Source organism: Orcinus orca, chromosome 20, assembly GCF_937001465.1.
Source record: "Orcinus orca chromosome 20, mOrcOrc1.1, whole genome shotgun sequence".
NCBI lineage: Eukaryota > Metazoa > Chordata > Mammalia > Artiodactyla > Delphinidae > Orcinus > Orcinus orca.
The window spans coordinates 35288134-35354563 of NC_064578.1; the positions used below are offsets into that span (position 1 = coordinate 35288134).

A 66430-nucleotide genomic window follows, 5' to 3' on the forward strand; every position below is an offset into this window, starting at 1 on the left:
TTCTTATTCTTTTAAAAACCAGCATTTTTGGACTTCCCTGGTGATGCAGTGGTTAAGAATCCACCTGCCAATGCAGGGGAAACAGGTTCGAGCCCTGGTCTGGGAAGATCCCACATGCTGCGGAGCAACTAAGCCCGTGCACCACAACTACCAAAGCCCGCATGCTCTAGGGCCTATGTGCTGCGACTACTGAGCCCGTGTGCCACAACTACCGAAGCCTGCGTGTCTAGAGCTCATGCTCCGCAACAAGAGAAGCCACCACAGTGAGAGGCCCGAGCACCACAACGAAGAGTAGCCTCCACTCACCACAACTAGCGAATGCCCATGCACAGCAACAAAGACCCAATGCAGCCAAAAATAAATTTTAAAAAATAATAATAAAAATAAATTTTTAAAAACTGGCATTTTTAAAAGTAAATGATTTAAAAATGGATTTAGATATTCAGAAAGTTTACAAGGGTAGTTCAGAGAGTCCCCATACACTGCCCTGTCTTAGTCAGTTTGGGCTGCGATAACAAAAATACCGTAGACTGGTGGCTTGAACAATAAACATTTATTTCTCACAGTTCTAGAAGCTGGAAAGTCCAAGATCAAGGTGCTGGCAGATCCAGTGTCTCGGCGAGGGCCCTCTTCCTGGTTGCAGACAATTAGTTGTCTTCCCCTTGTATCCACACCTGGAGGAGAGCAGGGACCATAAACAAGCTGTGTCTTCTTATAAGGCACTAATCCCATTCAGGAAGGCTCAACCCTCATGACCTAATGCCCCCCAAAGGCCCCACCTTCTAATATCATCCCATTTGAGGAGGACACAAATATTCCGTCCATACACACCCACAAGCAATTTCTCCTGTTACTGTTAGCATCTTAAATATGTACGGCACATTTGTTACAACTAATGAACGGACACATATACCTAAAGCCTATACTGTACTCAGATTTCCTTAGTCTCTCCTAATGTCCTTTTTCATTCCAGGATCCCATCCAGGATTTACTTGCCATGTTTCCGTAGGCTCCTCTTGGCTATGATAGTTTCTCAGACTTCCCTTGTTTTTAACGACCTTGAGAGTTCTGAGAACTGGTCACGTATATTATACAATGACCATCAATTGGGATTTGCCTCTAGTTTTTCTCGTGATTAAACTGAGGTTATGGGATGGGGGTTGGGCTCCTCTAGAAGTGGCAGCAGCTAGTAGGTGGGGAAAAAGCAAGAACTGGGCCTTCCCTTAAGGGAAGGAGCTTGTCTGGTTCCTACAGACCCTCCTGGTACTGGCTGATTTCCCAGACCAGCAGAGAAGAGGAAAAGGATGCAGCCAGACTGGGGGTCCCCCAGGGCAATGTCCACCCCCAGGCTTCCTTCCTAAGTGACTCAAGTTCATGGCCTTAAGTTGATTATTAATAACAATGACTGGCATGTGTGCAGCCCTTCAGAGCTTACAAAGGATTCTTATTAATAACAAAATGAATCACTAGAAAAGCTGCCCCAGTGCCGGGCATTGAGGTAAAGCACAATTTTTTGTAACCCTGGAGGAGGCTGATATCATGCCCATTTCACAGATGAGAAACAGGCTTACTGAGGCTAAGTGACTTGTCCAGTCATTAGGCTGAGAAGTGAGAAAATGGAGATTCAAACCCAGAGCGGACCTGACTCAGTTCCAGCCTTCCTCTATCACACTGCTGACCACCCACATTAACCTACAACCACTGTTCTCATTTATACAAATGAAGAAACCGAGTCTGACAGAGGAGAGGTGCCCGGCCCACAGTGGCCCAGCCCAGCATTACTGATGGACCTGGACGGAGCCCAGGTGTCCTGATCTACCCAGGGTCAGGGGTATGGCCTGAGGGGCACTTTGCACGCAGCCCAGCCAGGTGGCATTCATAGGGAAGGCATGTGTGGGCGGAGCCTTGCTGGGGCCCTGCTGGGCTGGTGGTCCTCACTTGGTGGAACACTCACTTCCCACTCTCAGGTCCTGTCCCTCTGCTCCCTGCAAGGCTGCCCAGGTGTGGCCGGTGTTCCCAGCCACTCCTGAGCAGGAAAGGGACCAGAAAGGACCTCCATGATCACTCCTCCCTGGACCCCAGACAGCCTAGGAGCTTCAGTCCACAGCTGCTTCCTCAGCACAGCCAAACCTGGCACAGAGGAACACTCACACAATACTGAGGCCTGAATAAGTCCAGTGCCCACGGGCTGGAATGCCATCCTCACTGGCCCTGGTGTGTCACCGATGATCTTGCTTTCTTCCCAGAGATGGAACACTCACTTCCCACTCTCAGGGCACCTGCCTCTGTTTTTGGACGGTCCTATCTCTTAATTTACAGGTTTCCCTTTAACTGAACCAAAACATCCTCCCTTGGCTTTAGTTCAACCCTCTGCGGACACACACAACAAGAAAGCCTTTTTCTCTTCTTTTAACGCTCAGCTGGGTGCCCCAACTTCCCCCCCAGCAGCCCCAGCTTCACCTCCAGCCCCGCCTTCCCCAGGGCCCCGCCTTCCCCGTCCTCCCTCCCTAATGCACTCCCACCTCCCTCCTTTCCCTCCTGTTCCCCGTTCCAGGTTGAATTGCATCCCCCCACAATTGATATGGTGACTTCCTAACTGCCAGTACCTCAGAGTGTGATCTTATTTGGGAATAGGGTCATCACCAGATATAATTACTTAAGATGAAATCATTAGGGTGGGTTCTAATCCAATATGGCTGGTGCCGTTATAAAAAGAGGAAATTTGGACACAGAGGCGAACACACATAGAGGGAAGGTGATGTGAAGATTCACAAGGAGAGGACGCCAATCTGTGAGCCAAGGAGAGAGGCCTGGAGCAGGTGCTTCCTCGCAGCCCTTAGAAGGAACCAACCCTGCTGACGCCTTGGTCTCAGACTTCCAGTCTCCAGAACTGGAATACATTTCTGTTGTTTAGGTACCCAGTCTGTGGTCCTTCGTTTTGGCAGCCCCAGAAAACAAGCACACCCCCTGTCATTCATCCATTCAAAAATACTGAGCCCCTGACAGCTGCTAGGGATAAAGCAGTGAAGATTAACAGAAGGGACAGAGGACAGGTAACAGGAAGGGGCTGCCTTCAAGAGGCTTACACTTCATGGGGCTTCCACAGGCCGGTAATAAATACCTTCAGATGAAATCATTCCACACTGATAAGAGCTCTGAAGGAAACAAAACGCGGGCTGTTCTGGCTCTTCGTCAACTCTCTCCCCATCGGCCTTTTCGTCTCTTCTGAGCAAAGAGCTCAGGCCTCTCTCGACCTATGAAGGCCTTTGCCCAACGCTGCCGTGCTCCCCCAGCCTGCCCAGCCATTCTCCAGCCCACCTCTGGAGAAACCCTTGAGAGCGTACTCCCCACTCCTGGCACCTCCAGCTCTCCTGCGCTCCCGAATCTCCAAGACTGCAGCGTCCTCCCACAGCCCACAGACTGCTCTTCAGCTGTCCCCACGTCCTTGCCACCGCGCACCTTCCCGCAGCCTCTGCTGCCTTCCTGGACTCACGTCCTCTCTCTCGGCTGCCAGGAGCCTGCCCCGTCCCCCTGCTCTTCTCCTTTGCTGCCTCCTCTCCCTGCTCCCACTTCTTTTCTTTAACTTTTCCATTTGGAAGACTTTCAAGCCTACAGAAAAGTTGCAAGAACAGTACAGTGAATACCCTTATATCTTTCATCTATTGGTTTTCACCAATTGTTAACATTTTGCCACTTTGCTTTATCTCTACGTGTGTACACTTACTATTATTATTTGCTGAACCATTGGAGAGAAAGTTAGAGCCATCATGACTCATCACCCTGAAGTACTTCAGCTGTATCTCCTAAGAGCAGGACGATCTCTTATGTAGTTACAATTTAAATATTAACTAAGGGAATTTTATATTGACACTTTATTATCAAATGTACAGTCGAATTTAAATTTCATCGATTGCTTTAATTCATGTCCTTTGAAGCATTTTTTTTTTTCCTGAACCAACAGCCAACCTAGAATCTCACATTGCACTGAGTTGTCACGTCCTTCTCTCCTTCAGAGAGCTACCAACTCCGAGGGCTGCCCGCTCTCAGCGAGAACTCTCCGACTTCAGTCATCACCTCTGTGTGGATGCCTCTGGGTTTGCATCTGCTCCATGATTTCCCGCCCTGCTTTGCCCCCCTTTTCTATCTCGTGGTTGTTCACTGCTCCCTGCACTGCCAGCTCCCTGGGGCAGGGATCCAAGTTCATCGCGTTTTCCCTGGTGCCAGGCCCAAAGCTTGAGGAGCACATCAGGGAAGAATGGGAGAAACACCCACCCAGAGTCAGCCAGACCTGGATTTAAACTGGTGCCCCACCAGCCTCTGCTGTCGTGCCCTTCGTCAGGTTATTTAACAGTTGCTCTGAGCAGATAATACAGCCTACCCTGCAGGGCTACTATGAGTACTTACTTAGGTACTGGCTCATAGTAGCTTGGAAGGAAGGCAGGAAGAAAAAACAGGGAGGGAGGATGGGAGGGGGTGGGGAAGACGAAGGATGTCCAGTAGAGCTCAAAACCTGGAAAAGCAATGGAGTGCCAACCTAGACTCCCGGACTCACCCCACCCCCCACCCCCAGGGCTCTAAGCAGCCTGACCCTCCCAAGCTTGCTGGACAGAGAGCCTCACATGAAGGAAAGCACATTTAGTGACAGAAGAAATCAAGCTGGGGGCTTCCCTGGTGGCGCAGTGGTTGAGAGGCTGCCTGCCAATGCAGGCGACGCGGGTTCGTGCCCCGGTCCGGGAGGATCTCACGTACCGCGGAGCGGCTACACCCGTGGGCCATGGCCGCTGGGCCTGCGCGTCCGGAGCCTGTGCTCCGCAACGGGAGAGGCCACAGCAGTGAGAGGCCCGCGTACCGCAAAAAAAAAAAAAATCAAGCTGGTCTGGAGCTGGCTCCCAAGATGAAGTGAGATTCAAGCACCTTTGAATTCTTGACCGAACACTTGACGAACGTGATAACCTGGCCATAAATCAGCACAGCTAGGGAACACTGCCTACCTGCACGCGGAAGAAACTAGCGACCTGGGATCCCAGGGCCCAGGACCCTCCAAAACCTCCAAACCCTCCAAACCCGGGCTGCAGGCTCAGGGGCCAAGGCTTCCGGCGGTAGGAAGGACCAGCTGTCCCAGGAACGCGTTTGTTAATATCAGATTCCTGGGCAACAGCTGGACTGAATTTAGCTGCGGAACATTGACAAAGAGGCCTGGCCGCCAGCCAGCACCCCGCAGGAGACCTGAGCCTGCCATTCCCTTTTCCACGGAGATAGAGTTGCTGAGGACTTGCCCTGGCCCACCCAGCCCCCTTGTGCCTTCCAAGCAGCCCAGGGAAGGAGAGGGAGCTACCAGCAGTTGCTGGGAGCCCAACCTTGGTCTCCTGCAGACTGGTCTCCTTGCCTGCCTCCCAGGTTTTCCCAAACACTGAAGTGATTGCCACAGCTCTCTGCATGGATTTGGGGGCTTCCGGGGGTAACACCTCCACCCAGTGCAAAGGGACACACATATACTCATGCTCCCCAAACACACACACACACAGACAGGTGCACGTATGCACACCATGTTGCTCTCTGGCATTGGACCTCCATCATGCCCTGCACCTGGAAGTCCCATTTTCTCAGAACAGGCAGATCATCTAGCCCAACCTTCGTTGTCCAGAGAGGGGAAGGAACTTGGCAAAGGTCAACCAGCAAAGCAGGTCCCCATGCCAGTGTACTCCACTGTAAATAAATAATATTTATTAACGATAATAGTAACATTATGTTTACTGGGTGCCTAAATCAACCAAGTCTCCTGATGGGTATTTGAAATATAGTCATTCTTTTAAATTAATCCTCAAAATAACTGGAGGCTTGGTGAGGTTAAATATTTCTCCCAAAGCCGCATGCTTTTAAAAAGTGACAAAGCTGGGAATCAAATTCAGGGCTGCCTGACATCAAATGATAGGATTCCCTCCCCTGCAGGTCTGATGTCTGGAATTCCACCAGTTAGCCTTCCCAGGCCCTGTGAATAAATGTAAATGGCCCTGGAAAGGTCCTGCCTTAAGCCATCTCCTGCCAGGAGGGGGCGCAGGAGGGAAGGACACCAGAATAGGGTGTGGCACCTCCCACAAGGAGGTGAAAGGGTGTAAGAGACACTTTCTAGCCTTCCCAGCTTGTCGGCCTCAGAGATGTAAGGTGGAGGTGGAGCCTCCTCAGAATGCCTTCCTGGGAAGAGATCTCTTCTGTGGGAGGAGAGTTTTCCAGCTGTGCTGCTCTGGGGCGGTGGGGAAGGGAAGTGGGGCTCTAGGCACTGTGAGTGGAGTACATAGATGAAATCTTCCTGAGGCAGTTTGGGCATTTAGATCAAAAGTAAGTGTGCTTACTTTTGACCCAGTCTTACAGTCCCGACCTCCTTGCTAAGCTTAGAGCACTGGGTACACTGAATGCTCAATAAATAAGTCAAAAAGGTATGTAGAGATTGCTCCCAAAAATGTATCTGTCTAGGGGTTATGAGTGACTTTCCTGTTCCCAGTATTTGTCCTCATCTTTTCTTCTTGTGTTTTTTTGTTCTTTAAGTAAACATATATAAAGCCAGTGTTCTAGTCTCTCTGACATTCATCCCCCCTTTTTTCGATAGCTACAACCCTGGTTTCCCTTCCACTCAATCAGTCCATGTATTCCAGGCAGGGTGGGCACATGACCTAGGCATGGCCAATCAGAATCCTCTCACTTGGCCACAGTGATTGGTACATGGATGAGCACATGACTCAAACCAGGCCAATGGGATTCAGTTCTGAGACTTTCATTGGAACTATTGGGAAAGAGACACTCCTTTTCACGGTTGTTACGCCGCTAGCAGGAGGTGAGCCTGGTGCTGTCGGCAGCCATCCTGCTGCTCGTTCTGGTGGGGGGGGTGCCCTCCTCCTCATTATGAGGGATGGTGTATGAAGTGGGAGCTGAATTCTTCCTGACTCAACCGTAGCATTGGAAGATCTACCATCATTGTTCCTTTGGCTCATATAGGCCTTCTAGACTCAAAATGGCAATGCCCTTGGCAAACATTATATGGGTTGGTAACTAAAATAGACCAGAATCCTCCCATTTGGGCCTGCTTGCTGTGGGGCATGATGAAAATAACACCAAGGCAGTCAGTGAGGTCAGCAAGATCAAGGACCGATGGACAGCATCCAATTTCTTCTGTCCATCCCCTGTAACTCCTTGAGCATACGAAAAAAATTCCCCTGGGTGGGAGGGGGTGGGAAGGTCACATGAGGCTCAGAACGCTTAAAGAAAGTAGAGAGAAAATGTGAGATTGTGGTATAAAAAGTGGGTTGAATGAGAAAAAAACCTTGCTGGGCCTGAAGAACTAAAAATACACCGACTGACTTCAAGAGAGTCTTCATCCATGTTAGGAGCCAGAGGTTTTGCTCCTTACTGTGAGTGGGAAGTAGTTGTGCTTCTGCGTTGGGCAACCACCAGAAGTAAACAGGAGAAGCTAAATGCACTTCTGAATCCATTTGCTTTAGGTTCTACTTATGGATGTGGCAAAAGTCACAGGGAGACAGAAACGGGGGTGGGGTTGGGGGGAAACACACCAGTTTCCATCCCCCTCCATGGTCACTCTCAGCCATCAAGCCGTCAACTAGGGGCTTCCCTGGTGGCGCAGTGGTTAAGAATCCGCCTGCCAATGCAGGGGACACGGGTTCGATCCCTGGTCTGGGAAGATCCCACATGCCGCGGAGCAACTAAGCCCCTGCGCCACGACTACTGAGCCTGCGCTCTAGACCCCAAGAGCCACAACTACTGAAGCCCGCGCACCTAGAGCCCGTGCTCCGCAACAAGAGAAGCCACCGCAATGAGAAGCCCGCGCACCACGACAAAGAGTAGCCCCCGCTCCCCGCTACTAGAGAAAGCCCAGTGAAGACCCAACACAGCCAAATATAAATAAAGAAAAAAACAAATTAATCTAAAAAAATGTAAAATAAAAAACAAAAAAAACAGTCAACCCGCTGCTGAAACCACAGGGCATCTAATGAAAGTGTGTCTGTTTTTTGGGTTTTTTTTTTTTTCCTTCTGAATTGGAGTTGCAGCTTGTAAGAAGTTGGGACTGTGGATTCATTAAAAATCAATCTGTTAAAAGCCTTGCATTATAGGCCTTTCATAGTCCTTTCCAGAGGGAAAGTGCCTTCTTCAGGAAAATAGGTTGCCCAGGAGCCTACATTTCTGCTCTAATATCTGCAAAGTTCTGTCTTTAATGACCACGTACATCAGTCCCACTGGTTTGGAGCTGAGATCTGAATTTATGAGACAGGTCTTTGCTGTTCAACATGCTCTTTTTTTATTCTTGTGCAAAGCTCTTAAAGGGAGGTAGAGTTTATTTTTGAGTTAGGATACTCCTCACTTTTTCTCCATTATGAAAAACATTCTGCTAGTCATGGGCCTGAATAATTATAAATGTGTGACTTTAGTTAAGAATGTGCTTTTTATTTTTCTTAGAAGCTTTCTTACTTCAAAGCTAGTTCTCACTGTCTGACACCAAGTTGGCAGAGATCAGCAGGAAAGGAAGGCCATTTAAATTGGCAACCTGCCTGGAAATGAGAGAGAGAAAAAGTTCTTCCTTACTAGAGTCGCTAGCTTAGCCAAGGCTACAAAGAAAGAAATAGTCTTATGCCACTGTTTTTCCTTTTCTCTTACCAAAGTAACACGAACATATTAAAAAAAAATCAAGTGATACAGAAGGGCTAATAATGAAAAGCAATTGTTTCTTTGTTTTGCTCCTAAGAAGGAATCACTTTCAAGTCTGTCTTTCAGTGGATCCTTCCATATCTCCAATACTTCACTTACATAGCTGTCTCTGTTCTTGTTTTTGTTTTGTTTTTTATTGACGTATAATTCACATGGAACAAAATTCATCGTTTTAAATAGTGCAGTGCAGTGATTTTTTTTTTTTTTTGGTATATGTGCAACGTTGTGTGGCCATCACCACTATCTGATTCTAGAACATTTTTATCCCCCCACCCCCCCAAAAAAACCACCCATATTCATTAGCAGTCATTCCCCCTTGCTCTTCCCCCCAACTCCTGACAATTACTTATCTATCTTACGTTTCTCCGGATTTGACTCATCTGGACATTTCGTATACAGAGAATCATACAATATGTGACCTTTTGTTGTCTGACTTCTTTCACTTAGCAAAATGTTTTCAAGGTTCATCCACATTGTAATATGTATAAGTATTTCATTCTTTTTTATGGCTGAATAATATTCCATTGTATGGACATACCATTCTTTGTTTATCAGTTAATCAGTCGATGATGAACATTTGGTTTGTTTCCTCTTTGGGGCTATTAGGAATAATGTTGCTATGAACATTCAAGTACAAGGGTTTGTATGGACATATGTTTTCAATTCTTTTGGGTATATATAACTACTTTTGATTTATCCCTTTAGACTTCCTGTTATGAGAGATGAGTATTAAGCTTGTTTATACCACTCTCTCTCCTCCCCTGCCCCATCTCACCAGTATAGTATTATACATTTTTACTTTCTCTCTTCATTACATTTGTAACTCTAGCAGTTGTGATTGCTCTTCCCTCAAATAATAGAAACCTGACTACAGTGGCTTAAACACATAGGGAGATATTTTTCTCACTTAATCAATCCAGTTTATTGCTAGTTCAGCTGCCAAAAACCACCCGCAAGGGCCCAGGTTCTCTTTTGCTTTCCTCTCTGCTGTCCTTAATAGACTAGTCGTCTCCTTTTGAATACAAGATGGCTGCTGCAACTCCAGACCTCACATCTGCATACAAAGAAGGAATAAGACAATGGGCAAGAAACAGAAGCTGTGTTGGTTGCCCTTTATCTAGAAAGCATAAGATTTCTTAGACCTCCTCTCACCAGCAAACTGCTACTTAAATCTCATTGGCCAGAACTATGCCACAAGGTCACATCTAGCTGCCAGGGAGCTGGAGAAACCTGTAAGAAATAGGATTGACATCACTGGCTTAGATCAGTGGTTCTTAAACCTGGTTGCATATTAGAATCTTCTAGGGATATTTTAAGATGTAGTGATGTGTATGTGATCTTACCCTAGTCCAGTGTTTCTCCACCAGCTGTGATTTTGTCCCCCACAGGACTTTTGGCAATGTCTGGAGATATTTCTTATTGTCACGAATAGGGGTGGGGTGTTCCTGGCATTTTGTGGGTAAAGGCTAGGATACTGCCAAATATCCTACAATGCATAGGACAGCCCCACACAGCAAAGACTTATCCAGTCCAAAATGTCAATAGTGTCAAGACTGAGAAACGGTGCCCGTTCTGTTACTAAGAGGCAGAGAGGAGTGGATATTGGTTAGGTATTATGTCTGCCCCAGTAACTTTTAGTCATATACTGACATCTTTACTTCTAATTCCATTAATTATGCAGTGTCTTTTGGCTCCTTCTTTTTGGTTTGTTCCTTTCTTTTAATATTTATTTATTTATTTTGGCTGCGCTGGGTCTTAGCTACGGCACGTGGGATCATTTTTAGTTGCGGCATGCGGACTTCTTAGCTGTGGCATGCATGAGGGATCTACCTGATCAGGAATCAAACCTGGGTCCCCTGCCCTGGGAACGAGGAGCTTTACCCGCTGCACCACCAGGGAAGTCCTTTTCGGCTCCTACTTTTTTTTGTTGTTGTTTTCTTTGCGGTACACGGGCCTCTCACTGTTGTGGCCTCTCCCGTTGCGGAGCACAGGCTCCGGACGCGCAGGCTCAGCGGCCATGGCTCACAGGCCCAGCCGCTCCGCGGCATGTGGTATCCTCCCAGACCGGGGCACGAACCCGCGTCCACTGCATCGGCAGGCGGACTCTCAACCACTGCGCCACCAGGGAAGCCCCTTGGCTCCTTCTTTGTGAGATGAAGTTAGCCCCCTCACTTTGAATTCTTCTCCCTTCTGCCTTTCACCTTATACAATTTGAACTTCTACACTGACAAAATTAACAGTATTTATTTTCTTTCTTATAGTCAAAGTTATATCTGTATGTTGTCTAACTATAGATTCTAAACGTTGAAATTTAATAAACAGGATATATATTTTGACAATATGAAAGTTTAATGCAGAGCCAAGAAATGTTTTATAATAACTTTTTTCCTCTATCAGATTTTTGTTTTCCTGGAATATGTAGTTTCACTTTTTCCCCTTGCACTATTTAACTTAGGCCATTTTAAAGGGTTGTTCATATAACCCCATTTCTATCTGGTATAAAAAATGAGCAAGGAAGAGATAAGCCCTAAAACTGACCAAATTCCTTGAGAACTGAAAGCTTTCACAATCACCCTCAACTTCCAATTCGATAAAAAAATGAGAAATCTATTTAATGTGAAATTGGGGATACAGAATTGAATGCTAATATTATAATCCTATGTACCTTACATTTAATAAGTATTTGGTGAATGTTGTTAAATATTTGCTTCTGTTTGGAGTAGTGTTACTGGATGCTTCTAATTGAAATAGAAGAAAAATCTCTCAGTGATGCATTTGTCAGGTACAATAACACATGATTTTTTATATTGTGCAAGGGTGACCTAAGGATATAGCAATGGATTAGCTAGCAATGTAACAACTGTAAACATTTTTATCTGCAATGGATATTTGTCATTATTGACTGCTGTACAGCTGAAGAACTTTCAAGTGAAATTATGTTCAGACTTCTGTGACCAGGAAGCAAGTTGCTTACTGTTGTGAGTGTCTGCAACAGGCACGTGCTGTGACCTCCAGGCTGCTGACCATCTACCCTGATTGCAATTCCACATGGGATTTCCTTCTAGATTTCAGTGGTAATTGAAATAACTTTATGATATGCTTCCAAGAGCCCTACACAGGAGTATAGATGAATACTTGGATTCCTGGAAGCTGTGTAATTCAACCTACCCTATAGGTAGTACAATATCATATTTCCACAGATTATTTTTGTATGTAGTACAGTTGTATTTTTTGTTACTATTGGTTGGCTAATTTTTATTAAGATAAAATTTACATACAGTGAAACACACAAATGTTAAGTACCATTCAAGGGGTTTTGACAAATGCATACATTGGTGTAATCAACATCTTAATTGGTTAATTTTCCCTTTGGGGAATTTAGGGTAAATATTACTTTGAGATAATGCCAAAGAGCTCTGAAAAAGATTTTTTTTTCCTTTTGCTTTCTAGGAAAGTTTTTTTTAATTGTGGTAAAATATACAGAATATAAATATTAGTGACACTTATTACATTCATAATGTTGTGCAATCATCACCACTATATATTTCTAGATCATTTGCATCACCAAAAAGAAAAACTGATACACGTTAAGCAGTTACTTCTTATTTCCCCCTCCCCCAGGCCCTTGGCAACCACTAATCTACTTTCTGTCTCTGTGGATTTCCCTCTTCTGTATGTTTCATATAAATTGAATCACACAGTATATAGTCTTTTTTATCTGGCATCTTTTTAAACAATTAACATAAGGGGAATTCTCTGGCAGTCCAGTGGTTAGAACTCCACGTTTTAACTGCCAAGGGCCTGGGGTGCAATCCCTGGTCAAGGAACTAGCATCCCACAAGCCTCGTAGCATGGGCAAATACTATTACTACTACTACTAATAATAATAATAAAATGAAATTTGCGTTTTGGTTTCTAAGGTCATCCATTTTGTAACATGTATCAGCATTTCATTTCTTTTTATGCCCGAATAATATTCCATTGTGTATATATACACCACAATTTGTTTACCCATCCATCTGTTGATGGACATCTGGGCTGTTAACACACTTTGGCTATTATGAATAGGGCTGCTATGAGCATTTGTGTACAAAGTTTGTTTGAACACTTGTTTTCAATTCTGAAAAAAATATTTTACTTGTCCCCCAAATAGCCCAGATCAGATAAATACGAGTTGCACTGGGACGATGCTACTTTGTTCTCTCACTGCCTGTTACTTCCACTCAAATGAAAGACAATAAAACAAAGGGCTTCCCTGGTGGCGCAGTGGTTGAGAGTCCGCCTGCCAGCGCAGGGGACACGGGTTCGAGCCCTGGTCAGGGAAGATCCCACGTGCCGCGGAGCAACTAAGCCTGTGCGCCACAACTACTGAGACTGTGCTCTAAAGCCTGCGAGCCACAACTACTGAAGCCCACGAACCTAGAGCCCGTGCTCCGCAACAAAAGAAGCCACCGTGATGACAAGCCTGCACACCACAAAGAAGAGTAGCCCCTGCTCGTTGCAATTAGAGAAAGCCCGCGCACAGCAACGAAGCCCCAACGCAGCCAAAAAGAAAATTAAATAAATAAATTTTAAAAACACAAATGTTAAAATGAAAAGAAAGCAAAAAGAGCAAGTCAGTGGTGAAACCACCAAGGAAGAAAAGTTAAAGAGTGGTCATGCTGTTTGGTGTGATTTTGGACAACACCCTTGGCCAGTGCACAGGAATATGAAAGTGACAGAAATGGAGAACAGAAAGGAGGCATTGGTGTGTTTTTAGTTATCAAAATCACAAGCTTTTCTAACATTTTGTGTGAAAGGTTTTGATTCCCACGCCTGTGTCCAAAGGGGATTGTTGTTTGAACCACATGACTTCTTAGGAAAAACGGTAAAAGTGATCATTACTCAGCAAGCGGTCCTGAAAGTGGTTAAGCTTGCACTGCAGTGTGCAGACATTAGGAAAGAGGCGTGGAATGGGAGTGAAAATTTGACCAACCCAGTAATAGTGTTACCCAACGTGTGTGTACCCTGCAAGTTGAGAAGCCCACAAAGTTCCCACTGCCCTCTAGCCTTCCAACCCTTCCCCCACCCTTGGCACCCAAGCAATTCTAGAGCTCTGAGATCAGGGAAATCCCGAGCACAATGCCCCCATCTGGCCAGTACAAACAGTGGTGGGAGCTGGGCACTAGCTGAAGACCAGCAGCAGATCAGCCCAGCGTGCCCCAGGGCGAAAGGCCCCAGGAACATGGTGCAGACTCGGCCAGGCGTTTTCTTCCCTTCCTGTAGGCCCAGCTCACCAGAAACGGTCTGCTTTCACCTGTGACTGCCTCGGGATAAACCAATTCCTCTATGATCTGCTACTGACTGTGATCTTGGTCGAGTTAGTTAATACATCTCAGCTTACGTTTCCTCTGTAAAATGGTGTTCATCAAAGGGCCTACCATTTAGGATTCAGAGAATTGAGTTAGTCCATATAAAGCACTTAGTAGAGTTTCAGGAAGATCAGCAGTGAAAAAAAATAATAGCAAGTATTATTCTGCTGACAGAACGAGGAGAGCACAGCAGCACTACAGATGTGATATACACTGCCCAGGCACCTGAGCCTCCCCTAAGGGCCTGCGCATGGGGGCAGGGTGGTGAGAAGGAAAAGTGTATCCATATCCCCAGACACCATGGACCAAGAGAAGCCATCTCTGCACCTTGGCTGCTAGCTATACACCCACACTCTGTCCTGAAAACCACTGTGGTTCAGCCTGGGTAAAAGTGTTCCAGCTGATTAAGGGCCTTGTGATTGTACTAATTCTGCAGGTACGTTTAAATATTTGAAACTTTCTCTTGTACACTCATTCATTCATTCAATAACCATTTACTGATCACTTCCTGTGTGCCAGCAATTGTTCTAGAACCTGGAGATACAGCAACAAATAAGACAGAAAAGGATTTATGCTCTCGTGGAGCTCTCGTTCCGAAGGGCTTTGCCACATAATGCCTGAGTCCTTAACTTCTTGTCACTGAAATTTTCTATGCTTCAGTTTCCTAATCTATAAAATGGAGATAATAATTGCTACTTCATAAAGTTGTCATGAGGCTTTTTTCTTTTTGGTTTGATTGTTTGTTTTTTTTGAGGTATACTTGACATATAATATTATGGACACTTAGATGGTTCCCATATCTTGGTTATTGTAAATAATGCTGCAGTGAACACAGGGGTACAGATATGTCTTGAGTTAGTGTTTTGTTTTCTTTGTATAAATACCCAGAAGTGGAATTCCTGGATCACATGGTAGTTCTATTTTTGAGTTTTTGAGGACCCTCCATACTGTTGTCCATAGTGGCTGCACCAATTTACAATCTCACCAACAGTGCACGTGTTCCCTTTTCTCCACGTCCTCGCCAACACTTGTCATCCCTTGTCTTTTTGATAATAGCCATTCTAACAGGTGGTATCTTATTGTGGGTTTTTTTGTTTTTTGTGGTACGCGGGCCTCTCACTGCTGTGGCCTCTCCCGTTGCGGAGCACAGGCTCCAGACGCACAGGCTCAGCAGCCATGGCTCACGGGCCCAGCCGCTCCGCGGCATGTGGGATCTTCCCGGACCAGGGCACGAACCAGCGTCCCCTGCATCAGCAGGCGGACTCTCAACCACTGCGCCACCAGGGAAGCCCTCATTGTGGTTTTGATTTGCACTTCCCTGATGATCAGTGATGCTGAACATCTTTTCATGTAGTTGTTGGCCATTTGTATGCCATCTTTAGAAATATGTTTATTTAGATCCGCTGCCCAGTTTTTAATCAGGTCGTTTGTTTTTCTTAATGAGTTAATATCATAAAACACTTAGAACAGTGCAAAGCACAGAGTGAGCACTGGGTAAGTGCTAGCTATTACTATTTGGGGGAAGACTGAATGAAAAGCAGGTTTGGGAGAAGATCAGCAGTCTCTTTTGGGTGCATGTTAACTCTGAGATGTCCGTTAAACATCCAAGGGAAGATTGTTGATCAGGAGCTCAGTTATAACACAAGTCTAGACGTCAAGGACAGGTCTGAGTTAGAGATGTAAATCTGGAGGTAACTGGCATAAGAGTTGGTAATTAAAGTCATGAAATTGATTGAGATCACCAAAGGAGTGGAGCTGGAATAGACACATCCTGAGGACTGAGCCCCAGGGCACCCAAAGTTTAGGAGTTGAGGATCTGAGGAGGAATAAACAAGGACACCTGAAAAGGGGCAGCCAGAGCAGTAGGAGGAAAATTTGGAGAGTGCAAGTCCTGGAGGCTAAGTGAAGCGAGCTTTGCCAGGAAAAGGGAAGGTCCACTGTGTATGCTCCTGGTGGGTCAGGTGAGATGAGAACTGAGAGGTAGTCATTGAATGTGGCCACAGGAAGGTCACTGGTAACCTTGCAGCAGTTCTGGAATAGTGGAGGCAGATATCATTTTGGAGTATGTTTCAGAGAGGATGGTAGGACGTGAATTGAAGACCATGAATATAGCATCACTTCTGAAGATATTTCTGTAAAGGGGAACAAAGAAATGAGAGGCAGAAGGGAATATAAAGTCAAGAAACTTCTCTTGTTTGTTTGCCTTTATTTTTGTAATATGGGCTTTGTTTCAGCATATTTGCAGTGATATGCAAATATATTTGAAGTATTCCTTTATGAGATTTTTTTTGGCCACACAGCTCAGCTTGTAGGATCTTAGTTCCCCAACCAGGAATCAAACCTGGGCACCATAAGTGAAAGCACCGAGTCCTAACCACTGGACTGCCAGGGAATTCTCTATGAGATTTTAATAAGATAGTTTTATCAATGAAAGGCACAGAACCCTAGGAGAAATTGTCACCGTTCTAGTTATACTGTTCCGTGCATTTCTAATACATTGAATAAAGTAGGGAAGTTAACTCAAGGGCTCGATAATATGGGCCTTTTTTGTTTAATAGCTGATGCTACAGAATCATTGGAGAGCCTTGTAACTGATACGTTACATATGTGCAGTTCGATGTGACATATACCATGGTATCGAAAGAGAAGAAGAAAGCTGGTAACCCAGAAGGAAGAGTTAAAAATTGAAAAATTCTGGGCTCCCCTGGTGACGCAGTGGTTGAGAGTCCGCCTGCCGATGCAGGGGACGCGGGTTTGTGCCCTGGTCCGGGAAGATCCCACATGCCGCAGAGCGGCTGGGCTCGTGAGCCATGGCCGCTGGGCCTGCGCGTCCGGAGCCTGTGCTCCGCAATGGGAGAGGCCACAGCAGTGAGAGGCCCGCGAACCGCAAAAAAAAAAAAAAAAAATTGAAAAGTTCTTATAAAAATGATGGGCTTTAGTGAAGCCCATCATTTATATAAGGGCTTTAGTGAAGCTCCTGTACCGTCGATGAAATAAAACTGTGTGGTGTCCATGGAGTCACCCAGTGAGAGCAGGTAACATAACATGGTGTGCACCCCCAGGACCCAGAAATCTAGGCCTCTGGACAAAAAAATGTTGTGGTCATCAAGCCATCAGCCACTGCAGCTGTCTCCCACAGTGTGCCCTGAGGGGAATTCAGGATGGAGAAAAACAGGATGCTGGCCCAAAATAGTACGATGCATATCAAAGGAATAATGAGCCTGGACCCTTGCATCTTCATATACAGAAAAGCACTAAAGTCATTAACTTGAGATGTCTGTTTTTTGTGATTAACAGTAATCTTTTGATGTTCAGCTACATGGTTTTTTGTTTGTTTGTTTTTGTTGTTGTTTTGTTTTTTCAGAAAAACTATGTATCCTAGCTCCTCCCTTATCTGGTTGGAACAGTTTCTCAGGGCTCTCTGAGAGGCTGATTCCCAGACTATAGTCCTCAGTAAGATCTCGAATGAAACATAACTCTCAAATTTTAGGTTGTCCATCTTTTTTAAAGTCCACAGGTTTCTGCTGCCATCTTTTACCAGAAGGAACCAGAGCCCTCCTAATGGGGTGGGGGTGGGGAGTGGAGGGGACTTGGGGTAAGACAGTAGCAAGGCTTGTGACATCTTGTAGTAAGGAAACAAGGATGCTTTCAAAGATTTGAGGGTTCTGTGGAGCTAGGAAAGGAGGCCAGCCTGTGGGGAGGACCCCCACTTGGAAGCATAACCACGGAATGAGGAGTTCAGAAGGAAAATTCATAATCTCAGCCTTTTTGAAGAGGCTGAGTCTGTAAAAACTCTCAAGTCCTGAAAAGGAAATGTTAACATGGTATGTTTTATAAGGTAGTTATAATGCCCATGTGAACTGTCAGCATTGTTTATTAGAGAAAATATTATATATTGATTGAACCAAAGTATGACCAAAAGAAAACTACTCTTTTGAGATTTTGTTCAACAAGGAAGGTGCCAGAGTAACTTATTTCCCCCTGTATCTTAATCAGTTTGGACTGCTGCAATGAAAGCACCATAGACCGGGTGACTTCTAAACAATAGAATTTATTTCTCATAGTTCTGGAGGTTGGGAAGTCTGAGATCCGGGTGCCGGAAGATTGAATGTCTGGTGAGGCCCGCTTCCTAGTTCATAAATGGCTGTTTTCTCTCTGCGTCCTCACATGGTGGAAGGGGCAAGAGAGCTCTCTGAGGTCCCCATTTTAAGGACACTGCTGACAGAAAAAAAATGCACAACCTAAAAGTTAAGAGTTATGTTTTATTCTGCGGACTTTCTGAGGACTTCAAGCCCTACACACAGCATCCCAGATAACTCTGAGCGACTGTTCCAAACAGGCAACAGGGAGTAGCCAAGATATGTAGGAGTTTTGCAGCAAAGACTAGGTAGTAGAAACATCAAAAGATTGCTGTTAAAAAAGATAAAAACAAAGCGAGAGAGAGGCATGGACATATATACACTACCAAACGTAAGGTAGATAGCTAGTGGGAAGCAGCCGCATAGCACAGGGAGATCAGCTCCGTGCTTTGTGACCGCCTGGAGGGGTGGGATAGGGAGGGTGGGAGGGAGGGAGACGCAAGCGGGAAGAGATATGGGAACATATGTATATATATAACTGATTCATTTTGTTGTGAAGCTGAAACTAACATACCATTGTAAAGCAATCATACTCCAATAAAGATGTTTAAAAAAAATAAAATAAAATAAAAAATTAAAAAAAAAAGATAAAAACAGATATCTCAAGTTAAGGAACTTAGTGCTTTTCTATGTATGCGAAGATGCAAGAATCTGGGCTCGTTGAAATCATTCCTTTGATATGGACATCAGCTATCTGGGGCCAGTATCTTGTATTTTCTCATCCTCAGTTTCCTCAGGGCGCACCGTTGGGGGTGGCTGTAATGGCGGGCATTCTGTTTCTTTCCTGAGCTCACCGTTGGCAAGGCTCTAATGTGATGGCTTGATGGCTGTAAAGTCCTTTGTTTACTGATATGACAGGCAATATTTTTCATTCACAACACTAATCCTATTCATGAGGGCTCTGCTGTGATGAGCTAATCACCACCCAAAGGCCTCACTTCCACATACCATCACAGTGGGATTAGGTTTCAACATATGACTTTGGAGGAGACACACACATTCAGTTCATAGTGCCCTGCAAGACTTTTGATCTGTTCAAGTTTGGTTAGGCAGATACTCATAATTTCTGAAGCTTGTCTGCTCCAAGTGGTTTTTGACTGGGAGGTAGTGTTGATCAACCTGTTAAACAAAAGGTGTGTTTGACAGTCTGCAAGAACTGTTTTAAACTCAAGGTACACACAAGCTTGCCACCTGCCAGTATAGAAACTCGGTAACATATCCACCTGCCTTTGTCATGAAGAAAGTAGGTCTTGTTCTTAGTCTAAAGAAATATTTCAACTAGAGACCAAGGACAGAGATGCCTTGTTCCCCTGGTCCACTTGTGTCTTTTATTTGAAACTTTCATTTTAATCACCTACTCCCTGTGCCTGCTTCTGGTCTCAACCTACATTGCGGAAGCCAAGCTCTACTTGTACATCCTTCCTGCTGTCTGATTCCCACAAAAATTGACTTTGCCACCCACTTCATACTTGCTGCAATTAGAGAGAAATTACTCTCACACTTGGACTGACCAATAAGTCACAGGAGGCATTTCTGGAGAATCTAGGAGACTGACACAGATAGAGAAGCATAAGGCAGCTGGGGTCAAGGACCGAAGCTGCCCAAAGCATCTCTCACTCTCAGAACCCCAGCTTCTGCTGCCCTTTTTGACTGGCTGGGGGAATCCAGCTGTGATGTCATAAAAAATAAGTATTGGCCTTTGTCCCTGGTTCCTGCCAACAGCTCCTAACACCCTTGGAAAGTCCAGAGTGATCAATGTCTTTTGTATGCTAATGATATGACTAGTGGCTGGGGGGATGGGGGCTGGTCACCAGAAAGACCAGGCATGATTAGAGCCTTGGAATTTTCAGCCCCACCTCCAGGCCTCCTGGAAGGGGAGAGGGGCTGGAGATTGAGTTAATCACCAATGGTCAATGGTTTAATCAATCATGCCTACATGATGGAACCTCCATACAAACCCTAAATAGCAGGGTTTGGAGAGCTTCCACGTTGATGAACATGTCGGGGTGCTCGGAGGGTGGTGCACACCCCCATACCTTGCCCTATGCATCTCTTCCAACTGGCTGTTTCTGAGTTGAATCCTTTCTGATAAACTTCTAATCATAAGTGTTTTCCTGAGTTCTGTGAGTTGGACTAGCGAATTACCAAACTTGAAGAGGGGGTTGTGGGAACCCTCTAAATTTATAACTAGTTGGTCAAAAGTACCAGTGACAACCTGGGACTTGTAACTGGCATCTGAAGTGGGAGCAGTCTTGTGGGACTGAGCCCTTCACTTGTGGGATCTGATGCTGGTTCCAGGTAGATGGTGTCAGAATTGAACTGAATTGTAGGACCCACAGCTGGAAGAATGGTGTGGACAAGACACCACACATTTGGTGTCAGAAGTGTGGTAAGTAAAAATAGCTCAGAGGCCTGAAGCAAGAAGAGGAAAGGGAGGAGGAGCAAGGGGAGACCTGGGCAGGACACACGGCGTGGACCGGCGTAGTGTTCAAGTTCAACAGGCAATCTTTCTGTTTAAAAATCCCATACTTAAGAGACAAAGATTGACAATTACTATTTTTACTTTCTGTAAACTCAGAGAGGGAAAGCCAAGCCATACCTTCAGGAGGGGATAGCAATTAAGCAAACATGAAGGCTGGATCCAATCATAGAGCAACCAGGCCCAGGACTGGCCCAGGAGTACAAAATAATGGTGACCTTGCCGAACTGGGGGGAGGAGGAAATGAGGTCACGTGTACAAAACTCCTAGCACAATGCCTGGAACACACAGATTTGTCTATAGCCATCACAGGCACAGGGAAGAAACCTAGTTTCATTTTTCCTTTCTGTTGGAAATGAATGAAACTATTCAATTTTCCTTTCATTTTGCTGTCTGAAAACTGGTTCATTTGAATGAAACCCTGGGCCTAGAATCCAGCAAACAGGGAAGGAGCTGCTTCAGGATAATGAGACACAGATGGAGAAATAGAAAATGATAAAATTTCAACCCACTACTTGGAAATGCAAACACATTTCATGTATTCATGGTCACTGATGTCTTTATTGGAGCTGGAATGTCTAACACATCCAAACAACACATGATTAGTCTCCATAATAGGAACGAAACAAGCTCCCATTGAAGTAATCAGCTGATCACATTGCAGAGTGTGTTCAGTGCTTTTCAACACACGTGGCACTGGGTTGGTCCCCTGGTGCCTTGCGCTAATGCGCACATGGGGCGTCATCCGTCCCGGCACCTGCTGAGTTCAGATGCTTCAGCATCCTCGGTCACCATAGCCTGACACCTCTAGCTACTGGGCTCAGCTCCAGGCCCTTGGGGGATCGGACCTAATTCCCGACTAGGAGAGATAATGGTGAGACTGAAGTGCGTTGGCTGCTTGTTTATTTGATTATAAAGAAGAAAAAACTCCACTGTTACAGAACAAAGAGTCCAAAGCAAGCCCCTAGACCTGGACCTGTTCCTGGCTCCGTTATTTCACTTACATATTTATAAAGCTTGGCCAATGTGGAAAATCGCACTATTGCTTAGCAACCCAAATTATAGAGAAAATTAGATCTGAAAGAACCATGACAATAAGCAGGATTCTAAAGGGAGATACAGTAAAGAGAAGGATCCAGAATGACTAAGCTCAAGACTGACTCCCCTCTGAGCCTACACTTGGCCCCTAATAATAATCATAGTTAACATGAATTAAGCATTCTGTGGGTGAGGCACTATGCAAAGTATTACACATTCATTATCTCATTTATTCCTCACAACAACCCCTGGGGTGGGTATAATGATTACCTCCACTTTCTCACAAGAAAACAGAGGCATAGAGAAATAGGTATTGGTCAAGATCACTCAGCCAGAAAGAGTGGGTCCAGAATTGGAACAACAGACCCCCAGTTTTTTGGCATCATGCATACTAACCCAAGAGTGCAGCTCCCTGTGCCTCAAACATCCAAAAATGCAATTTATAGGAAAAGATGTAATTCGGAGGGCTAAATAATCCAGATGGTAAACTCAATTTTTCCCTTCACTGAGACATAGTCATAGATCACTGGAACAAAAATGGTTTTTTCTGCTATTTTTACAAAATGGAGAAAGTATCATTGTTTTTTTTACTGATTATAAAATAAAATACATGCTTATTATAAAATATGCAAATGGTACAGGACTGTAGAAAATGGAACCCCCCCAAATACATGTATATATATAATCCCATTTGTCACAGATGTCAGAGATAATCACTGTTAATCATTTTCTCTCTCTCTCTCTTCCTCTCTCTCTCTCTCTCTCTCTCTCTCTCTATATATATATATATATATATTTTTTTTTTTTTTAAGAAATGCAGCAGACTTAAGAAGCAGCCACAACAAATTAGCTTTCACTGAGAAGAAATAGAAACACTGGTTTAATCAAAACAAAAGTAAAAATCTGTTCGAGGGACAAATCTCCCATACAGAAGAATTTCAAGTTAGGCAAGTAAACACTTTTCCCTAATTCTCCATGAATGTGGACCTTAATGCTCCATGAGTGTGGGCTGTTCTTAGAGACCCACTTCCAATGAATATAGTACAGAAAGGGAAAAACACTAACCTTACAGTGGAGAAATCTGACAGACACTACTTTAACTAAATGATCACAGTTAACACCACCAGTAATAATCACATTGACATCATGTACTGTCTTAATTCAGGCTGTTGTACAAAAACAAAAACAGAAACACAGACTGTGTGGCTTAAACAGACATTTATTTCTCACAGTTCTGGAGGCTGGAAGTCCAAGATCAAGGTGATGGCAGATGCAGTTCCTGGTGAGAGCTCTCTTCCTAGCTTGCAGACGACCACCTTCTCAATTTGTTCTCACATGGTAGAGAGAGGGTGAGGAAACAAGCTCTCTGTTGTTTAATCTTACACAGGCACTAATCTCATCATAAGGGCACCTCCCTCATCTAAACCTAATTCCCTCCCAAAGGCCTCACCTCCAAATACCATCACATTGGCGGTTAGGGCTTCAACACATGAATGTGGTGGTGGGGGGTGTGATACAAGCATTTAGTTCATAACACGTACCTCCTGATATGATGTAATGAGAATGGTACTCTGTGGTCTATTCATGAGAAAACACCAGACAAACCCAAACTGAGAGATCCTTTACAAAATGCCTGACTAGTACTCTTCAAAACTATCAAGGTTGTGAAAAACAAATAATAAAGACTGATAAAATGGTTACAGATGGTGTTACAGACATGACAACTAAACACAATGCAGTACCCTGGATTGGGTATTAGAGCAGAGAAAGGACATCCTGAAAAACCTGAAGAAATCTGAATAAAGTCTGTAGATCACTTAATAGCATTATTTCAATGTTAACTTATTGGTTTTGACAAATGTAAAAAGGTTAGGCAAGATGTAATCAACAGGGGAAACTGGATGAAGGATACATGGGAATTCTATACTATTTTGCAAACTTCTGTAATTAAAAAATTATTTCAAAATAAAAAGTTTACTTAAACATTTTTGTTGTTGTTTGAAGACAGTTAGGACTTAAAGAGCCTGAAAGTGCTCGCTTTGACAGTACATATACTAAAATTGAAATGATACAAAGAAGATTAGCATGGCCCCTGTGCAAGGATGACACGCAAATTCGTGAAGCATTCCATATTTTTGTACATATATACAATGGAATATTACTCAGCCATAAAAAGAAACGAAATTGAGTTATTTGTAGTGAGGTGGATGGACCTAGAATCTGTCATACAAACTGAAATAAGTCAGAAAGAGAAAAACAAATACCATATGCTAACACATAAATATGGAATCTAAAAAAAAAAATGGTTATGAAGAACCTAGAGGCAGAACAGGAATAAAGATGCACATGTAGAGAATGGACCTGAGGACACGGGGATGGGGAAGCGTAAGCTGGGATGAAATGAGAGAGTGGCATAGACTAATATATACTACCAAATGTAAAATAGATAGCTAGTGGGAAGCAGTCGCTTAGCACAGGGAGATCAGCTCTGTGCTTTGTGACCACCTAGAGGGGTGGGATTGGGAGAGTGGGAGGGAGATGCAAGAGGGAGGAGATATGAGGATAGATGTAGAGGTATAGCTGATTCACTTTGTTATACAGCGGAAACTAACCCAACGTTGTAAAGCAATTATACTCCAATAAAGATGTTTTTTTAAAAAAAAGAGAGCCTGAGAAAAGAGCGTGCATTGAAGTGAGCCCGGCATTATGCCCAGCTCCACTTTGAGGCATTAACCATAGGGCTAACTAGTGCCATAGGGCTAAGAGGCTCAGGAGCTTCCCCTTGGCTCTTTACTGATTCACAAGCAGTATTGGGCTCCAATTAGCATCCCAGAAGAGCCACACCCTAGGAATAAAGGTGAAATGGAAATAGCCTGATTCTTCAAAAGACTAAAACTCACTTTCAAACCAACTCAGACTCAGACTGGATTAAGGTAATCTGCATTTATTCAAACTAACTGCTAGAGGCAAAAGTAAATCCTCTCTGAAGGAAACTAACACCATGAGAGCCTCAAATTATCTATACAATATTTTTATACACAATGCCTAGCATTCAGTAAAAATTTAAGTGATATGAGGTCTTCCCTGGTGGCGCAGTGGTTGAGAGTCCGCCTGCCGATGCAGGGGACACGGGTTCGTGCCCCGGTCTGGGAAGATCCCACATGCTATGGAGCGGCTGGGCCCGTGAGCCATGGCTGCTGGGCCTGACCGTCCAGAGCCTGTGCTCCACAATGTGAGAGGCCACAACAGTGAGAGGCCCGCATACGCAAAAAAAAAAAAAAAAAAAAAAAAAAAAAAATTTAAGGGATATGGTAAAAAGGCCAAACGTATATAAAATTGGAATTTCAGAATGAGACAAAAAGATAGAGAGGGAAAGCAGCAGTATTTGAAGAGAAAATGGCTGAGTGATAAAAGATACCATGTCATAGATCCAAGAAGCTCTATGAATGCCATGAAGAATAAACATAAAGAAAAACACATTTAATTACACCATATTAAAACTGCTGAAAATCAAGGACAAAGGAAACTCTTAAAAGCAGCCAGAGGATAAAAGACACATTACTTTCAAAAGAACAACAAGACTGGCAATTTTTCAGCAGAAATTATGGTAGCCTAGAGGACAACCCAATTGAATCTTTATGGAGCACAAACGAAATCACTGCCACCCTAGAATTCTATTCTCAATGAAAATATCTTTCCAAAATGAAGGTAAAATGAAAATATTTTCAGTCGAACAAAAACTTAGAGCATGCATTTCTAGCATATGGGAATAAAAGAAACACTAAAGGAGTTTTTTTAAACAGAAGGAAAATTATTAAAGATGGAGGTGCAGTAATGCAAGAAGGAATGATGAACAGTAGATGAAGAGTAGATGAATGATGAACAGTAGAAGGGTAAGTGTAGCATTAACTCTAAATGAAAACAGATCAAATAAGATAATAATTATGTCTCTTGGTGTTTAAAGTATATGTGGAATTAAAATATAAGATAGAAAGAAGCCCTTTCAAAACAGTGGAGTGAGGATCTCCAAAAAATCCACTCCTCCAAAACAGCAATAAAGACACTGAGGAAAAATGTAAAAAAAAACAAAAAAACCCACTTTTTCAGAACTTAAGAAACCACCAGCTTTCAGCAATAAAGGAGTTTTTATATAAGGAAAAAGTCTGAATATTAGAAAGAGGAATGAATTGTGTAGCATTTTAACTTGTCCTATTCTCATACTGTCTCCCCAGCTCCATGTTTGGTTTGGAAACCAGAAGACTCACAGCCATGATAGCTGTTAAAACCAGTAGCCTAGTAACCACTGGAGAGGTTAGAACAGGTTTGAAGCTCCCAACAAAGCCCACCCGAGATTTGTAACTCTTTGACTTGACAGTTTTCTGGAAAAGCCCCACTGTAAAGCTTGTCTTATTTGACCTGACTCATAGATCACTCAGTAAGAAAAACCCTATCCTCAGGGCCTTTGTCAAAAGCAATCAACAGCAACTGTTTAACCTCATAGCTTCCTGAGGAGGTAATACCAGAAAGGGCAAACAAAAAGCTTGTCCAAAAATGTAAAAGGAAAATCTGGAGAATGAGATGTCCATCGGGGCTTTGAAAAACTCCAGCATATTTCTGTGGATCTAGAAGGCCGTGTGCATGTGCAGGGCTAAGAAGATTAGGGCCTGAGAAGATACTAATCTCTCACCTTGGGCTGATCTTGAGGCTTTGGCTGAGTGTTGAAGGTGTGTCCCAACACAAACACACAGAGCCCCTTTGCAAAGATAGGGAGATTTGGGGTGGGGGTGGGGTCCAAGAATGTAAGAAAATCTCTCAGATCACTAGCTGAGCACTAGGCTAATGGAACAGAGATTTCAATGCCCACACATGACAAAGAATACAGAATTAGTTCAGAAAAGTCACTAAGGAAGCAATCAGCAGAAACAACAAACCCTGGAAAAGAAGAGAAATCTGATGTTTACATTATGTTATTTTAAATGTTTAGTTTTCAACAAAAATCTATGAGTCATGCAAAGAAACAGGAAAGTATGGCCCATAGACAGGGGAAAAAGCAGTCAGAAGTTACTGTCCCTGAGGAAGTCCAGATGCTGAACTTACCATATAAAGTCTTTAAACAAGCTATCATAAGTATGTTCAAAGAACTAAAGGAAACCATACCTAAAGAATTAAAGGAAAGTATGAAAATAATGTCTTGCTAAATAGAAAATATCACTAAAAAGAAAAAACATTTTTTTAAATAGAGATCTGGACCTGAAAAGTATAACCGAAAGGAAAAATTCACTAGAGGGGTTCAACAGCAGACGTGAGTTGCTAAAAGAAAGAATAAACATACTTATAGATAGTTCAATAAGATTATCCAGCCTGAGGAACAGAAAGAAAACAAGAATGAAGAAAAATTAATGGAGTGTCAGTGACCTGTGGACACAATCAAGCATATCAACATACACATAATGAGACCCACAGAAGGGGGGGAGGGAGAGAAAAAGGGACAGAAAGAATATTTGAAGAAATTATGACCAAAAAACTTCCCAAATTTGATTTTAAAAATCCATGTATCAAAGAAAATCACTAACTCTAAGTAAAATAAGCTCAAAAGAATCCACATCTAGACACATCACAGCCAAATTTTCAAAAGACAGAGAATCTTGAAAATAGCAAGAAAAAAAAAAACTCATTACACACAAGAGATAAACAAAACGATGAACAGCTGGCTTATCAGAATCCATGGAGGCCAGAAGGCAGTGCAATGACATCCAATATGCTGGGGGTGGAGGGAGACGATCAATCAAGAATTCTATATCCAGGGACTTCCCTGGTGGCTCAGTCATTAAGAATCTGCCTGCAGTGAATTCCCTGGTGGTGCAGTGGTTAGGAATCTGCCTGCCAATGCAGGGGACATGGGTTCGAGCCCTGGTCTGGGAAGATCCCACATGCCACGGAGCAACTGGACCAGTGTGCCACAACTACTGAGCCTGCATTCTAGAGCCCCTGAGCCAAAACTGCTGAGCCTACGTACCACAACTACTGAAGCCTGTGCGCCTAGAACCCATGCTCTGCAACAAGAGAAGCCACCACAATGAAGAGTAGCCTCTGCTCACCATAACTAGCGAAAACCCACGCACAGCAACAAAGACCCAATGCAGCCAAAAATCAATCAATCAATCAATTAATTAATTTTTTAAAAAAGAATTCTATATTCAGCAAAACTATACCTCAAAAAATTAGACATTCTCAGAGAATTCATCACCAGTAGACCTGCCCTATAAGAAATACTAAAGGAAGTCTCTTCAGGCTGAAATGGAAGAACACCTGACAATAACTTGAATATACACAAAAAATAAAGAGTATTAGTGAAAGTAACTACATAGGTAAATATAAAAGACAGTATAAATGTATTTTTGTTTGTAATTTTTTTGTACTCCTCTCTGACTTTTTAAAATCATTACAAATTTAATTAATATATTTCTTAAAATTTTATTGAAGTATAGTTGATTTACTACTCCTTTCTTATTTGAGACAACCACATAAGACAATAATTATAAAACTATGTAAATGGGCTTCTAATGTATAACAATGTAATTTGTATGACAATAATAGCACTAAGTGGGGGGAGGGTATGTAGCTATATTAGAGCAGTTTTTGTATAAGATTGAAATGAAGTTGGTATTAATCCAAACTAGATTGCTTTAAATTAAGATGTTAATTCTAATACTCAGGGAAATCACTAAGAAATAACTTTAAAAAGCAGAGTAAAAAAATAAGAAGGGAATTAAGACAGTGCACTATAAAATATTTAATGCAAAAGGCATCAGTAATTGCAAATTAGTAGAAAAAAAGATACAAGATATGTAGAAAACAAATAGAAAAATGTCAGGCATTAATCCTACCTTGTCAGTAATTACATCAAATATAAATAGATTAAACGTGCCAAACTAAAGGCAGAGATTGGCATAATGGATTTTTTTAAAATGATCCAGCTCAATGCTGTGTACAAGAGACAAATTTTAGGTTCAAAGATTTATTAGGTTGAAAATAAAAGGATAGGAAAAGATATACCATGTAAATATTAGCCAAACACTGCTAGAGTGGCTATACTAATATCAGACAAAATAACTATTAAGACAAAAATTTTTACTAGACACAAAGAAAATACACTTGGCCATAAAGCAAGTCTCAACAATTTAATTTCAGAAAATTTAAATCACATAGGATGTGTGTCTCTGACTGCAGTGGAGATAGCTAGATGTGAATTACAGAATGAAAACTAGAAAAGTCCTCAAGGGTTTGCAAATTAAGCAATATAATTATCAGTAGTATATTAATAGATCAGAAAGGAAATTACAATCAAAATTAGGAAGTATTTTGAAAGGAATTATAAAAACCATATATCAATACTTCTGGGGTATTGCTTAGTCCATAGTCAGAGAAAACTCTATAGCTCCAAATACATGTATGTATAAGAAAAAAATAAACACCATAAATCAATTATCTAAGTATCCAGATCAAGTAGTTAGAAAATAGCAAATTAAATGCAGAGAAAGTAGAGGAGAGGAAATGATAAAGATAGCAACAGAGATTAATGAAGTTGAAAACAAATATACTAAAAAGTATATTAAAAAATTCACATTTATGAGCCCCTAGCAAAACTGATCTAGAATAAAAGTAGAAAAGACACAAAATATTGATACCAGGAACAAATAAGAGCATCATTACAGATCCCACATATTAGAAAGATAGTACATAAAAGAATATTATAAATGATGTGACAGTGAACTTGAAAATTTTAATTAAATAGCGAATTCCTAGAAAAATAAAACTTTACAAAATTGACACAAGGTAAAAAAAGAAAATATAAAAAGTATCAATCATGTTTACTAAAGAAATAAATTCTGTAGTTAAAAACCTTCCTACAATACAAATTCCAAACCCAGATAGCTTCCTTGGTGAATATACCAAGCATTTAAAGAAGAAATAACACTAATCACACATAAACTCTTTCAGAAAATAGATGAAGAAATATTTCCCATTTTGCATTAGGTTATGAGATCACATAACCTTAATCCCCAAACCTAATAAGGACATTATAGCAAAGAAAAATTACCCACCAATCTTTCTCAGAAACAGTGATGGGCCAAAAAATCCTAAAAAAAGGAAATAGCTAGACTAGAGGAGAGCAGCCAAGATGGCAGAGTAGAAACACCCTGAGCTCACCTCTTCTCACAAACACATCAAAATCACAACTATCTGCAGAACAATCATCAATGAAAAAGACAAATCTACCAGAGAAGCTCTTCTACAACTTAAGACATAAAGAAGGAACCACAGCAAGTTGGGTGGGAGTGCTGGACTTGTGATATAATCAAATCCCATACCCCAGTTTGCAACCCACAAGCTGGAGAATAATTATATTGCAGAGGTTCTCCTACAGGAGTGAAAGTTCTGAGCCCCACATCAGGCTCCCCAGCCCAGGGGTCCTGCCCTGGGAAGGTGAGCCCCCACAGCACTTGGCTTTGAAGACCAGAGGGCTTAATTTCAGGAGTCCCACAGGACTGGAGGAAATAGAGACTTCACTCTTAAAGCATACATACAAAATTTCACATGCATCAAGACCCAGGGCAAAAGAAGTAATTTGATAGAAGCCTAGGCCAGACCTACCTGCTGGTCTTGGAGAGTCTCCTGGAGAGGCAGGGGGCAGCTGCAGCTCACCCTAGGAACATAGATACTGGTGTCAGCCATATTTGGGAACATTCTACCGTGTGAACACTGCATCTGGCAGCTGCCATCCTGGCTCATTAGTGGAAAGCCGAGGTCCCACCCAACAGCCTGTGGGCACCAGTGCTAGGATGTCTCAGGCCAAGCAGCTAAGAGACACAGCCCCACTCATTAGCAGACAGACTGCCTAAACACTTCCTGAGCCAACCTCTGCCTCTAGACATGCCCTGACATGGCCCTGCCCACCAGAGGGCCAAGAACCAGCTCCACTCACCAGTGGGCAAGCACCAGGCCTTCTCTCCAGGAAGCCTGCACTAGCCTCTAGACAAGCCTCATCCACCAGGGGGGCTGATACCAGAAGCAAGAAAACTATGATCCCACAGTCTGCAGACCAAGTCCACCCACAGTAAGCCAGACCCTACCCTGGAGCCAGCTGGGCCCTGGCTCTGCCCACTAGCAGGCAAACACAAGATTTGGGTCACCCCAAATCCCCTGGAAACCACCCCTTTCCCACTCACCAATGATGTGAAATGAGCTCTAGGATCCCTGGGCTTTGCAGCCAGACTCCAGGAACCAACTCTGCTTGCCAGTAGTCTGGCACTAACCTCAGGACCTGGTTTCACTTGCCAGCAGGCAGGCAACAGCTCTGGAGTCTTCAGGACCCTGACTCTGCCCACCGTGAGCCAGCTCTAGCCCCAGAGTCCCCCAGGGTTCTGCAGCTAGCTGCCTCATGACCAGGCCCTGCTAAATGGCAGCCAGCTGCATCTGCACAAGGCAGAGTCTGGCAACCAACCAGACTAGGGGCCAGCTAAGCCTACCAGATTGCCCACATAATCAGCCTGCCACAACAGAAGGACCCATGCAGCCCTTATAGGGGAAACCCCCAGAGCATATAGCTTGGGTGACAAGAGGGGAGTGTCCTGCTGAGACAGATAGGATGTTTCCTACAGAAGTTTGCTTCTCCAAGGTCAAGAAACATAACTAATGTACCACACACATAAAAGTATAAATAGCAGCTTAGACAAAATGAGGGGTCAGAGGAACATTTTCCAGATGAAGGAAGAAGACAAAACCCTAGAAGAAGAATTAAGTGAAGTGGAGATAATCTACCCAAGAAAGAGTTCAGAGTAATGGTCATAAAGATGATCAAAGAACTCAGGAGAAGAATGAATGCACAGAGTGAGAAGTAAGAAGTTTTTAAAGAGTTAGAAAACATAAAGAACAACCAAACAGAGATTCAGAATACAATAACTGAAATGAAAAAAATACACTGGAAGGAATCAATAGTAGACTAAATAATACAGAGGAACAGATCAGTATTGGAAGATAGAATATTGGAAATCACTACTGCTGAAATGAAAAAAAAAAAAGAATGAAAAGAAATGAGACCTCTGCAATAACATCAAGTGCACAATATTTGCAATATAGTGGTCCCAGAAGGAGAAGAGAGAGAGAGAAAGGGCCTGAGAAAATATTTGAAGACATAATAGCTGAAAACTTCCCTAACATGGAAAAGAAAACAGTCACCCAAGTCCAGGAAGTGCAGAGAGTCCATACAGGATTAACCCAAAAAGGAATATACCAAGACACATTGTAACTAAAATGAAAAAAATAAAGAAAAAATATTAAAAAGCAACAAGGGAAAAGCAACAAATAACATACAAGGGAACTCCCATGTGGCTATCAGCTGATTTTTCAGCATGAATTCTGCAGGCCAGAAGGGAGCAGCATAATATATTTAAAGTGATGAAAGGGAAAAACCTACAACCAAGAATACTCTACCCAGCAAGTCTCTCATCCAGGTTTGATGGAGAAATCAAAAGCTTTACAGACAAGCAAAAGCTAAAAGAGTTCAGCACCATGAAACCAGCTTTACAACAGATGTTACATAGGAATTTCTCTAGGTGAAAAAGAAAAAATCCACAACTAGAAACAAGAAAATTATGAAATAAAAAAGCTCATCAGTAAAGGCTCTAAAGATAGGAAATCATCCACACACAAAGCTAGTAGGGAGGTTAAAAGACAAAAGTAGTAAAATCATCTATATCCACAACAGCAGTTAAGGGATACACAAAACAATTAGATGTAAAATATGATATCAAAAACAGTGATCATGAGAGGAGAACCATACAAATGCAGAGTTTAAAAAATGCACTTGAAATTAAGAGATGAGCAATTTAAAACAATTGCATATATATATATATATATATATATATATATATATATATATACACATACATACACACATACTGCTATACAAAAAACTCATGGTAAACACAAACTAAAAATCTATAATAGATACACACATAAAAAAGAAAAAGGAATCCAAACATAAGGTTAAAGATAGTCATCAAATTACAAGAGAAGAGAAAAAAAGAAGGGGAAAAAAAGGCCTACAAAGACAAATCCAAAACAATTAACAAAATGGCAGTAAGAACATACATAACACCTAAATGTAAACAGACTAAATGCTCCAACCAAAAGGCATAGAGTGGCTGAAAGGATACAAAAACAAGATCTGTATATATTCTGTCTACAAGAGACTCACTTCAGATCTAGACACATACAGACTGAACATGAGGGGATGGAAAAAAGGTGTCCATGAAAATGGAAATCAAAAGAAAGCCAGAGAAGCAATACTTACATCAGACAAAATAGACTTCAAAATAAAGACCGTTACAAGAGACGAAGAAGGACACTACATAATGATCAAGATATCAATCCAAGAAGTTATAATATTTGTAAATATATGTGCACCCAACATAGGTGCACTTAAATATACAAGGCAATTAACAGGCATAAAGGAAAAATGGACAATAATACAATAATAGTAGGGGAACTTAACACCACACTTATGTCAATGGACAGATCATCCAGATAGAAAATCAATAAGGAAAAACAGGCCTTAAAAAACACATTAGTCCAAATGGACTTAATTAATATATAGAGAGCCTTCTATCCCAAAGCAGCAGAATATACATTATTTTCAACTGTACATGGAACATTCTCCAGGAGAGATGACATGCTAAACCACAAAAGAAGCCTCAGTAAATTTAAGAAGATTGATATCATAATGAGCATCTTTTCCCACTACAACGTGATTATACTAGAAATCTACTACAAGAAAAAAAATTGCAAAAATCACAAACACGTGGAGGCTAAACAATATGTTACTAAACAACTAATACATCACTGAAGAAATCAAAGAGGAAATCAAAAAACACCCAGAGACAGATGAAAACAAAAACACGACAATCCAAAACCTATGGGACACAGCAAAAGCAGTTCTAAGAGGGAAGTTTACAGTGATACAGGCTTACCTCAGGAGACAAGAAAAATCTCAAATAAACAACCTAACCCTACACCTAGAGGAACTAGAGAAAAAAGAACAAACAAAACCCAAAATTAGTAGAAGGAAAAGATCATAAAGATCAGAGAAAAAATAAATGAAATAGAAACTTAAAAAATCAATAGAAAGGATCAATGAAACTAAAAGCTCGTTCTTTGAAAAGATAAACAAAAATGATAAAACTTTAGCCAGACTTATCAAGAAAAAAGGAGACAGGGCCCAAATCAATAAAATCAGAAGTGAAAAAGGAGACATTATAACTGAACCACAGAAATACAAAGGATCATAAAAGACTACTACAAGCAACTACATGCCAATAACATGGACAACCTAGAAAAAATGGACAAATTCTTAGAAAGGTACAATCTCCCAAGACTGAATCAGGAAGGAAGAGAAAATATGAACAGACCAATTACCAGTAATAAAATTGAATTAGTAATTTTAAAACTCCCAACAAACAAAAGTTCAGGACCAGATGGCTTCACAGGTGAATTCTACCAAACATTTAGAAAAGAGTTAACACCTATTCTTTTGAAACTATTCCAAAAAACTACAGAGGAAGAAACACTTCTGAACTCATTCTATGAGGCCAGCATCATGGTGATGACAAAACTAGACAAAGATATCACAAAAAAAGAAAGTTACAGGCCAATATCAGTGATGAATATAGATACAAAAATCATCAACAAAATACTAGCAATCCATATCCAACAATACAATTAAAGGATCATATACCATGATCAAGTGGGATTTATCCCAGGGCTGCAAGGATTTCCCAGTATCTTCAAATTAATCAATGTGATACACTACATTAACAAATTGAAGAATAAAAACTGTATGATCATCTCAATAGATGCAGAAAAAAGGATTTGATAAGATTCAACATCCATTTATGGTAAAAACTCTACAGAAAGCGAGCACGGAGGGAACATACTTCAACATATAATAAAGACCATATATGACAAACCCACAGCTAACATCATACTCAATGGTGAAAAGCTGAAAGCATTTCCTCTAAGATCAGGAAAAAGACAAGGAGGCCCACTATTGCCACTTTTATTCAACATGGTTTTTGAAGTCCTAACCACAGCAATCGGAGAAGAAAAAGAAATAAAAGGAATTCAAATTGGAAGGAAGAAGTAAAATTGTCACTCTTTGCAGATGACATGATAATATACATAGAAAATCCTAAAGAAGCCACCAGAAAATTACTAGAGCTCATGAATGAGTTCAGTAAAGTTTCAGGATAAAAAATTAATACACAGAAATCTGTTGCATTTCTATACACTAACAACAAACTATCAGAAAGAGAAATTAAGGCAACAATCCTATTTACCATTGTATCAGAAAGAATAAACTACCTAGGAATAAACCTACCCAAGGAGGCAAAAGATCTGTACTCTGAAAATTATAAGGTGCTGATGAAAGAGATTGAAGATGACACAAACAGATGGAAAGATATACTGTGTTCTTGGACTGGAAGAATCAATATTATTAAAATGACCATACTACCCAAGGCAATCTACAAATTCCATGCAATCCCTGTCAAAATACCAATGGCATTTTTTACAGAACAAGAACAAATAATTTTAAAATTTGTATGGAAACATGAAAAACCCCAAATAGCCAAAACAATCTTGAGATAGAAGAACAGACCTGGAGGAAACAAGCTCCCTTTCTTAAGACTATACTGCAAAGCTACAGTAATCAAAACAGTATGGTACTGGCACAAAAACAGACACAGATCAAGGGAATAGGAAAGAAAGGCCAAAAATAAACCCACGAAATTATGGTCAGTTAATCTGTGGCAAAGCAGGCAAGAATACACAATGAAGAAAAGACAGTCTCTTCAATAAGTGGTGCTAGGAAAACTGGACAGCTACATGTAAAAGAATGAAATCAGAACATTCTCTAACACCACATACAAAAATAAACTCAAAATGGTTTAAAGACTTAAATGTAAGACTGGATACTCTAAAAGTCCTACAGGAAAACATAGAACACTCTTTGACATAAATTGCAGTAAAAATTTTTTGGATCTGCCTCCTAAAGTAAAGGAAAAAAAGCAAAAATAAACAAATGTGACCTAACTAAACTCGAAATGTTTTGCACAACAAAGGAAATCATCAACAAAACAAAAAGACAATCTATGGAATGGGAAAAGATATTTACAAAAGATATGATTGATAGGGGTTAATATCCAACATATATAAACAGCTCATACAACTCAACATCAATAAAACAAACAACCCAATTTAAAAATGCGCAGAAGAACTGAATAGACGTTTTTCCAAAGAGGAAATGCAGGTGGTCAATAGGCACATGAAAAGATGCTCAACATTACTAATCATCAGGGAAATGAAAATCAAAACCACAGTGAGAAATCACCTGACACATGTCAGATTGGCTAAAATCAAAAGGAACACAAATAACAAGTGTTGGACAGGATGTGGAGAAAAAGGAACCCTCATACACTGTTGGTGGGAATGTAAATTAGTGCAGACACTGTGGAAAACTTTATGGGGGGTTCTCAAAAAACTAAAAATAGAACTACCATATGACCCAGCAAATCCACTCCTGGGAATATATCTGAAAGAAACAAAAACACTAATATGCACCTCAATATTCATAGCAGCATTATTTACAATTGCCAAGATATGGAAGCAACCTAAGTGTCCATCAACAGCTGAATGGATAAAGAAGATGTGGTATATATAAATACAATGGAATACTACTCAGCCATAAGAAAGAACAAAATTTTGCCATTTGTGGAAACATGGATAGGCTTGGAGGGCATTATGCTAAGTGAAATAAGTCCGACAGAGAAAGACAAATACTGAATGATATCGTTGATATGTGGAATTTTAAATATACAACAAACTAGTAAATATAACAAAAAAGAAGCAGACCCACAGATACAGAGTACAAACTAGTGATTACCAGTGCAGCAGTAGGGGCACCACAGGGGTCGGGGGGTCGGGGAGTGGAAGGTACAAGCTATTGGGTATAAGATAGGCTACAAGGTTATATTGTACAACATGAAGAATACAGCCAATATTTTGTAATAACTAAATGGAAAAGTAACCCTTAAAATTGTATTAATTTTTTTTAATTTTTAAAAAAAGAAAATGGGAAATTAAATTTGGCAACATATAAAAGTGTAACATATCAAGCCAAAGTTGGATTCATTCCAGGAATGAAAGGTTGATCTAACAGTTAAAAATTAATCACTGTAACTCAGTATATTAGAAAAATATAAGAGAAAATTGCATAAAGCATCAATAAATACAGAGCATGCATTTGGTAAAATTCAACCTCATTCACAATAAACACATAGCAAACTAGGAATAAAAGGAAACTTTAACAAAATCTTTCCTCAAAGAACTATTTTAGACTTAGAGAAAATTTGCAAAAATAGTGCAAAAGTTGCAAATAATAGTTCTCATATATTAACCCACTTCCCCTAATCTTAACCATCTTACATAATCATAGTATAATTATTGAAATTAGAAAATTAACACTGATACAATATGATCTAATTTATAGACCTTATTTAAATTGTGCTCATTTTCCCATTAATGTCCTTTTCTGATGCAGGATCCAATCCAAGATCCCACCTTGCATATATTTGTTATGTCTACTTACTGTCCTCCAATCTGAGGCAGTTCCTCAGTGTTTCTTTGTCTTTCATGACCTTAACACTTTCGAAGAATATTACAAAGTGATGTTATGCCAGAAGGGAACTTTCTTAATTTAATAAAGAACATGTTTAAAAAATCTAAGCACACTGTAGGATGAAGACTGAGAGGAGAAATAAAATGCACAAGGATCAGTAAGGAAGAAAAAAATGGTCACAACGCACAGATGACATTATTATATACATAGAAGACCTAAAGAAATCTACAGATAAACTATTACAATCAATGAGTGAATTTAGCAAGGTCATTAGATACAAGGTCAAAAATGTTTTTAATCCATTGCATTTCTATCTAATTAGAAATTGAAGAAAAATTCAAATACCACATACAGTAGCATCAAGGACATAAATATATAGGAATAAATATAACAAAACTGTGTAGAATCTCTACACAGAAAATTACAATACTGTATTGAGGAATATTAAAGAAGAGTTACAAAAATGAAAGGAATGAAAGGATATATTATGTTCATGGATTGAAATACTCATTTCTAAGATGTCAGTTCTTCCTAACTTGATCTATAGATTGAATGCAATCACAATTAAAATCCCAGTAAGGGACTTCCCTTGTGGTGCAGTGGTTAAGAATCTGCCTGCCAATGCAGGGGACGCGGGTTTGAGCCCTGGTCTGGGAAGATCCCACATGCCGCGGAGCAACTAAGCCAGTGAGCCACAGCTGCTGAGCCCACATGCCACAACTACTGAAGCCCTCGCACCTAGAGCCTGTGCTCTGCAACAAGAGAAGCCACCGCAATGAGAAGCCCACACACGGCAACGAAGAGCAGCCCCTGCTCGCCACAACTAGAGAAAGTCTGCGCGTAGCAACAAAAACACAACACAGCCATGAATAAATAAATAAATAAATAAATTTATTAAAAAAAAAATCCCAGTAGGTTTTTTGTTTGTTTTGTTTTGTTTTGTTTTGTTTTGTTTTGTTTTGTTTTGCGGGGGGAGGTGGTGGGATGAAGGAGTTTTGAAATTGACATGCCTATTTTAGAATTTATAGAAAATACAAAGGGCCGGGAATAGCTAAGACAATCTTGAAGAATAAGAGCAGAGCTCGAGGATTTAGACTACAGTAATAAGATAGTCTGGTATTGATACAAAGGTGTGAAAGAAAAGAGTCTAGAAATAGCCCACGTGTATATAGACAGTTATGACAAAAGGTGGCACTGCAGTGGGGAAAAGATGAGTCTTTCAATAAATGGTGCTGGGTCAACTGAATACCCATACAGAAGAAGAATGAATCTTGGTTCTTATGTAATACCATACATAAAAATCAAATCCAGATAGATTGTAGATCTGAGTCTGAAAGGTAAAAGAATAAAGCTTCTAGAAATTAGCATAAGAACATATATTCATATCCTTGTATCAGGCAAAATTTCTTAAACAAAACACAAAGAAGCACTAACCATAGAAGAAAAATAGACAAATTGGACTACATTAAATTCAAGAACTTCCATTTATCAAACAACACCATCAAGAGAGTAAAGAGGCAAGTTAAGGAATGGGAACAGATTTTTGTGATACATATAACCAACAAAAGTCTAATATCCAAAATACACAAAGGACTGCAAATTTGTAAGAAAAAGATGGGCAACTCAGCAGAAAAAAAAAGGCTAAACTGTAAAAGGGGATATCCAAATGGCCAGGAAACTTGTAGGTAAAAAATAAGAGTGTTCATCCTGATTAGGCATCAGAGAAGCACAAGTTAAAACCATAGTAATTCACTACTACAGAACCCCCAAAATGACACAGGTTGGCAAATATCTGGTGAAACTGAGCTCTCAAACACCATTGGTGAGAGTGTCAATTGGTACCACCACTTTGGAAAATTCTTTGGCACTATGCATCAAAGCTGAATAACCAGCTAAGTATATTCCTAATGAAATGGGCACATAATGCACCAAAATTCATGTGTAAGAATATTTATAGCAGCATTATTTTTAAAAGACAAATAATGGGAACAATCCATATATTCATCAATAGGAGAATGAATACTATGCGAGTATATTCACACAGTGGAATCAGATACAGAAATGCATATGAATGAACTCCTAGTACATCTAGAGGGATCTTACAATGTTGACTGAAAGAAGCTAAACATAAAAGAGTACATAGTTTATGATTCTGTTGATGTAAAGTTTAAGCAGAGATCAGATTCATTTCTGATATTAGAAGTCAAAGTGTGGTCCTATGAGGGGGGTTGAGGGGAGTTTCAGGGCCTCTTCTGGTAATTTCTTTATGTGAGAGGCGGTTACACGAGTGTGCTCACTGTGCAAATTCTTCAAGTTGTACATTTTCCATGTTTATGTTCAATAAACTTGTTTATTTTTTAATGAACGTAGCTTATACTTACCAATCTTCAATAAGTCTATAAATACAGTTACAGATGCACAAAAAAAACCCAAACCTGGCTGTTACCCTTTACTTTACACAGGCTGGGACTGTTACCTCACCCCAAAGTCCTTACCATTTTCCTAGCTCTTTCTTGGAGTCTCCAAAGGGTAACCTCACATGTATTTACAAAATCGTCTGTCAAACATTTCACCTTCTGCAAATATCAGAAAACCAGTTGTATAAAAGTCAAAATCAAAATCCAACTTAAGCCTCAACCAGGAGACTCTGCTATCAAAAATAAGACCACATACTGCAATTTGCTTTTTGAATTTATCATGGACTTTCCCCCTTATCAGCATCTATAAATCCACCTTATCTCCTTCAACAGTTATATAGTAATCTGCTCTATAGCTTTCAATATTTTTCATAACAAATCTCCTTTTAAAGGACATTTAAGTTGTTTTCAACTGTTTGCTTTTTTAAAAAAATGTACCAGTGAATATTCTAGCACATAGCTTTTCCATTTGATTATTTTTTTTCATTAGAATAAATGATGTGAAGTTAAAATATTAAGCCAAAAGGTGCACGTGTGGATGAGGATTTGGACATGTTTCCAATTTATCTCCAGAAAGGCTTTAAGCATTTATCCCACCACAGTCTAGAAGACCATCTTCTCCCCTGTACCCTTGCCAACGCTACTTATTGTCCGTCTTTTTAATCCTTGCCAAATCTGATGTATGAAAATAACATCTTGTCATTTTCATTATCATTTCTTTGATTATGAGCAAGGTTGAACCCACATTTAACTGTCATTTGTCGTTCTTCTTTTTTTTTTTTTTTTTGGCAGTACGCGGGCCTCTCACTGCTGTGGCCTCTCCCGTTGAGGAGCACAGGCTCCGGACGCGCAGGCTCAGCGCCCATGGCTCACGGGCCCAGCCGCTCCGCAGCATGTGGGATCTTCCCGGAACAGGGCACGAACCCGTTTCCCCTGCATCGGCAGGCGGACTCTCAACCACTGCGCCACCAGGGAAGCCCTGTCATTCTTCTTTTGTAGAATCTCCCATTTTTAGTGAGGTCTACTTCTGACTAATTTTTGAGTTGCTCATATATGGTAAAGAGATTAACCATGTTTCTATCACATACGAAGTAACTAATATTTCTCATTTTGACATTTGACTTTACATTTTCTTTTGTTCTCTGTCATGTCACACAGAAATTTTCCTTTGTTTTCTGGCTTTGATATCAATGCCAAGAAACATTTTCTCTATCCCAAAGATTATAAAAATATTTTCATCTGTTTTCTAGGCCAAGGTTACATATAAACAGTAAAGCCAGGGACTTCCCTGGTGGTGCAGTGGTTAAGAATCGCCTGCCAATGCAGGGGACACGGGTTCGATCCCTGGTCCGGGAAGGTGCCACGTACCATGAAGCAACTAAGCCCGTGCGCCACAACTACTGAAGCCTGGGCACTTAGAGTCTGTGCTCCACAAGAGAAGCCACCGCAATGAAAAGGCTGCACACCGCAACAAAGAGTAGAACCCGCTCGCCGCAACTAGAGAAAGCCTGCGCACAGCAACGAAGACCCAACACAGCCAAAAATAAATAAATTAATAAATAATGTAAAAAAAAACCCAGTAAAGCCAGAATTTGAACATGAGTTTGTCTTACTTCATACCTTGTGTGTGTAACTCTTCACTATATTGTTAGTTGGCAAATAATAGCAAGTATCTCTGGATGTTAAAACTACAGGTTACCTTTAGTTTATTTTTACTTACCTGTATTTTCACACATGTACAATAAGGCATGATAGTACAGTGGTTAAAAGAGGGAACTCTGTGGCCACAGCTCTGCTACTTCTTAGTCATGTGATTCCGGAAAAGTTACTTATCTTCTCTGTGCCTTGATTTACTTATCCATAAAATGGGGGACATGGTAGTACCTACCTTGTAAAATTATTGTGCAAACTCAGTGAATTAAGACAAGTGTTAGAACAGTGCCTGCTATATCATAAGCTCAATATAAGCTTTTGTTTTAATGAACATAGACTACTTTTATAACAAAAAAACCTTAAGCTTATTTTTTAAATGAGAATATGTTGCTAAGGGCAAGTAACTGAAAAGCCCATTAGCCCAGCCCCCTGGAGAGCTGTCCTGGGATTCCAGGGCAAACCCTCACTGTCCAGGCCTCACACTCAGCTCCATCAAATTAAGCCCCCAAGGGGACACAGCAGTTACACCCCTTGCTCCTAGTCCTGGCCTCCCCTCTTGTTTCCAAGAGGCAGAGCTTTCTAATCCCAAGTAGCTTTTTAGGTAAAGAGCAAATATTTGGAGGATGAAAAGAAAAAGGAAACGTGTCTGATTCATTCTTCAGACATTTCCCAAGTGCCCATTATGTGTGATCTACCTGGTCAGGTAACTGCTACCATTTATGAGGACCTACTGTGTGCTGGTACTTAATGAACATTATCTCATAAAAAACTCACCCCCTCCCATGAAGCAGACACGACTGTATCCCCATTTTACAGAGGAGGAAACTGAAGTTCAGGGAGCTAAGTGACTTGCCGCAAATCCCCAGAGCTGGTAAATGGCAGGGCCAGCCTTGTCCAGAGGTGGCCTGGCCCTGCTGCGCTCTGCTGATTCGGCTGCACTGTCTCTCCTGAGCTCCCATCCCTGCTTAAACATTATTTGGGAAGAAACTGGGGCCTCAAAGAAGGCCCAGCTGGGCAGGCATTTGGGGTGGCCCGCCAGCCTCCCGCCAGCCTTGGGCAGAGCACCAACCTATGGCCACGAGGAAGGAAAGGGCTTCCGGGCTGCCGCTCGCCTGGGGGCCTGGCTGGGACCCTGACTGGGGAGTCATCATGAACTGCTCTTCAGAGTTGAGCCTTGAATGCCTGGAACAGATTCCCGCTCTAGCGAAGCAGGGTGCACGCACACTGCAGCTTCCTCCCTGGCTCTCTTCCCACACACCTCTAGGCACTAGCCTCAGCCCACAGGGTGCCAACTGGGAGCCAAGACATGTTGCCTAATTACCTCCCTGGAGACTCTGAAGGGTCTACACAGCTTCCGCAGGGCCGCATCCTCTCCCGTCCTCTTCCTGGAAGCCCACCCAGATCCCACTCCCACAGCTCCCCCAGGGAGGGGCTGGCTGTCCCCTCCTGCATCCCAGCATCACTCCTGCCTCAAGACCTGTCTCGTCATTCCCCCTGATCCCCAAGCCCTTCTCCTTCTGAAGCAGGAAGGAGGCCTTCTCCACCTTTGAATCCCCCAGCCGTCAGCCAAGAGCTGGGCACGCAGAAAGTGCTCAATAAATGTTGGTGATTAATGAATGAGTACATCAATCTAAAGTAGACACACCTGTAGTTCTCTTCAAGGAACTGGCTGATGAATGGCTCGATGCTTTGGGTTCTGGTGGAGAAATTAGAAAATCTGAATTTGAGAACAAGCTCTACCCTGACCTGCATTTAGTCCCTGGCTCTGGACGGATCACCAAGAACATTTCTGAACTTGAGATTCCTCAGCACACTCTGCACAGGGGGAGGAAAAGAAGGAGGTGACGGCCCTGGAAAGTGCTCTGCTTGAAGAGCAGCCCCAATTGCAGTTTCTCATCCACTGGGAGGGATAGTGATAGATCCTGGGGGGAGAGAGCTACCTACCCGCCCCCCCCCCACCCCAGCAGGTCTTCTTTTCCTCCACTGACCCCAGAGGAAAGCTGTTTTCAGACTTCGGGTGCTGGACACTCACATAAGGGACTTTGAAATTTCAAGGCCTTGCCCTATCCTAGAAGCTTGTCTTCCTTCCCAAGAACACTCAGCTTCCCTTCTGGAAGGTCTGAGGCAGGGGAAGGACGTAAGGCCATCTAGCTCAGCTGACAGGTGCCTGCCTGGGGACCTTTAAGTCCAGGCAGTGACCTCTCAGCCAGGCCCAAAGCTCTGAGGTCATTTCCCCTGACACCAGAGACTTGGCACCTGCTGGAATCCTTGGTGGACTAGCATGCCAGGAGTGCCCCTGATCTGACGCCTCCCGCCCTGGCGCCTGGCAAAGAGACCTGGGAGGAGCACACCGCCTTCCGCTGCCCGGAGCTCAGGCCCTGCTGCAGGGCAGGGTCCACAAAGGCTAGGGGAGAGGGAAGGTCACTGAGCTGCTAGCCGGCGTCCTGCAAGGCTGACCTTGGGCTCAGGGGCACCCTTAGGCAAGTGCAAGGGCAGACCCCTTCTGGAGACCTCAGAAGATCTGAAAGGGGATCCAGCCTGATTCTCGCAGCCCCTCCACTGTTGACGCCACCAACAGTTGCTAAGAGACAGCAGGCATCACAGGAGCTGGCAGGAAGCGTTCCCCAGAGCCCTGCCAACACCAGGCCCCTGGCAGAGCCTGGGGCTCTGTCCACATCCTCGGCCTCTGCAGAGGCCAGAGGTCGCCATCAGGAGCCAGTAGCTTTGCTGAGAAATCACTCGCTTGGAGCATGCAAGCTGCACCTAGCAATCCTCAGAGAGGAGGCGAGGGCGTTGGGGAGGACACAGGGTCTGGACACCAAGCAGTGTGCGATCGTGGTAGCTCCCTAGCTAGCAAGTCACGTAACCTCCTTTTTTCTTTTTTTTTTTTTTAAAGATTTGTTTTCTGTTTTTTGTGGTTTCTTTAAATTTATTTTATTTTTGGCTGCGTTGGGTCTTCGTTGCTGCAGGCGAGCTTTCTCTAGTTGCGGCCAGTGGGGGTTACTCTTCGTTGTGGTGCATGGGCTTCTCACTGCAGTGGCTTCTCTTGCTGCGGAGCACGGGCTCTAGGGTGCGCAGGCTTCAGTAGTTGTGGCACGTGGGCTCAGTAGTTGTGGCTCACGGGCTCTAGAGCACAGGCTCAGTAGTTGTGGCGCATGGGCTTAGCTGCTCCGTGGCATGTGGGACCTTCCTGGACCAGGGCTTGAACCCACGTTCCCTGAATTGGCGAGCAGATTCTTAACCGCTGCACCACCATGTAACCTCTTTGAACTTGAGTTTCTTTCTCAATAAAATGAGAATATTTAGACAACATCAACAGACCTCCCAGAGGGATTGTTAGAATTGAAAGAGACAATGGCTGGAGTGGGCTCAGTAAGTTATAAGGTGGAGTTCAATGCCAGTCATTATCATTATAAATAAAGAACTGGGTTTAGGGCACCTGGTGAAAGAAGACAGGCCCATCCTCCACTCGGCCAAATTTGAGGTTTACCAAGTCATGACTACGGTAGGTTTTTATCCCATTTTTAATAAATATATAAATGTATATGCTATCAAATGATATACAAAAATTATAAGACAGAATGTTTTAAATGATACATTTTATTAAACCTAATTTTTATAGATATATAAATAAAATCTATGACTAAATGTATTGTCTCATCTATAGTCTGGGAAGTTAGTCACAAACTGTTAATAACGACCTCATCAAGAGGGGATTGTGGGTGGTTTTTAATCTTACTCTCTTTCCTTACCCATATTTTCTGTCTTTTCTGTAATGTTTGATTGCTTGCGTGCTTTTTTAAGAAACAGACAGAGTGGGTTCCTGGCTACAGTGCTACAGAGGGGGCGTCTTCCACACTAGAAGAGCCATCTTGTCCAGACTTTTACCATGGAATGACTCAAGACTCTGCACAGGTGGCTTCCTCGGGGCTGCTGATTCAGAGTAAAATCCTTTTTTCAAAGAAATCTCACACAGAAGCCCAAGATACGCGCAGGAGGGGGAGGCAGCCTGTGCAGTGGGAGGGGCTCAGCCTCAGGAATCAGAGAGGCCTGGGGCTGTAGGGCCCCAGACAAGCCTTCCCCCCCCCCAGCTCTTTATCTGTAAAATGGGATCCTAATACTTGCCCACAGGGCAGCTGTGAGAATTCCGTGTAATAATGTGTTAGCAATTAGTAAAGTTTATAAACAAAAATATATAGTCAGAATTGCTCTGGTTAAAGGGCACACACCCCTTCCCTGATCCTCTGTGTAGCCCCAGTAGCCCCGAAGGGACCTCCAGGGGAGCCAGATTTCCAAAAAGCGGGGTTGGAACCCTCTGTAGAAGGAGGGGCACCCAGCTAGGGTCAGGAGGCATCATGCCCAGGCCAGGCTGGGCCGCTAGCCAGCTCCTAGGGCATTTTATCTCTCTGTGCCCTGGTTCCTTTGCAAACCAAACAAGAGTAGCTCTCAATGGGAGGTGTGAAAACTTTTGTTGGGCCTGGGGGCAGATTTTGCTTTGTCACAATGACTGTTGAATAGTCTCTCCTCTGGCCAGAATTTCAACTGCCCCTTCAAACAGCCTGGTAGATGAAACAGCTATTAATAACCCCCTGTTTAAAAATCCATTTTACCTGTGTTTTATATGTTTACATATAAAGTGCAAGAATTTTTGCAGTTTTACCCTATGTTGTGTTTTCTGGGATCGTAAATCCTATGTAAATCAAGGTAAGATGTATTGTTTTGTGCATTAATTTACCAAGACATTTCAGAAAATCAAACCACTGATGGCAGCACAGCTCACAGTGTTTGACCCACCAAAACATCACACCACAAAACATCACATACACTTATGCTGATTCCACACACCAGTACAAGCATCCATTTCATTAATTCTACTGGCGCAGTTTGGCCAGGACAGTTGTCTGTTTGAAAGCCTATTTTTTTTCCCTAAGCCTCAGTTTTTATTTATTTTATACAATTTTTAAAGGTTACACTCTATTTACAGTTATTACAAAATATTGGCTGTATTCCCCATGTTGTACAATACATCCCTGTACCTTACACCCAATAGTTTGTACCTCCCACTCCCCGGCCCCTATAGTGCCCCTCCCCTCGCCACTGGTAACCACTAGTTTGTTCTCTATATCTGGGAGTCTGCTTTCTTTTGTTGTTATATTCACTAGTTTGTTATATTTTTAAAATTCCACATGTAAGTGATATCATTCAGTGTTTGTCTGTCTCTGTCTGACTTATTTCACTTAGCATAATGCCCTCCAAGTCCATCCACTTTGCTGCAAATGGCAAAATTTCATTCTCTTTTATGGCTGAGTAGTATTACATTGTACATATATACCACATCTTCTTTATCCATTCAGCTGTTGATGGGCACTTAGGTTGCTTCCATATCCTACCATGAACATTGGGGTGCATATTAGTGTTTTTGTTTCTTTCAGATGTATACCCTGGAGTGGAATTGCTAGGTCATATGGCAGTTCTATTGTTAGTTTTTTGAGAAACCTCCATACTGTTTTCCACAATGGCTGCACCAATTTACACTCCCACCAACAGTGTATGAGGGTTCCCTTTTCTCCACATCCCATCCAACATTTGTTATTTGTGTTCTTTTTAATGATAGTCATTGTGACAGGTGTGAGGTGATTTATCATTGTGGGTTGTTTTTTTTTTTTGCCTGAGGTGGGTCTTTGTTGCTGAGTGCGGGCTTTCTCTAGCTGCAGCGAGCAGGGGCTACTCTTCGTTGCGGTGTGCAGGCTTCTCATTGTGGTAGCTTCTCTTGTTGCACACCTAGAGCACAGGCTCTAGGTGTGCGGGCTTCAGTAGTTGCAGCATGCAGGCTCAGTTGTTGCAGCACATGGGTTCTAGAGCGCAGGCTCTGTAGTTGTGGTGCATGGGCTTAGTTGCTCCGTGGCATGTGGGATCTTCCCAGACCAGGAATCGAACTCATGTCCCCTGCATTGGCAGGCAGTTACTTAACCACTGCACCACCAGGGAAGTCCCTCTCATTGTGGTTTTGATTTGCATTTCCCTGATGCTTAGCGATGTTGAGCATCTTTTCATGAACCCATTGGCCATCTGCATTTTCTCTTTGGAAAAATGTCTATTCAGGTCTCTTGCCCATTCTTTAATCAGGTTGGTTGTTTTTTTTGATGTTGAGTTGTATGAGCTGTTTATATATGTTGGATATTAACCCCTTATTGATCATATCATTTGCAAACACCTTCTCATATTCCATAGGTTGTCTTTTCATTTTGTTGGTTTCTCTTGCTGTGTAAAAGCTTTTGAGTTTAATTAGGTCCCATCTGTTTATTTTTGCTTTTATTTCCTTTACTTTTAGGAGATGGATCCAAAAGAATGTTGCTGCAATTTATGTCAAGAGTGGTCTATGTTTTCCTCTAGGAGTTTTATGCTATCCTTACATTTAGGCCTTTAATCCATTTTGAGTTTATTTTTGTACATGGTGTTAGAGAATGTTCTAATTTCATTCTTTTACATGTAGCTGTCCAGTTTTCCCAGCACTGCTTATTGAAGAGACTGTCTTTTCTTTCTTATATATTCTTGCCTCCTTTGTTGTAGATTAATTGACCATAATTGCCTGGGTTTACTCCCGGGCTCTCTATCCTGTTCCATTGATCTATGTTTTTGTGCCAGTACCATAATGTTTTGATTATTGTAGCTTTGTAGTATAGTCTGAGGTCAGAGAACCTGATTCCTCCAGCTCTGTTCTTCTACTACACACAGGTATAAGCATCTGTTTCATTAATTCTACTAGCATAGTTCGGCCAGGGCATTTACCTGTTTGAAGGCCTATTATTTTATTTTATTATAAAGTACTATTCTTTTATATATGTAATACATATAGGTCAGTTATGTTATGTATACATTTCAGAACAATAAAAAGGGTTTTATAAAATATTTTTACCAGCTATTTGTTATAAGAAAGGGACTTTGACAGCTGTATCAAATTGTGGGAAGAGACTAGGAAAAGGAGCATAGGTGTTGGGACTGTGGGTTGGGAACCTCGGCTAACAGTAAACCATAGATTTCAAGTAATGACTCCCACCCTGCCTTCCCTGGCTGTTGAGCACAGTTCAGGAGCCCTCCTCCAGGCACCTGTTTTTGGGGCTGGGAAAGCCATATCAGATCCAGTGGCCCTGCCCTGGAGCCATTCTCAGTCTGAGGCTCCCAATCCAAGGGGGATTTACCAGTTGAGAAAACCCCTGGTTAAACTGAACTCAGCACAAAAGACTGGGCGTCTCCTGATGATATTCTCAGCTTCCAGTCGGTTGGACTCATCAACCCAAACTGAGGCAAGGGGGTGGGGTGTCTCAGGCAGCATCTGAAGGGCATCCCTAGGGTTCTGGTTGCCAGGGAAACCACAGCAGCTGGAACTGTGAGCCCACAGGCTGCCAGGCACCCCACTAGGGCTCACACTCTAGAACAGAAGATCTCAAAAGTTGGTCCTCACCCTGGGACCTAAGGACAAGTAAGAAGTATAAAGCCAACATGTGTATATAAATGTAGAAGTTGTCAAGACTTGTTTCTTTGAAGCACTGTCCTTAGATCTGAGGTCATGACCTTCCTATTGCTTTTTGTATTAATATTACCTTGCTTTTACGAAATAGCGATGATGGTAGAGGAGCTGGGGTATTTTCATAAACAACCTCTACACGGCAAAATAGTGAACAACCCTCTTTGTTGGCCCCACCATTTATTCTCTCTCCTTCCCCCTCCCCTCTCTCTCTCTCACCACCCTGCTCTTTTCTTTTCCTATCTTTCTATCTCCTCCTAAAAGTTTTGGAATGGAAGGAAACTGCATGAAAACCAACAAGTTCACTACAATGGTTCAGGAGCCATCCCAGTAGCCATCTGGACCTGGCACAGTTAGGTCACCAAAAAAGGGCATGGTTAGGGCTTCCCTGGTGGCGCAGTGGTTGAGAGTCCGCCTGCCGATGCAGGGGACACGGGTTCGTGCCGCGGTCCGGGAAGATCCCACATGCCGCGGAGCGGCTGGGCCCGTGAGTCATGGCCGCTGAGCCTGCGCGTCCGGAGCCTGTGGTCCGCAACGGGAGAGGCCACAACAGTGAGAGGCCCGCGTACCGCAAAAAAAAGAAAAAGAAAAAGAAAAAAAAGGGCGTGGTTAGCTTTACCTGGGGAAACTTCACAAAGGAGATGGTGTTTGAGCTACGTCTGAAATTTCAGGGGCTGCTTGCTGGGGGATAGATAGATGGATGGTGGGAAGCGGGGGAGGAGGGATGGCGTGAGGCAGAGCATCAGCGAGCCTCTTGTTAGAGATGTTGCCATCAGAGTGTCTCATCCAAGAGGGGCCACATCAGGCCATGAAGCCGGAGTAGTCAGTGGACGCCAGGTAACTGCAGGTCTTGGGGGACAAGCTAAGACCTGTGGAGTCCAGCCTCTGAACTGATATCCTCAGCATCAAACAGTTACTGTCTAGGATTTGAAACTTTAAACTGAATATAGGCAGGAGGGTGTGTCGGGAGGCTAGGTGGTGCAGACAGCGTTCTGAAGGAACTGGAGGCTCCCTTCAGAAGTTCTTTATGCAGGATGTCAGCAGGCCTTCCCCAGACCACAGGGGGATGCTGAGCCACTGGGGTCTCCAAAGTGACAAGAGACCTGTAGTGTAGACCACTCCCCAGGGACCTTCATGAAGATACAAAAGCAGCAAATTTTGCTGAGAATGACGATGCCTGCACTCTGTGAGAATAATATACCCCCTACACAGGATGTGTAGGCTCGGTTCAGTCTCCAGCCTCGGGGGTGGGAGGTGGGGTCCGGGGGGGGGTGTTTAGGGGATTCCCTATTGGAATAAAATTGGACTTATTTTATTTATTTATTTTTTATCCTTGTACTATTTTTTTTTTTTTTTTTTTAGGCTCCGGACGCGCAGGCTCAGCGGTCATGGCTCATGGGCCCAGCTGCTCCGCGGCACGTGGGATCCTCGTGGGCCTAGGCAGGAACCCACGTCCCCTGCATCGGCAGGCGGACTCTCAACCACTGCGCCACCAGGGAAGCCCCTCCCTTGGACTATTTTGAATTTTTTCCAGTTTTATTAAGAATAATTGACACACATCGCTATGTAAGTTTAAAGCGTACAGCATGATGGTTTGATTTACATATTGTATATTGTGAAATGATTATTGTAATAGGTTCAGCTAATGTCCATCTTCTCATAGAGATACAATAACAACTTTTATTTTTTTTTATATAACTGTTTAATTTTGTTCTAAGCCTCTGTTTTGCTAGGTGGCAGAAATGTCATCTCAAGCAACTTGGGGTGCTTGCCTCTTTGCTCAGGATCACCTCTAATTTCTGGAGGACTTACCAAGGGCTTGTTATCAAGGGTCCATGTCCCATCTGTCCTCTGGGTTGATGTGGGGGACACTCTCTCCTCAGTGCTCTGGGTCTGGAGCCTCTCTCACTGCTGGGGGGCCCGGCATCATTTCATAGCTCCCCACTCTTGGAAGTTGTCTGTGGCCACAGCCCTTTCTTTGGATCTTGCTGCCTCTCCCGAACTCTTCCCAGGAAGGGACATTGGGTGCTCTGGTCATTGGCTGGGAGTTTTGCCTCCAACCTGAGGCTGAGATAGGGGTCAAGGTCCCTCTCGAATCCAGAATCCATCAGTATCTACTGCAGGCCTTCCTCTCTGCCTTTCTCCCCTCCCCCAACTTGTGGCAGCCTATCTGCCCTAGGGGAGGGGTGCTGGTCTTACTCATCATGTACCCGCCTCCATCTTTAAACATTAGATTTATTCTTTCTATTTGTCTAAAGGCATAGGTTTCTGAAACTCAAAAGCCAGGGAAAGAACATTTTTCTCCTCCACTTTCATCACATCCTCTCCCCAAGGCGTCCAGCAAGTCTGGGCTTAGCTGCCTGAATGGGGCAAAAGGACCATGGGTGGGTCTGGATTCTTCTCTGTTGGAGCCCTGGGATCCTCTTTGTACTCTTTTGTGCCAGGTATTTGTCTCTTCATTTGGTTCCCTCCCTAATTATTAAAACAAAACAAAGCAAAACCTTTCCGGCTCTTTGCTGCAGCCCTTGCCTAGAGCGGTCTCTGGCAGGTTATCAGTGCTCTCTGGAGGTGGCCTCGCCGTACTCAAGCTGCTCTGCCATGGATGACGGACAATGGGGGATGGGGGATGGGCCAGGGCATGGGTGCAACCGATCTGTTGGGGCAATTGGTAATCAGGAAACTTGCAGGTCCATCACTGGTCCCTCTGTCTCTCTCATTCCAGTGCTCAGAGATTTCATTTCCTTGGCCACAAGGAAGATGATGATGATAGAAAATTACAAACGGGGAAAAGTTATCTTGCTTGGGGTTATTGCTAAAACTGAAGCAATGTTTCAGGACCATGTTTTACATTAAAAAATATTTCCTCGGGACTTCCCTGGCGGTTCCAGTGGTTAAGACTCTGCGCTTCCACTGCAAAGGGCATGAGTTTGATCCCTGGTCAGGGAGTTAAGATCCCACATGCCACATGATGCATCCAAAAAAAAAAATTTTTTTTCTCCAACCACCAACAAACATCTTATTCTTTATCTGTCACCAGCAAAATGACAGCTTTTTCTCTCTTTTTTACTTTTCTTTTAATCCAATTTCCAGAAACAGAAGCTGCCTTTCTTGGAGATTTAAGTGTTTGTCCTTGAGAGATTGGGCTCTGTTTTTTGCCACCTACTACCCGATAACTGGTAAGAGGTGATTTGCATATACTGAGCCTCAGTTTCCTCATCTGTAAAGTGGGGATGCTAATAGTACCTACCTCAAAGAATCGTGAGGATTAGATGAGTGAATACTTGTAAAATGCTTTAGATCCATGTCTGTCACACAGTCAGCCCTCAATAAGTGTTGGCTTGAATCATGATGTGACCTAATTACTTCCCTGTGGTCCTTGGGAATTTATGGGGAGATTGGCATCAGGAATTCAAGATTTTAAACTAAAGGAAGACTATTGTACTGGGAGGAAGTGAGAAAAGGAAATGCTAGAGATTTCAGGCCACATGATATCATTTCAACTATAAACAGCAGCAGAGCCAGCAATTCCTCCATCATCCTGCAAAGCAAGGAGCTCCTTCCTTTAAGTCACTTGAAGGACAAATAGAGCCCCACCCCCTCTGCCAACATAGGCATAAGGAAGTAACTCGAGAACCACATCCAGCAACAGAGAGTGAACTAGGAGTGCCCTGGTGGGCGCCGGCCCCGCAGCTGTGCTCCATCCACGGCTGCCAGTGCCCTCCAGCCTCCCTCGGCAGCCCAGGGACTGGGAGCTCCACCACGAGCTTCCAGTGAAGCCCCACTTCGGCAGGCTCCTGGATAATCCTCGGTGTGGACTTCCAGGATGGGGTACTTTGACAAGAGAGAAGCAGAGAAACATCTTTGTCCATGGATTTCAGAAGCATCCCTTAGGATTCCAGAGCTGGACACATCCTCTGGAGCCCACTGGCCTTCTTTGGACAGCCCACCTCTTAACTACTCATGACTAATCACCATCACCATTAGCACCATCACCATCATCATCACTGATGTTCCTTTTGAGCATTGATTACAACCTGGCACTTTTCTAAATACTAGTGCCTCCTCATACCAGCACACCAAAGCCCCTCAGACTCCCCCAGAACCCTGCCCAAAAGGCCCTCTCCTCTAGGAAGCCTCTGTTGCTCTGTGAAGCTAGCAGGGGAGATCAGGTCACAAATATCTGTTGAGTACCTACTATGTATCTGAAAAAGACACACTGAGTTGCTGCCATTAAACAACTAATTGCAAGTGTGACAAAGGTGAGCAAAGGGGAAGTACAGGATGCCCCTGGGAATAGCCACCATGGAGAGTCGCCTCCTCCAGGGTGCCCAGGGCCAGAGCCCAGGCCAGTCACTGAGTGCCTCACAGGTCAATCGCCCATCTTCCTGGCTGCTGTTTCCACCACGTATGCACCTCATTCCCTCTGGTGGACGGATCGTTGAGCGACTTCATAATGGCAGAGTTGGGGAGGGATTCTGTGGTGTGTCCAGGCTGTGAGCTCGTTGAGGACAGGAAATATCTCACCCCTGCATCTTTGTGCCCAGAGTGGACATTGAGGAACAAATGTGGCTCCAGCAAAGGAAACTATCAAGAAAACGAAAAGGCAACCTACTGAGTGGGAGAAAGCATTATACCCCCAATATATTAAAAACTCACACAATGCAATAGCAAAAATACATACAATTCAATTTAAAAATGGGCAGAAGATCTGAAGAGACATTTTTTCAAAGAAGACATGCAGATGGCCAACAGGCACATAAAAAGATGCTCAACATCACTAATAATCAGAGAAATGCAAATCAAAACCACCATGAGATATTACCTCACACCTGTTGGAATGACCATTTTCAAAAAGACCAGATGTAAGTGCTGATGAGGGTGTAGAGGAAAGAAAACCCTAGTGCACTGTTGGTGGGATTGTAAATTGGTGCAATCACTATAGGAAACAGTGTGGACATTCCTCAAAAACTTAAAAATAGAACTACCATGTGATCCAGCAATTCCACTGCTGGGTATTTATATAAAGAAAAGGAAAACATTAACTCAAAAAGATATCTGCAATCCCATGTTCAAGGCAGCATTATTCACAATAGCCAAGATATGGAAACAACCTGAGTGACCATCAATGGAAAAGTAGATGAAGAAAATGTGAGATATATATATATATATGCTGGAATATTATTCAGCCATAAGAAAGAAGGAAATCTTGCTGTATGGGACAACATGAATGGACCTTGAGGGCATTATGGTAAGTGAAATAAGTCAGAAAAAGAATAATATCATATGATATCACTTATATGTGGAATTTAAAAAAGAAACAACAAAGAAGCTCAGAGATACAGAGAACTGATCGGTGGTTGCCAGAGGAGGGGGATTGGGGCAGGGGGCGGTAGATGAAATGGGTAAAGGGGGTTAAAAGGTACAAACTCCAGTTATAAAATAAGTTCTGGGGAATATAATGTACAGCACGGTGACTATAGTTAATAATACTGTATTATATATTTGAAATTTACTAAGAGAGTAGATCTTAAAAGTTCTCATCACAGGAAAAAAATCTACTATGTATGGTGACAGAGGGTAACTAGACTTAATTGTGGTGATCATTCTGCAATATATACAGATATTGAACCATTATATTGTACACCTGAAGCTAATATAATGTTATATCAATTATACCTCAATTTTTTAAAAGACCATGAAATGATTTTTTAAAAAGGAATAAATATGAAGTGAATTAACATAGGAAGGAACAATAGAATAGATGAAGCCTTCATCATCGCCTTTTTTATTTTTTCTTGGCGGTGCTGTGTGGCATGTGGGATCTTAGTTCCCTGACCAGGGATGAACCTGTGTCCCCTGCAGTGGAAGCACGGCGCCCTAACCACTGGTCCACCAGGGAATTCCCCATCATTGCCTATTATAAGATAAAATTGTAGGGACTTCCCTGGTGGTGCAGTGGTTAAGAATTCGCCTGCCAATGCAGGGCACACGGGTTTGATCCCTGGTCCGGGAAGATCCCACATGCCGTGGAGCAACTAAGCCCGCGAGCCACAGCGACTGAGCCCGTGCGCCTAGAGCCCATGCTCCGCAACAAGAGGAGCCACCACAATGAGAAGGTCGCGCAGCAACTAGAGAAAGCCTGCGCGCAGCATCAAAGACTCAGTGCAGCCAAAAATTTTAAAAAAAAGAAAAAAAAAAGATAAATAAGTAAATTTATAAAAAAATTTTAAAATAAAATAAAATTGTAGGGGACTTGAGCTATTTCCCATTCTTCCCTGCCCAATGCCCGCCTTAGTGCTTGGCCCATAGTAAACAACACTATTTGTTGAATGACTAAATGGATGCATACCTGAAAAAGTATAACCCTGGTATCTATCAGAGTGTATAGTATAGTGTATAGTATGCACTCTATGAATGTTTGACAAATAAACTAATAAGTGAAATTATTAACATTATGTATATCCCTTAGAAAACTACCAAAATTCTTTTCCCCATTATCTTCTATTAATATTTACTGGTAACAGATTTTCTACAACCTCACAATTGTTTACTCCCTTTTCTGGAATTTCTTAGCAAATTAAAAAAACAAAACCCACTGGGTGGAAAATGGGCTGAGTCTACCTAAAAATATCTCCACGTGAGCAGCCAAATAGACTGTGGAGTCTGCCCGTGGCCTCCTGCTGGCGTTGGGGCTGCCACAGAGTGAGAGAGTGGGGACCAGGTAGCGGAGGAGGCTCCTGGGGCCAGGCAGGCTGCTCGCAAAAGCACAGCTACCTCAGCCGTATTCTCTCTGGAGGCTCAGTTTTTCTATTTTCAACATCATTATCCAATTTCTGTATGATTTTACAAAATGCAGGGTAAATATTAGTACAAGTCCTTCTTTGCAAAGAGAAGCCATTTAATCCAATGAAGTATGGTTCACGGTGATGGATGATTTTGGACAAGCCGACCTTGTACAAAGTCAACATTTACGGGACTCTCAGAGCAGCCTCCCTGCTTGAAGAAAGCCGTTCCACCCCTGCTCAGCTTGATCCTCCATCAAAGGAAGTCAGAGCAGAAAGGGGAGGCAGAGAAGGGCCATCTTTACGAAACGTGGAGGCTGAAAGATCAAGGCTGAGAGCAGAGAATCCTGGCTGAGTGCTGAGTAACTTGGGGGCTTTCCCACGGTCCGTTGGATTTTCCAGGGTGGTCCCTCGAGCTCACTTCCATTGTCAAGCACTAATCCCTCTTCTTACTCTCCACCTCACCTCAAAGGCTGAGCAGGGGAAGATCTTTCCTTGCCACCCTCCTCAGGAACCTCTTTTTTCCTCCTCCTTCCTCTCCTGCTAGGGATATTTGCTTAAAACAAAACGGAAAAAAACCCCAGAAGAACAATTGAAAGTTCAAAAAAGGTGTGACTATGCACAGGCAGGGGGCCTTGCTTTCTACTCTACCTTTTCCTGGGGGAAGGAGAGAGAGAGCTCCAACGCTTCTGCCCACCACTCTCCCCCAGCTGTTTGCACCCATCACAAGCACCGAGGCCGTGGGTCAGGGAGCACAGTGGGGCAGCTCAGAGAGTGAGCTCTGGGCGGCTCCTACCCCCCTCCTCTACTCTGCCCCAACCCAACAGACCCTTCCCAGTTGGTCTACCCCCCAGGGAGTGGCACAGGAAAGACTGGGATTACTCCCTCTGAAATACTACCATCCTCATCCACTTCAGCTCTTCTCCTACAATCATCACAATTTCTCCCGTGCCCACATGCGAACCTGTACTATTTTTTATAGCACAGGCCTTATTAAGGTATAATTTCCATGAAAATTCACCTATTTTAAGTATAGCTTGATAAGTTTTGATAAACTCAAACAGTATGTAACCACCACTAGAATCATGATCTATAGAATGTTTTCATCGCCCCAAAAGTTCCCACACGTACCTTTGCAGTCACTCTCCTCCCCTCACTCCTGACTCCTGGTATGCTATTGCTTTGCCTTTTCAAAGTTTCATACAAGGGGGATCATATAGATCCATTGTTTTGTGATGGCTTCTTAACATAGTGCTTTTGAGGTTCATCCAAGTTGTGACATGTATTAACTGTTCAATCTTTTTTATTGCTGAGTACGGATTCTCCTTAATTTGCTTGTCCCTTCACCTGTTGAAGCAGTTTCTAGTTTTGGGGTCCTATGTACGAAGCTGCTGTGAATACTTGGGTACAACCCGTACTATTTTTTATTTAATGTTTTTCTTTAAATTAAATCTTTAAAATTAAAATTACCATAAATGCAAAACCTTTATAGTGTACCATAAGTCAACCAGGCAAAGACATGAAAAAGGATAATAAAAACAGTTATTCAATTCTAGCTAGATCCTGTTGCCTGCTCTCAGAATTCTTTAGATTTGTGTGCAAGTGCTTGAGTGAGGGAGAGCTCTTGGTGAAGAAGAAGGGAAATAGAAGGAGGCTACACAAGGGTGTAGGTTCCCCTGAAGTCTGGCCTTAGCCTGGTCCCAGGAGCTCTGGACCACAAAAGGCAGCACGGCCTTGAACCACCCTGATGCATGAACACGGGGCCCTGCCTCCTGCACCCATCAGTCGTTGCCTGAAAATGCCCCCCCAGTGATGGTGTCATCTCTCACCTATTTCCAGGTGAGGCAACTTCCAAGAGAAGGGTGTAAGCTGTTGGCAGCCAACACTCACGGCAGCTGGGAGGTGAGGGACAGTGGGTCAAGGGGATCTGAGCGGGGCCAACATAATCATTACACCAGCCAGAGGCTTAGACCTGAGGTCGCTGGCTCTGGAACTTAAGAAGAGAGATGAGCACGTGTCAGAGAGATGTTAAAGATCTGTTAGCACCAAACAGAGACTGTCTCCTTAAAGCTATCTGACAATGGGAAAAAGAATTAAAAATAGACCAGCTTACTCACGGATACACTGTTCCTTGATGCCCTGCCTGGTCTGTTTGCCGCCTTCCTCAGCTCTGGTATCTCACCCACATTTTGGGACACAGTAGTCAAGCTTTGAATGGGGTCTAGCCCCAGGCTGCCTGCTTAGTTCCCCTGCTCTCTTGGTGCTTTGCTATTTCCTAGCTGTTTCATCCAGCAGTTGGCTTGTTGGAGACTCTGCCCATTATTTGCTCCCGGGTCTGTTCCCTGCCTTTCCGCTGTTCTCTATACAGGAAGCTACATTTCCCAGGCTCCCTTGCCAAGTCACTTCCAGATAGCTTTGACCAATGGGGGAAACTGGTGAGAGACTGGAGTACAGGGAGAGGGGAGAAGACGGGCGTTTCTCCCCTCTTGTTCTGCCTTAGGTGGCACCTAAAGCAGTGGTCGTGTCTCCCCTATGGCGCCAGCACTCATAGGACAGCCCTCACGGGCCCCAGCTCCTGCAGGACAGCCCTTACCTCCACGTGGCCAGCGCCCACAGGAGCCTTGCCTGGTTTAGTGTCTGCCAGCAGCTCTGGCTCTGGCTGGGCTCGCGCTCCGCAGCCTCAGGGTAAGAGGCTTCCTGTTCTTGCTAAGCTGTGTTCTTCACTCTTCCCTGTTTAGCTTCCTGTCCCTTCCATTTTCTGTATAACTAATTCCTTGTATTAAATTCCCTCTGTTGGCACCAGAGAGAGACTGTCTCCTTAAAGCTCTCTGGCGATGGGAAAGAGAATGAAAAAGAGACCAGCTTTCTCACTCAACAGATACAGATCTACAGTAGTTTCTGGACCCTGACTGGCCCAGAGAAGCAGCGAGACAGCAGTGAGCTAACCAAGTGCTTACAAAGTTGCCAGTAAGAAGCTCTGCAGAAATCAATCAGATGAGAAGGTCATTTGATTGTGAAAGTCACCCAAGGCTAAGGGCCAAGCTTCATCCACTTGAAAACCCAGATAGGATATAGAGGAAGAAGGAGGAAGAGGAGTAATGAACAGTTCACAGGTCTCCAGAAATCCACTGTGTGTTAACAGTCGCGCCCTTGACCTTGCTCCTACCCCCGCTTCTTCCTCTCACAGCAGCGCTAGCCCTTCCTGGCTTGCTTGGTAAGGGGCACTGACTCCTTTCCACTGGCTCTTCAAAAAAAGTGTTTCTCATCTGTCCAGTGGGCCCTCTCATTAACAACAAGGATGTAAAGAAACACAGAGACAGAGATCACAGAGGGACTTAATTTAGAACCACTTAAGTAAGTGGTTTTATGAGACCCGATTCCCTCTGTTATTTCTGAACAGTGCCACTGAGAATTTGAAGGCTCGCACACAGCTCCCACTTTTAATTACAGGTGGGAATTACCCTCCAGGTGGGAGAGTCAAGGAGGGAGGCAATCCTTCCAGGGAGAGTAAGACCGAGGCTGGACCCCAACGCTTTGCCTGGGATTCTGCTGTCAATTTCTCCTTGGAAATGGCCATGATTAGAGAGAGGGTCAGAAGGGAGCTGGGGGGAGGCTAGCCAAAGAGCAGAGTAACCTGGTGCTGAAGCAACATGAGTGCAGGGGATACTCCTTCCCTATGGGCGTCTTAAGACTTCACCAGCCTCCCTTGCTGGAAGGGATTCCCTCCAAGCCAGGCGCCCATGAGGGCCCCCAGGAAGCAGGACCTGCTCCAATCCCCCAGAACCTTCTCATGTGTGACACATTACATCTTTAAAAAGAAAAAATAACACTGTAGGTTTGTAACTGTCTATGGCTGGCCCCCTGGGTCTGGGCAAAAGCGACAACTGTGGATTCAGAATCCTGGGGCCTGGTTGTCTGAAGGGCATGGCTGATGGGGTGAGTGGTGGGAGGGGCTCTCCTGGAGGGGGCAGCCGTATTATCGCTCCAAGAAGGACTTACCAAATGGCGAAATGGGGAGAACAGGTCCAGGAGCAAGTTTTGGCAACATAGAAACAAGTGACTAAAGCTGGGTTTTCTTCCTCTTTTTATTTTTGGAAGCATTCACTGAATACTTAGTGTGTCAGGCACCAGCCTAGGCCTGTCTCAGGCCCGTCTCTTGCCTGAGCTCATCAGATCTTCGCAGCAGCCCCAGGGGTCAGCTGCTCCACGCTGATGAGAAGGAAGTCAGTAAGTACGTAAGGGAGATAAAGGAGAGTGCCAAGGTCACACAGCTGCCAGTGGCTCATTTTGCAAGAGCAATATTTAGACTCTGCAACCCAGGAGGCAAACTAAACACCTGGTGAGGCAAGGGTCAGCTGCCCGAGAGGCAGAGAGGAGGGCCCCAGGTGGGGGGATGGTGGCATCGCGCTCATGTGAAAGTTAGGCCAAAATAACCCACTGAGAAGCAGGGAAAGGAGGAACTGATTGGGTGTGAGTCTATGAAACAGATGATCTGTGCGTTTGGAAGCAAGAGCAGTGTCCCCGTTTCATCTGGACCTTTGCCCTGAAGGCTTTGCCTGGAGTTTTTCTTCACTTCAGCTCTTTCCTGGGAAGCCTTATTTCTTGTTTACTGCGGATGTGATGGAGAACCCGCTGTGCCCTGGAGCCTACTGAGCGCTGTGGAGGACACAGATATCAACGAGATGGGACCCCTGCCCTGGAGAAACCCACAGGGTAAAGAGAGGGGGCCATATATCCAGATAGAAATGACCAAGAGATGCCTGACTAGAGGAGTGAGCAAATGGTGCAAGATCCAGAAAGGAGAGGAATCAGGGAGGACTTCTCAGAGGAAGTGGTCTTTGCCATAGACCCAGAAGATGGACTGGGCTTGCAATTGCTGGATTGAGAGGGAAGGCTAGCTCAGGCTGAGGAAGTAGCCTGAACACAAAGGTGCAGAGGAGAAAAGGGGGTGGGGGTGGGGGTGGGGGAATGGCCAGGATCGGTGAGGAACCATATGTGGTTCGGAGCTGGTGTAGGGACAATAAGCCTGGAAGGGTCACTCAGGTTGGGTGATGAAAGCCTCCACTACTTACTGCTACACACTCAGCACTTCTACGCGGACAGCACTAACCCTCAGAACACAGCTCCAGGGTGGGGATCAGCCCCCTGTTTGTCACATGGGGAAACCAGGGACTGTAACAATTCTTTCTCCTCACTTCCTCTTCCTCCACCATCAGCAAGAGGTCTTCCTTGGAGGCCCCTGTGTTCCCTTGAGGACGACGACCTATTCCATCCACAGGTCCTGGTGGCTTCACATCAAGTTGCCATTTCCCCTGGCGAAAGGCTGCTCCCAGAAGCTTGGTGCAGTGGGCAGGGCACTGGACTGGGAGACAGGACACCTGGGGGCTAGTCTGGACCCCATCACCAACCGGGGGACCTTGTGCAAGTCACTTCCTCTGTCTGGGTCTTGCTTTCCTCATCTCCAAGATGAAGATGAGGAACTGAACTAAAGGTCTACCAACTCCAAGAGTCTGTGAGTGGTGAAATGGGGCCCAGGGTCAAGTTCAGGTCCCCGACATCCAATGAGGGGGGAAAAACAAGTGAAATGAAAGGGGCAGCAGTGTGAGGGCACCTGGCGACAGTCTGCCCTGGAAACAACCGGCCTCAAAATCAGCTTGATGGGGGAAGCTGGGCTTCACAAAGGAACTGAAGTTTGAACAGCCCTGTGAAGGAAGGAAGGATGGGTATGAACCGCTAGGTGGACAGGACAGGAAGGGCTTTCCAGGCAGGAGGAGCTGTGTGGACAAAAGCAGAGAGGGAGGTGACTGCGTATGGCCTCGGGAAAGTGCAAAGGTGAAAACAGAGTGGCTGGAAGCGGCAGCCAGGCCCATCCCCATGGGGCCAGGGGAGATGTTCTGTCCCAAGGGACGTGCTTGGGGCTGCCCATGGAAACCACTAGTTTGACGACCGGCTGATTGCAGCGTGGATAGATACCTGCACACCATGTAGATCCCCGAACAGGCATGGTTTCCCCCTGTGGTCCTCACCTCTCCAGGAGTGACAAGGCAGAGGTAACTCACCACAGACTTCTTCCTACTTGGGAAAACAGGGTGAGCATCCCTGTGGGTGGGCATCGCAGGGGCCCTTGGTTGGTGCAGCGCTAAAAAAACAGGACACGTGCTCTCTGGAGCTGCAGCCTGAGTGCTCACAGCATTAAAACCATTATCTGAGTTGAAGAAAATGAAAGATTAGGCAGTGTGGATTCAGGACTAAGAGGCCTCTCCCAGGGCCCTCTCCTCCAGGCCAGTCATGTAGTAAGCATTCGATAAATAATTGAACATTTTCATATATGCCCCATTCCCCCGCTATAAGATTGACAGATTTATGACGGTAAAGACAGTATCTTTGCCATCTTTATAGGCCCCTCAACCTTTGGCCCCCTGCTTTGAAGTTACCCAGAATGGATTCCACCTCCAGCTTAGCTACTACTTCCTGCTGTGTGACTTTGACAAGTCACTCACCCCCTCTGGAGACAGGATAATCATGCCCAGGCCACATAGGATTATTGAGAAAAGATTATTATTGCAAGGATTATTGAGACTGCACCTCCCTGGGCCCTCCACCATGGCAGTCATTGTGACTCCTGTTGTTATCTTGAATGGATGAAGAAGTAAGATGCTGGCCCTCTCTGACCCTCTAGTGTCTTCACCTGTAAGCAAAGGTGCTCAAGCACTTCTCCTTGCATCTACCTGGAACATCTCGGTGACCAGTGCTTCCTGTAAGAGGAGTCTCCTTGCTACTGGCTTCCCAAGAGACTCCCTTGCCCTGGGACCTGCAGAAGTGATAGAAACATGGTGCTTCTCAATTCTGAGACTCTAAGACTTAGAGCAGAAGTTCGTGGATCCTTTCACGGATCAGCCTCATGGGTGACCCAGGAGCCTCCTAAATTGGAGGCGAAAGGCTGTGAGAGTACATTTTCTGGAAAGAAGGTCCATATTAATTGCCATTTTATTTCATAGAATCAGATTACTCTCCTCAAAGGTCCTTCAGGGTTTGGACTGAGTCTCCAATGCCCAGCACAGTGTAGGTGTTTTGAGAGTGAAATTAATGGACATCTGTGAATTGATATGGTCCCCCAGGGGTGTGTTTTGTTCAGGATATGAAACGGATCTGAATTTAAGGTGATCATGTTCAGGTCCATGGTAAACCCCAATAATTTGGAGATTACAACATCCTGTTGTTTGTTAAGTCTGATGCAAGTTCCCATACTCCTCCATATTCCCCATATCCAGAGCTCCTATGAATACTGATGGGTATAATCTGCTTTTCAAAACATAAAGTATATTATATTGATATTAATTTTTCTTGGGGCATCTTTGAGACTCTCTCAACACCCTTAAAAGTTGTTGATATACTGAAAAACCAGGATTTGGAAATACCACCCCCAATCCAGGAAATAAAGAAGATTAAGAAAAAAGGCCTTTTGTAATTCCCTGGCAGTCCAATGGTTAGGACTCCACGCTTCCACTGCAGGGGGCTCGGGTTCGATCCCTTGTCGAGGAGCTAAGACCCCGCATGCCGCACGGCGTAGCCAAAAAGAAAAAAAAAGGAAAAAGACCTTTTATACCCTGTGTCCTAGGAACTCTTCAAAGCCAAAAGGTCCTTTAGACCTACAGTGGGCCTTGGTGATGTTGTTTGGTAGCAAGGGCAAAGAGTTATCCAGGCTGAAACATCAAAAATGGCTTCTCAGCCCCACTTCAGCCCCCGTAGGTTGTATCATGCAATTTAGCACTTATTTATTGTATTGTTTTAAAGCTTTATATTATTAAAGTAGCAGATGACATCAACCTTCCATCGCACTTCTCCCCACCTCAGAAGCAATCTCTTTAACCACTAGTGATTGCAGCTCTTCAGGTGGTTAATTCCACCTCAGAGGACATCTATTGACTCACAATGGGAAACATGAGGCTCTAACTCACTCACTCAATGTCCCCTGACTAGTCCTCTCAATGTTCAGTAGTTCTAGTATTACTTTTCTTCTGTCCATTGGTTGCCTTTGTAAATTTAAATATTCAGAACTTTCTTTTCCATCAACCCGACATACTCCCTAACTTCTCTCTCACTTTGTAAGATAAAGATATCAGAACTCTTTACCATTTTTTTCATCCTCCATCCCCCACCTTTCACACTTCATCTTTTGTCAGCTACACTTAAAAGAAAAAAGAAAACCTTTTCTTTTAGTACAACATAAAGAAATGTGCACGCATTGTAAGAGTACACTTTGATGATTTTTCAGAAAGGAAACACCCCTGTCTAACGAGCACCCAGATCAAGAAACAGAACATGGGCTTCCCTGGTGGTGCAGGGGTTGAGAGTCCACCTGCCGATGCAGGGGACGCGGGTTCGTGCCCCGGTCCGGGAAGATCCCACGTGCCGCGGAGCGGCTGGACCCGTGAGCCGTGGCCGCTGAGCCTGTGCGTCCAGAGCCTGTGCTCCGCAACGGGAGAGGCCACAACAGTGAGAGGCCCGCGTACCGCCAAAAAATAAAAAAGAAAGAAAGAAAGAAACAGAACCTTATTGTTCTCCCCAGAAATACCCGTTGTGATGTTGGAAGAGTCTCAAAGTTGTCCAAAACAAAACCAATTTTAATACATGTTTTAAAAACCAGTTTATATCCATCAGCATTTGTAGGGGCTACGAGACATGGGAAATACAAAGGGGTTATGCGAAATAGCATACAATTCGATAAAAAATAGGGTTCTGTAATAAAAAAATTATTGGGTTTTCCATGGAACTGGACACAGTCACCTTAAATCCTTTTTTGTTTGCTTCCAGTTTGGACCATAATTTTCTTGTACAGTTCTCTTTTTTCCTGGAGTTTCTAACTGACTTAGTTTTTGTATCCCTTGCATTATGTGTCTATCATATTCTTACATTTAAAAAAAAAGTCTCAACTGAAGTCCTCCATTTTTCCAGATGCCTCTGTCCTGAACTCCTCCATATTTCTGCTGCAATTTAAATGATTTCCTTCTTGGCAATACTGTGTCTTCTGCTCTCCTGAGTTAGAGCTACTGTTTTCCAAGACCCCATTTTCCCCTACTTACTGGTTTACACATCCTCACATAGCTTCCTATGACAGGGACTGTGGGAGTTAAATTTTCTGAGAATTTGCCTGTTTGGAAAAGTTTTTTATTTTGCTCTTACCTGCTAGATATTTGGTTGGGTATAGAATTCCAGGTTTAAAATAATATTTTCTCATAACTGTGAAAGTATTTCTCTATTATGTCCAGAGTTACTACTAAGAAGTCTGAAACCAGACTGATTTCTGTTCCTTTTTTAACTGATTGTTTTGTCTCTTTGGAAACTTTTGGAACTTTCTATTTCCTTGCTATTCTGACATTTCACTAGAATGTCTTTTTCATTCACTGTGGGCCTTTTCAATCTAAAAATCTGGATCTTGATTCAACTTGGAGGAATTCTCTCCTTTCTTCTTTGTTATTTCTTCTTAATTTTTTGTCTTTCTTGTTTTCTCCTTTCTCTTGAATTCTTCTTTTCTCGCATAGTCAGACATTCTACCAAACTTTACTTTCCACCCTTTAATAATTTATTTTATTGACTTTGCTTTCCATCCTTTAATAATTTATTTTATTTTGGCAGTAATCTTTTAATCCTTAAAAGTGTCTTCTTATTCTCCAGCGGCTCCTTCTTCATAGCATCCTCTTCTTGTTTTACTAATGTAATATTGTCTTCAATCTCTCTGAGTATATTCATTAGGTGGTTTTAAAAATAGAATTTCTTTCTAATCCTTGAATTTTTTTTTTTTTTTCTGTTCAGGTTTTTAATTTTTGGTTATTTCCTTACAAGTTGCTGCTTGCCTCAGAAACCTAGTAATCCATGATCTTCCGTTCATACTTAAGAAAGACAGGACGGGGTGAGGCGAGTGGGGCGCTGTTGCTTTCTCCTACTCTTGGAAAGGACTGACTGTTTCACTACATCTCCAGAGAGGACCTCTTTGTGAAATGGTCCCTAGGGCTGCCATAACAAAATACCACAAATGGGTGGCTTACACAACAGAAATTTGTTTTCTCACAGTTCTGGAGGCTGGAAGTCTGAGATCAAGTTGTCAGGATTGGTTTCTCCAGAGGCCTCTCTCCTAGGCTTGCAGACAGCTGTCTTCTTGCTATGTCCTCACACGGTCTTTCCTCTGTGTGTGTGTGCACTCCCGGTGTCTTGTCCTCTTCTTATAAGGACAGCAGTCCTATTGGGGTCCCCTATAAACTCATTTAACCTTAATTACCTCCTTACAGGCCCAATCTCCAAATACTGGCTGCAGGCTGCCGGATTTTGCTTCAGGGTGAACAGGAAGAAAACCAGCTGTAAGGCAGTTGGACCCCAAATGTTGAATGAGTAGGTCTTTCCTCTGCGACACTGTCAGTTAGGAATGTTTTCAGTCATGCTTTTAAAAACACTCAATGAGCAGAAGTTTGTTTTATTTTTCCACATGAGAAATCTGGAAGTAGATGGTCTACTACTATCTAACAGCTTAGCAAGGTCTTTGAGAAGCCAGACTCTTTCATCTTTTGCTCTTTGCTCTCTTAGCATTTTGACTTTTCATCATC

At 43.3% G+C, this 66430-nt stretch overlaps 1 long non-coding RNA gene and 1 other non-coding gene across 2 annotated transcripts; one reads left to right on the forward strand and one right to left on the reverse strand.

The window, feature by feature from the left end:
- Nucleotides 1–538: 538 nt before the first annotated feature.
- LOC117199430 (uncharacterized) lies at nt 539–30555 on the reverse strand. The gene is made up of 2 exons (XR_004480657.2): nt 30375–30555; nt 539–674 (listed from the first exon to the last, which is right to left on the reverse strand). It is a non-coding gene; the product is annotated as an uncharacterized LOC117199430 (long non-coding RNA).
- LOC117199501 (U6 spliceosomal RNA) lies at nt 23750–23856 on the forward strand. The gene has a single exon (XR_004480751.1). It is a non-coding gene; the product is annotated as a U6 spliceosomal RNA (small nuclear RNA).
- Nucleotides 30556–66430: the final 35875 nt, after the last annotated feature.